This window comes from Oncorhynchus nerka, unplaced genomic scaffold (assembly GCF_034236695.1).
Source record: "Oncorhynchus nerka isolate Pitt River unplaced genomic scaffold, Oner_Uvic_2.0 unplaced_scaffold_1356, whole genome shotgun sequence".
Taxonomy (NCBI): Eukaryota; Metazoa; Chordata; class Actinopteri; order Salmoniformes; family Salmonidae; genus Oncorhynchus; species Oncorhynchus nerka.
Window position 1 is genome coordinate 34,087 of NW_027039991.1, and position 72,089 is coordinate 106,175.

At 43.4% G+C, this 72,089-nt stretch overlaps 1 protein-coding gene across 3 annotated transcripts; it reads right to left on the bottom strand.

Annotated features, from left to right (window-relative positions):
* Positions 1-4,787: 4,787 nt before the first annotated feature.
* On the bottom strand, positions 4,788-52,718 carry LOC115132655 (AMP deaminase 2-like). Of its 3 annotated transcripts, none has more exons than XM_065015661.1 (10): positions 52,277-52,718; positions 18,163-18,287; positions 17,878-18,008; positions 13,434-13,502; positions 12,531-12,642; positions 12,123-12,309; positions 8,937-9,084; positions 8,243-8,332; positions 6,536-6,665; positions 4,788-5,015 (listed from the first exon to the last, which is right to left on the bottom strand). In XM_065015661.1, exons 1-10 carry the CDS (start codon positions 52,380-52,382, stop codon positions 4,803-4,805), a joined length of 1,311 nt encoding a protein of 436 aa, XP_064871733.1. In that variant the 5' UTR covers positions 52,383-52,718; the 3' UTR covers positions 4,788-4,802. The 3 variants fall into 3 exon arrangements, with proteins under 3 accessions (XP_064871733.1, XP_064871735.1, XP_064871734.1); XM_065015663.1 differs by lacking the exon at positions 52,277-52,718 and adding an exon at positions 26,299-26,386; XM_065015662.1 differs by lacking the exon at positions 52,277-52,718 and adding an exon at positions 26,260-26,331.
* Between the last annotated feature and the right edge of the window lie 19,371 nt (positions 52,719-72,089).

Genomic DNA, 72,089 nt, shown 5'->3' on the forward strand with positions numbered 1-72,089 from the left:
ATACCTACTACTAGTTTATATTATATATGTATGATACCTACTACTAGTTTATATTATATATGTATGATACCTACTACTAGTCTAGTTTATATTATATATGTATGATACCTACTACTAGTTTATATTATATATGTATGATACCTACTACTAGTTTATATTATATATGTATGATACCTACTACTAGTTTATATTATATATGTATGATACCTACTACTAGTTTATATTATATATGTATGATACCTACTACTTTAGTATGTATGATACCTACTACTAGTTTATATTATATATGTATGATACCTACTACTAGTCTAGTTTATATTATATATGTATGATACCTACTACTAGTTTATATTATATATGTATGATACCTACTACTAGTTTATATTATATATGTATGATACCTACTACTAGTCTAGTTTATATTATATATGTATGATACCTACTACTAGTTTATATTATATATGTATGATACCTACTACTAGTCCAGTTTATATTATATATGTATGATACCTACTACTAGTTTATATTATATATGTATGATACCTACTACTAGTTTATATTATATATGTATGATACCTACTACTAGTTTATATTATATATGTATGATACCTACTACTAGTCTAGTTTATATTATATATGTATGATACCTACTACTAGTTTATATTATATATGTATGATACCTACTACTAGTTTATATTATATATGTTGATACCTACTACTAGTTTAGTTTATATTATATATGTATGATACCTACTACTAGTTTATATTATATATGTTGATACCTACTACTAGTTTAGTTTATATTATATATGTATGATACCTACTACTAGTCTAGTTTATATTATATATGTATGATACCTACTACTAGTTTATATTATATATGTATGATACCTACTACTAGTTTATATTATATATGTATGATACCTACTACTAGTCTAGTTTATATTATATATGTATGATACCTACTACTAGTTTATATTATATATGTATGATACCTACTACTAGTTTATATTATATATGTATGATACCTACTACTAGTTTATATTATATATGTATGATACCTACTACTAGTTTATATTATATATGTATGATACCTACTACTAGTTTATATTATATATGTATGATACCTACTACTAGTCTAGTTTATATTATATATGTATGATACCTACTACTAGTTTATATTATATATGTTGATACCTACTACTAGTTTAGTTTATATTATATATGTATGATACCTACTACTAGTTTATATTATATATGTATGATACCTACTACTAGTTTATATTATATATGTATGATACCTACTACTAGTTTATATTATATATGTATGATACCTACTACTAGTTTATATTATATATGTATGATACCTACTACTAGTCTAGTTTATATTATATATGTATGTTTATACCTACTACTAGTTTATATTATATATGTATGATACCTACTACTAGTCTAGTTTATATTATATATGTATGATACCTACTACTAGTTTATATTATATATGTATGATACCTACTACTAGTTTATATTATATATGTTGATACCTACTACTAGTTTATATTATATATGTTGATACCTACTACTAGTCTAGTTTATATTATATATGTATGATACCTACTACTAGTCTAGTTTATATTATATATGTATGATACCTACTACTAGTCTAGTTTATATTATATATGTATGATACCTACTACTAGTTTATATTATATATGTATGATACCTACTACTAGTTTATATTATATATGTATGATACCTACTACTAGTTTATATTATATATGTATGATACCTACTACTATATATGTCCTACTACTAGTCTAGTTTATATTATATATGTATGATACCTACTACTAGTTTATATTATATATGTATGATACCTACTACTAGTTTATATTATATATGTATGATACCTACTACTAGTCTAGTTTATATTATATATGTATGATACCTACTACTAGTTTATATTATATATGTATGATACCTACTACTAGTTTATATTATATATGTATGATACCTACTACTAGTTTATATTATATATGTATGATACCTACTACTAGTCTAGTTTATATTATATATGTATGATACCTACTACTAGTCTAGTTTATATTATATATGTATGATACCTACTACTAGTCTAGTTTATATTATATATGTATGATACCTACTACTAGTTTAGTTTATATTATATATGTATTTATATTATATATGTATACCTACTACTAGTTTATATTATATATGTATGATACCTACTACTACTAGTTTATATTATATATGTATGATACCTACTACTAGTCTAGTTTATATTATATTTATATTTATATTATATATGTATGATACCTACTACTAGTTTATATTATATATGTATGATACCTACTACTAGTCTAGTTTATATTATATATGTATGATACCTACTACTAGTTTATATTATATATGTATGATACCTACTACTAGTCTAGTTTATATTATATATGTTGATACCTACTACTAGTTTATATTATATATGTATGATACCTACTACTAGTCTAGTTTATATTATATATGTATGATACCTACTACTAGTTTATATTATATATGTATGATACCTACTACTAGTTTATATTATATGATATATGTATGATACCTACTACTAGTCTAGTTTATATTATATATGTATGATACCTACTACTAGTTTATATTATATATGTATGATACCTAGTACTAGTTTATATTATATATGTATGATACCTACTACTAGTCTAGTTTATATTATATATGTTGATACCTACTACTAGTTTATATTATATATGTTGATACCTACTACTAGTTTATATTATATATGTATGATACCTACTACTAGTTTATATTATATATGTATGATACCTACTACTAGTCTAGTTTATATTATATATGTATGATACCTACTACTAGTTTATATTATATATGTTGATACCTACTACTAGTTTATATTATATATGTATGATACCTACTACTAGTCTAGTTTATATTATATATGTATGATACCTACTACTAGTCTAGTTTATATTATATATGTATGATACCTACTACTAGTCTAGTTTATATTATATATGTATGATACCTACTACTAGTTTATATTATATATGTATGATACCTACTACTAGTTTATATTATATATGTATGATACCTACTACTAGTCCAGTTTATATTATATATGTATGATACCTACTACTAGTTTATATTATATATGTATGATACCTACTACTAGTCCAGTTTATATTATATATGTATGATACCTACTACTAGTTTATATTATATATGTTGATACCTACTACTAGTTTATATTATATATGTATGATACCTACTACTAGTTTATATTATATATGTATGATACCTACTACTAGTCTAGTTTATATTATATATGTATGATACCTACTACTAGTTTATATTATATATGTATGATACCTACTACTAGTTTATATTATATGATATATGTATGATACCTACTACTAGTCTAGTTTATATTATATATGTATGATACCTACTACTAGTCTAGTTTATATTATATATGTATGATACCTACTACTAGTTTATATTATATATGTATGATACCTACTACTAGTCTAGTTTATATTATATATGTATGATACCTACTACTAGTTTATATTATATATGTATGATACCTACTACTAGTTTATATTATATATGTATGATACCTAGTACTAGTCTAGTTTATATTATATATGTATGATACCTACTACTAGTTTATATTATATATGTATGATACCTACTACTAGTCTAGTTTATATTATATATGTATGATACCTACTACTAGTTTATATTATATATGTATGATACCTACTACTAGTTTATATTATATATGTTGATACCTACTAGTTAGTTATATTATATATGTATGATACCTACTACTAGTTTATATTATATATGTATGATACCTACTACTAGTTTATATTATATATGTATGATACCTACTACTAGTTTATATTATATATGTATGATACCTACTACTAGTTTATATTATATATGTTGATACCTACTACTAGTTTATATTATATATGTATGATACCTACTACTAGTCTAGTTTATATTATATATGTATGATACCTACTACTAGTCTAGTTTATATTATATATGTATGATACCTACTACTAGTTTATTTTATATATGTTTGATACCTACTACTAGTTTATATTATATATGTATGATACCTACTACTAGTTTATATTATATATGTATGATACCTACTACTAGTTTATATTATATATGTATGATACCTACTACTAGTTTATATTATATATGTATGATACCTACTACTAGTTTATATTATATATGTTTGATACCTACTACTAGTTTAGTTTATATTATATATGTATGATACCTACTACTAGTTTATATTATATATGTTTGATACCTACTACTAGTCTAGTTTATATTATATATGTTTGATACCTACTACTAGTCTAGTTTATATTATATATGTTTGATACCTACTACTAGTAAATGATCCTAACCTTTGTTGTTAGTTCCCCTAACTGCCAACGTAAATTTCCCATAGTTCTCCTTTGTTGTTATAGTGCAACAAGCAACCTGGTCTCAGAGAAAGACGTATAGTACTGTACATCCTCCAAGATGTACGATAAGTCATTTCATCCATCTTGTATGCAATTGTACGACCGGGTACGAATATACATCCTGTAATTGGTGTGACACTGTACAACCACAATTCCATTCATAATGCAACCTAATGTAACATTATATATCATACTAAATGAAGTCCACCTATTTACGTACATAATAATACGAATTACCCGGAGACCATGTTGCCCTCACCCACCACCACTTACAGCGTGCATATCCAGTGTGTCCACACTCAGGTCGAAGGCTGTGAGGTTCATGGTTTGGAACACCTCCATGAGCGTCTGTCCCTTGCCTCTCTCCACATGGACAATCTCCCCTGGATACTTCTTCATGGCCCTCTTGATAAACCTCAGCAGGTGTTTCTGGTTCATACAGGATGCGGCGTGGATATGGGTATCCACCTGGGTTTACAAGGAATCACAGACATAGAAGATGGATTAGGGCATTTTATCATGATGCAACCAGAGGATGGGCGTGGTTACAGTCAAGGTATCTTCCTTCCTGCTCTGAGGAGAGTGGTTCCATTCAAGGTTTCTTCCTTCCTGCTCTGAGGAGAGTGGTTCCATTCAAGGTTTCTTCCTTCCTGCTCTGAGGAGAGTGGTTCCATTCAAGGTTTCTTCCTTCCTGCTCTGATGAGAGTGGTTCCATTCAAGGTTTCTTCCTTCCTGCTCTGAGGAGAGTGGTTCCATTCAAGGTTTCTTCCTTCCTGCTCTGAGGAGAGTGGTTCCATTCAAGGTTTCTTCCTTCCTGCTCTGAGGAGAGTGGTTCCATTCAAGGTTTCTTCCTTCCTGCTCTGAGGAGAGTGGTTCCATTCAAGGTTTCTTCCTTCCTGCTCTGAGGAGAGTGGTTCCATTCAAGGTTTCTTCCTTCCTGCTCTGATGAGAGTGGTTCCATTCAAGGTTTCTTCCTTCCTGCTCTGAGGAGAGTGGTTCCATTCAAGGTTTCTTCCTTCCTGCTCTGAGGAGAGTTGTTCCATTCAAAGTTTCTTCCTTCCTGCTCTGAGGAGAGTGGTTCCATTCAAGGTTTCTTAATTCCTGCTCTGAGGAGAGTGGTTCCATTCAAGGTTTCTTCTTTCCTGCTCTGAGGAGAGTCGTTCCATTCAAGGTTTCTTCCTTCCTGCTCTGAGGAGAGTGGTTCCATTCAAGGTTTCTTCCTTCCTGCTCTGATTAATATTCCCCAGGAGCATACGGTACCATCAGAAGTAGACCTAACCTCAGAGAATAACCTAACCTCTGCAATAAGGCTAAATGAATCTGGTCTTCAGCTGGTGATAGCAATTGAGCATGGGGATGAGGTTAAACCACATTAGACACAGTCAGTGATTAGTGATATGCTCACCTTGCATATGTTGCAGACATTCCAGTGTTTCAGGGTTAGGGTTAGGTTTAGGGTTAAGAGGGTGGGACCTTGCATATGTTGCAGACATTCCAGTGTTTCAGGGTTAGGGTTAGGTTTAGGGTTAAGAGGGTGGGACCTTGCATATGTTGCAGACATTCCAGTGTTTCAGGGTTAGGGTTAGGTTTAGGGTTAGCTTTAGAGTTAAGAGGGACCTTGCATACATTGGAGAATTCTCTTTGATAAACTTATATTGCAGACTTCTTGGTGTTACAGGTTTAGGGTTAGATTTAGGGTTAAGTTTAGGGTTAGATTTAGGGTTAAGTTTAAGGTTAGACTTAGGGTTAAGTTTAGGGTTAGATTAGGGTTAGATTTAGGGTTAAATTTAGGGTTAGATTTAGGGTTAGGTTTAGGGTTAGACTTAGGGTTAAGTTTAGGGTTAGACTTAGGGTTAAGTTTAGGGTTAGACTTAGGGTTAAGTTTAGGGTTAGACTTAGGGTTACGTTTAGGGTTAGACTTAGGGTTAAGTTTAGGGTTAGAATTAGGGTTAAATTTAGGGTTAGACTTAGGGTTACGTGGGACTTACCTTGCGTATGTTGTAGAAGTCTCTATGAGGGACTTTCTTCTGAGCTGCCAGCTCCTTCATCTCATTCAGCAAGATGTGCATCTGGAACTTAGAACTCAGGTACTGTAACCGACGGTAACAGAACGACTTCCTGTGGTAGTGAATAAGCACATTGTGTCAAATAAAATCATACGTTATGCCTATAGGTCCATAAAAAAATCTCTATACACTTTACAGTGAAACAATACATGATGAATACTTTTACAGTGGAACAATACATGACCAATACTTTACAGTGGAACAATACATGATGAATACTTTACAGTGGAACAATACATGACCAATACTTTACAGTGAAACAATACATGATGAATACTTTTACAGTGGAACAATACATGACCAATACTTTACAGTGGAACAATACATGACCAATACTTTACAGTGGAACAATACATGACCAATACTTTACAGTGAAACAATACATGATGAATACTTTTACAGTGAAACAATACATGATGAATACTTTACAGTGGAACAATACATGATGAATACTTTACAGTGGAACAATACATTAACAACACTTTACAATGAAACAATACATTAACAACACTTTACAGTGAAACAATACATCAACAACACTTTACAGTGAAACAATACATCAACAACACTTTACAGTGAAACAATACATGAACAACACTTTACAGTGAAACAATACATGAACAACACTTTACAGTGAAACAATACATGATGAATACTTTTACAGTGGAACAATACATGACCAATACTTTACAGTGGAACAATACATGATGAATACTTTACAGTGGAACAATACATGACCAATACTTTACAGTGAAACAATACATGATGAATACTTTTACAGTGGAACAATACATGATGAATACTTTACAGTGGAACAATACATGACCAATACTTTACAGTGGAACAATACATGATGAATACTTTACAGTGGAACAATACATGACCAATACTTTACAGTGGAACAATACATGACCAATACTTTACAGTGGAACAATACATGATGAATACTTTTACAGTGGAACAATACATGATGAATACTTTTACAGTGAAACAATACATGATGAATACTTTACAGTGGAACAATACATGATGAATACTTTACAGTGGAACAATACATGATGAATACTTTACAGTGGAACAATACATGATGAATACTTTACAGTGGAACAATACATTAACAACACTTTACAATGAAACAATACATTAACAACACTTTACAGTGAAACAATACATCAACAACACTTTACAGTGAAACAATACATCAACAACACACTTTAACAACACTTTACAGTGAAAACAATACCAACACTTTACAGTGAAACAATACATCAACAACACTTTACAGTGAAACAATACATGAACAACACTTTACAGTGAAACAATACATGAACAACACTTTACAGTGAAACAAAACATCAACGACACTTTACAGTGAAACAATACATTAACAACACTTTACAGTGAAACAATACATTACCAACACTTTACAGTGAAACAATACATCAACAACACTTTACAGTGACACAACACATTACCAAATAGTTTACAGTGAAACAATACATTAACAATACTTTACAGTGACACATTAAAGACAAAAAAACAAACAAAGAATAAAAGTGTACAAGAGAACAAAACACAGTACATAAGTAAATCAATAAAAGACAGAGTCTGTCTGTGTACAGTACTCACACAGGTCCGTTGATGATGAGAGCCATCATGACGTTCATGTCATTGATGTAGTCCTGTAGGTCTGGATAAGGAAGCTCCAACTCTGTGCTCCTGACATCACAGTGCATGTTTTAAAAGGGACATTATAAGATGATCTACTGTACATGCCATGGGTCAATTCCAAGAATTCAATTCCCAAATCATTATTATTTCCAACAATTTGACAAATTCCACTTTGAATTCAGTTCCCACAGGCTTTCCGGCTGATTATGTCACTGTTCAGATAGCCTAGCTATCCTGGAAATAAAGGAATACAGGTTGAAAGGATTCAAAACAAATCCTACAGTCAATTTTGTATGCAATGTGCATTAAATCCATTAACTGGGAAATACCATATATTCCAATTAAATTAAATTCCAAAGATTAAAATGTGTTTACAATTTCAATTAAATTCCAATTCAAAAAGTTAAAACAAAAAGTTAAATAAACATTTAATTCAATGTAAATTCTCCGATTCATATGTGAATTCAATAATCAAATTATTATTAATTATTATTAATTAAAAAAATAAAAATCGGCCTTGCTACATGCTGATGACAAGTTTTATAACGTATTACAGCAGAATATAATTATTTACACCTGCAGGTTTTAAGTGAAGTGTTACCAAAGCAATTCAAGTGGGAGAAAGATTTAATGGAAGAAACCAATGTCTCACTTCTCCATTGTGTCCTTATTAGTGTAGATGTGGACGACACCGTTTACCATCTTGCAGCCATAGCCTATATCAGGAGGCATACAGGCAGGTTCCTGGTTCTCGTAAGGGTGAGTGGTGGAGACGGGAGGATGGACCGTCTGGTCTAAATCTAGAATACAATAGAGTACAATAGAATGGAATCAAAAATAATAGAATTCAATAGAAAATAATCAAATAGAATAAACTACAATAGAATAGAATCAAATAGAATATAGTACAATAGAATAGAATCAAATAGAATATAGTACAATAGAATATAATTTAAATATAATAGAATACAATAGAACAGAATCAAATAGAATATAGTACAATAGAATAGAATCAAAAAGAATGTAATTCAATAGAATAGAATCAATTAGAATATAATTAAATAGAATATTATAAAATAGAATAGAGTGCAATAGAATAGAATCAAATAGAATAGAATTGAATAGAATCAAATAGAACAGAGTACAATAGAATAGAATCAAAAATAATATAGTACAATAGAATAGAATAAAATAAAATATAATTAAATAGAACAGAATCAAAAAGAAAATAATTAAATAGAAAATAATCAAATAGAATAAAGTACAATAGAATAGAATAAAATGGAATATAGTACAAAATAATAGAATCAAATAGAATAGAATCAAATAGAATAGAGTACAATAGAATACAATCAAATAGAATCTAATTCAAAAGAAAATAATCAAATAGAATAGAGTACAATATAATATAATCAAATAGAATATAGTTAAATAGAATAGAATCAAATAGAATAGAGTAGAGTAGAAAGAATATACTGAACAAAAATATACAGTTGAAGTCAGAAGTTTACATACAACTTTGGAAGTATGCTTGGGGTCATTGTTCATTTGGAAGACCCATTTGCGACCAAGCTTTAACTTCGTGACTGATGTCTTGAGATATTGCTTCAATATATCCACATCATTTTCCTACCTCATGATGCCATCTATTTTGTGAAGTGCAACAGTTACTTCTTGACATGTCTTGAGATGTTGCCTCAATATAGCCACAACATTTTCTTTCTTCATGATGCCATCTATTTTGTGAAGTGCACCAGTCCCTCCTGCAGCAAAGCACCACCACGACATGATGCTGTCACCCCCGTGCTTGACAGTTGGGATGGTGTTCTTCGGCTTGCAATCATCCCCCTTTTTCCTCCAAACATAACGATGGTCATTATGGCCAAACAGTTCTATTTTTGTTTCATCAGACCAGAGGACATGTCTCCCAAAAGTACGATCTCTGTCCCCATGTGCAGTTGCAAACCGTAGTCTGTTTTTTTAGGGCGGTTTTGGTGCAGTGCCTTCTTCCTTGCTGAGTGGCCTTTCAGGTTATGTCGATATAGGACTCGTTTTACTGTGGATATAGATACTTTTGTACCTGTGTCCTCCAGCATCTTCATAATGTCCTTTGCTGTTGTTCTGGGATTGATTTGCACTTTTCGCAACATAGTACGTTCATCTCTAGGTGACAGAATGTGTCTCCTTCCTGAGCGGGATGACGGCTGCGTGGTCCTATGGTGTTTATACTTGCGCACTATTGTTTGTACAGGTGAACGTGGTACCTTCAGGCGTTTGGAAATTGCTCCCAAGGATGAACCAGACTTGTGGAAGTCTACAACAAAAATCTGAGGTCTTGGCTGATTTCTTTAGAATTTCCCATGATGTGAAGCAAAGAGGCAGTGAGTTTGAAGGTAGGCCTTGAAATACATCCACAGGTACACCTCCAATTGACTCAAATAATGTCAAAAAGCTTCCAAAGCCATGATATAATTTTCTGGAATTTTCCAAGCTGTTTAAAGGCACAGTCAACTTAGTATATGTAAACTTCTGACCCACTGGAATTGTGATACAGTGAATTACAAGTGAAATAATATGTCTGTAAACAAAGTAGATGTCCTAATCGGCTTGCAAAATTTTTGGAGTGGTTGAAAAACTAGTTTTAATGACTCCAACCTAAATTTATGTAAACTTCCGATTTCAACTGTAAAATGCAACATGCAACAATTTCAAAGATTTTACTGAGTTACAGTTCATAGAAGGAAATCAATTAAAATAAATTCATTAGGACCTAATGTATGGATTTCACATGACTGGGCAGGGGTACAGCCATGGGTGGCCATAGGATCACCCAATTGGGAGGCAGGTCCACCCACTGGTGAGCCAGGATCAGCCAATTAGAATTTGTTTCCCCCCACAAAAGGGCTTTATTACAGACAACAATACTCCCCCTTCCCCCGCCTCAGATGATCCCACAGATGAAGAAGCCGGATGTGGAGGTCCTGGGCTGGCATGGTTACACGTGGTCTGCGGTTGTGATGCCTGTTGGATGTACTGCCAAATTCTCTAAAATGACGTTGGAGGCGGCTTATGGTAGAGAAATGAACATTACATTCTCTGGCAAAAGCTCTGTTGGACATTCCTGCAGTCAGCATGCCAATTGCACGCTCCCTCAAAATTTGAGACACCTGTGGCATTGTGTTGTGTGACAAAACTGTACATTTTAGAGTGGCCTTTCAATGGCCCCAGCACAAGGTGCACCTGTGCAATGATCATGTTGTTTAATCATCTCCTTGATATGCCACACCTGTCAGGTGAATTTATTATCTTGGCAAAGGTGAAACGCTCACTAACAGGGATGTAAACAAATTTGTGCACAACATTTTAGAGAAATCTGTTTTTTTTTGTGCGTATGGAACATTTCGGGGATCTTTTATTTCAGCTCATGAAAACATGGGACCAACACTTTACATGTTGCGTATATATATATTTTAGTTCAGTATATAATATAATGAAAGTTATTAGTCCGTCAGACACAGAACTTCTTCTTCTTCTTGCTATGGTTCTAATCCCTGCAGATGGGTTGGAATGCCATCGCCATGCCGATGTCCACACTGTATGTCAATGGGGATAATTCTCCCACTGGTCTGTACACTGTGTGACAGTCTGCGCTAGGTGTTGTGAGCGTGCCTGTGTGCCTGTCTGTCTGCCTGTGTTACTCTGCGTGCCTGTGTGCCTGTCTGTCTGCCTGTGTTACTCTGCGTGCCTGTCTGCCTGTCTGTCTGCCTGTCTGTCTGTGTTTCCCTGTGTGTCTGTCCGCCTGTCTGTCTGTCTGTGTTTCTCTGTCTGTCTTCTCTACCTGCAGTAACAGAGGTCTCCGGGATCTCCTCGTATATGCCCATATCTAGAGGTCTGTCACTGAGCTCCTCCAGGTATCTGGCTGTTGTCCGACAGAAGCTCTGCATGGACAGGCCGATGTACTTCTCCCTGATGAACAAGGCCTTCACTACACACTTAGCAGCATCCAGCAGGTCTGTGAAGGGAACCTGGAGAGAGGGGGCGGGGAGAGAGGGCACAGGTTAGCCATTGGACCTTATAATACTTTATTTTACATTGTAATTTTTCAATCATCTTTTTCCTTTTCAACCCACACCCATGAGCTGCCACTGGAACAGTTTTTAGAGGTTAGCTAAGTGCCTTGCTCAAAGGCCCTACAGCAGGATATGGTATGGAGGTTTTTTTGGGGGGGGATATTTCTGTGACCTACCCCACATTTCTCCTCTCCAGAGATGGTGACCCGCTGGTACTCCTTCTCTCCTTCCCGTTCTTTCTCCTTGGGGTACAGGTCCATGAATGCCTGGCTCTGCTCCTTCAGGTATCTAACACAAGACGATAGGCCAGGTGTATTCAAATGTTACCCCACGAGGTCTGGAGACCACTGCATTTCTATTCTACCTGATAATTAATTGCGCCCACCTGATGTCCCAGGTCTAAATCATCCCCTGATTAGAGGGCTAGAATGAAGAAAAAAAACTATGGACTGTCTCCGAGGACCAGAGTTGAATATGAGGGTGATAGGGGAAGAGAAACGGTTCATAGACAAGACTGTGTTAGCCAGCTGAGCTAAAACCTAGACTGTAAACTGTATGAGAGATAGACTATATGTGACCGACCAGGGTACCCTGCATGCCACAAGACTCTGTTAGCCTGCTGAGCTAAAGCCAATGCATTAGCTAGCGGAGTTAATGCGAGTCTCCTTACTGTACTCGCTCTAGGTCAGTAGCTAAAGGAGCTAATGTGGGTCTCCTTACTGTACTCACTCTAGGTCAGTAGCTAGCAGAGCTAATGTGAGTATCCTTACTGTACTCACTCTAGGTCAGTAGCTAAAGGAGCTAATGTGAGTCTCCTTACTGTACTCACTCTAGGTCAGTAGCTAGCAGAGCTAATGTGAGTATCCTTACTGTACTCACTCTAGGTCAGTAGCTAAAGGAGCTAATGTGAGTCTCCTTACTGTACTCACTCTAGGTCAGTAGCTAGCAGAGCTAATGTGAGTATCCTTACTGTACTCACTCTAGGTTAGTAGCTAAAGGAGCTAATGTGAGTCTCCTTACTGTACTCACTCTAGGTCAGTAGCTAGCAGAGCTAATGTGAGTATCCTTACTGTACTCACTCTAGGTCAGTAGCGCTGTCAGTCTTCATTAGCTCCTGTTTGGCTCGCAGAAGGATATTTGGCTCAAACCTGTAGAAGACATAATGAAAAGCTTTTTTAGAGACTTCAACATGATCCCATTGGGATCCATGATGACTTGTTGCTGACTACTAATTCTCTCTCCCCTTTCTCAATTCAATTCAATTCAAGGGCTTTATTGGCATGGGAAACATGTGTTAACATTGCCAAAGCAAGTGAGGTAGATAACATATAAAGTGAATATATAAAGTGAAATAAACAATAAAAATTAACAGTAAACATTACACATACAGAAGTTTCAAAACAATAAAGACATTACAAATGTCATGTTATATATATACAGTGTTTTAACAATGTACAAATGGTTAAAGTACACAAGATAAAATAAATAAGCATAAATATGGGTTGTATTTACAATGGTGTTTGTTCTTCACTGGTTGTCCTTTTCTCATGGCAACAGGTCACAAATCTTGCTGCTGTGATGGCACAATGTGGAATTTCACCCAGTAGATATGGGAGTTTATCAAAATTGTATTTGTTTTCGAATTCTTTGTGGATCTGTGTAATCTGAGGGAAATATGTCTCTCTAATATGGTCATACATTGGGCAGGAGGTTAGGAAGTGCAGCTCAGTTTCCACCTCATTTTGTGGGCAGTGAGCACATAGCCTGTCTTCTCTTGAGAGCCATGTCTGCCTTCGGCGGCCTTTCTCAATAGCAAGGCTATGCTCACTGAGTCTGTACATAGTCAAAGCTTTCTTTAATTTTGGGTCAGTCACAGTGGTCAGGTATTCTGCCGCTGTGTACTCTCTGTTTAGGGCCAAATAGCATTCTAGTTTGCTCTGTTTTTTTGTTAATTCTTTTCAATGTGTCAAGTAATTCTCTTTTTGTTTTCTCATGATTTGGTTGGGTCTAATTGTGCTGCTGTCCTGGGGCTCTGTAGAGTGTGTTTGTGTTTGTGAACAGAGCCCCAGGACCAGCTTGCTTAGGGGACTCTTCTCCAGGTTCATCTCTCTGTAGGTGATGGCTTTGTTATGGAAGGTTTGGGAATCGCTTCCTTTTAGGTGGTTATAGAATTTAACGTCTCTTTTCTGGATTTTGATAATTAGTGGGTATCGGCCTAATTCTGCTCTGCATGCATTATTAGGTGTTCTACGTTGTACACGGAGGATATTTTTGCAGAATTCTGCATGCAGAGTCTCAATTTGGTGTTTGTCCCATTTTGTGAAGTCTTGGTTGGTGAGCGGACCCCAGACCTCACAACCATAAAGGGCAATGGGCTCTATGACTGATTCAAGTATTTTTAGCCAAATCCTAATTGGTATGTTGAAATGTATGTTCCTTTTGATGGCATAGAATGCCCTTCTTGCCTTGTCTCTCAGATCATTCACAGCTTTGTGGAAGTTACCTGTGGCGCTGATGTTTAGGCCAAGGTATGTATAGTTTTTTGTGTGCTCTAGGGCAACAGTGTCTAGATGGAATTTGTATTTGTGGTCCTGGTGACTGGACCTTTTTTGGAACACCATTATTTTGGTCTCACTGAGATTTACTGTCAGGGCCCAGGTCTGACAGAATCTGTGCATAAGATCTAGGTGCTGCTGTAGGCCCTCCCTGGTTGGTGACAGAAGCACTAGGAGGGATGGAGACAGAGGGTGAGGAAGGTTTTCTAGGGCGAGGAGGGAGGGCTTAAGATGCAGTCTCACCCCACGAAGGAAGAAATGGGCCAATTTTAACCGGTTGTTTGTGTAGGATTTTATAATGTAGACAGAGATCAGTTTGTATAGGACCCTCATGCCAAATTGAGGGAGACACGGACCTTTATTTCCTTTGTTTGGTATTTAGTATGGTCAGGGCGTGAGTTGGGTGGGCAGTCTATGTTTGTTTTTCTATGTTTTGGGGTATTTCTATGTTTCGGCCTAGTATGGTTCTCAATCAGAGGCAGGTGTCATTAGTTGTCTCTGATTGAGAATCATACTTAGGTAGCCTGGGTTTCACTGTGTGGGGGTAATTGTTCCTGTCTCTGTGTTTGCACCAGATAGGACTGTTTAGGTTTTCGCACATTTATGCCCCCTAGTGTTCACATCTTTTTTTAAAAATGAATCAATATACACGCACATTTTGGTCTTCACACCACAGGAAAACCCTCAGAATCACCCACCACAGACAGGATGCATCGTGGTAAGCCAGCAAAAGCATCAACATGTATATGGACAACGGAAGATTGGAAGGTAAAGGACCCTGGGCACAGCCTGGAGAATATCGCCGCCCCAAAGAAGAGCTGGAGGCAGCGAAGGCGGAGAGGCGCTGGTATGAGGAGGCAGCACGGCGGCGTGGATGGAAGCCCGAGAGTCAGCCCCAAAAATTTCTTGGGGGTGGCACACAGGAAGTGTGGTGAAGCCAGGTAGGAGACCTGCGCCAACTTCCTGTGCTTACCGGGGGGCTGGAGAGACCAGGCAGGCACCGTGTTATGCTGTGAAGCGCACGGTGTCCCCAGTGCGGGTGCATAGCCCGGTGCGGTACATTCCAGCTCCGCGTATCGGCCGGGCTAGAGTGGGCATCGAGCCAAGTGCCATGAAGCCGGCTCTACGCATCTGGTCTCCAGTGCGTCTCCTTGGGCCGGCTTACATGGCACCAGCCTTGCGCACGGTGTCCCCGGTTCGCCTGCATAGCCCAGTGCGGGCTATTCCACCTGGCCGCACTGGCAGGGCCACCGGGACCATTCAACCGGGTAAGGTTGGGCAGGCTTGGTGCTCAAGAGCTCCAGTGCGCCTGCAGGGTCCGGTCTATCCGTCACCACCTCCACGCACCAGCCCTCCAGTGACAGCCCCCCGCACCAGGCTGTCTCTCCGGCTCATCCTTACAGAGGCTCCCGCCTCTCCAGCGCTGCCAGAGCCTTCCTCCTCTCCAGCGCAGCCGGAGTCTCCCGCCTGTTCGGCGCTACCAGAGCTCCCGCCCCTCAGTCCAGAGGCGCCAGAGCTACTCAGTCCAGCGCTATCAGAGCCTTCCTCTCCAGCGTTGCCGGAGCTTCCCGTCTGCCCAGCGTTGCCGGAGCTTCCCGTCTTCCCAGTGCCATCTGAGCTACCCATCTGCCCAGCGCCGCCTGAATCACCCGTCTGCCCAGCGCCGCCTGAGCCACCCGTCTGCCCAGCGCCGCCTGAGCCACCCGTCTGCCCAGCGCCGCCAGTCTGCAAGGGGCCGCCTGTGCCGCCAGTCTGCAAGGGGCCGCCTGTGCCGCCAGTCTGCAAGGGGCCGCCAGTCTGCAAGGGGCCGCCAGTCAGCCAGGGGCCGCCAGTGCCGCCAGTCAGCCAGGGGCCGCCAGTGCCGCCAGTCGGCCCAGAGCCGCCAGAGCCCCTCGGCCAAGAGCTTCCGCCCCTCTGTCCAGAGCTTCCGCCCCTCTGTCCCGAGCTTCCGCCCCTCTGTCCCGAGCTTCCGCCCCTCTGTCCCGAGCTTCCGCCCCTCTGTCCCGAGCTTCCGCCCCTCTGTCCCGAGCTTCCGCCCCTCTGTCCCGAGCTGCCCCTCAGTCCAGTGGGGTCATTTAGAGGGGTCGCCATGGTTAGGAGGCCATGGAAGCAGACAATAAGCCAGAGCCGCCACCGCGGACAGACGCCCACCCAGACCCTCCCCTATAGGTTAAGGTTTTGCGGCCGGAGTCTGCACCTTTGGGGGGGGGGTACTGTCACGTTCTGACCTTTATTTTCTTTGTTTTCTATTTGAGATTTTTAGATTTGATAGGGAAGCTGAGAGGTCAAATACACTGTTAAGATTTTCTACTGCCAAGTTTACACCTTCACTATTACAGTGGAACGTTTTACCCAGGAAATTGTCTAAAAGGGATTGAATTTGTTGTTGCCTAATTGTTTTTTGGTAGGTTTCCAAACTGCATTCCTTCCATCTATAGCATTTCTTAATGTTACTCAGTTCCTTTGGCTTTGATGCCTCATGATTGAGTATTGCTCTGTTTAAGTAGACTGTGATTTTGCTGTGGTCTGATAGGGGTGCCAGTGGGCTGACTGTGAACGCTCTGAGAGACTCTGGGTTGAGGTCAGTGATAAAGTAGTCTACAGTACTACTGACAAGAGATGAGCTATATGTGTACCTACCATAGGAGTCCCCTCGAAGCCTACCATTGACTATGTGCATACCCAGCGTGCGACAGAGCTGCAGGAGTTGTGACCCGTTTTTGTTGGTTATGTTGTCATAGTTGTGCCTAGGGGGGCATATGTGGGAGGGAATGCTGTCACCTCCAGGCAGGTGTTTGTCCTCTCTTCTCTTCCTCTCTGTCTCCCTCCCTCTCCCTCCCCCCCGCCCTTCCTCTCTGTCTCTCTCCCTCCCTTCCTCTCTCCCTCCCTCCCTCCCTCCCCCAACCTTCCTCTCTGTCTCCATCCCTCCCCCGCCCTTCCTCTCTGTCTCCCTCCCTCCCTCTCTTACTTGACATCCTGGCTGATCTGTCTCTCTAATCGTTGTCGTCTCTCCTCCAGCTGTTCTATGGGACTGTCCTCAGGGAACTCATAAGGGGCGCTGAGCATATCACACTCTGCTAAGCTGCGAGAGAACAGCTCCTACATGGAGAACAGAGAGAGTAGCTTGTTTAGAGCTTGTTTGGAAATAAGTTACATTTTTGTTATTAACGGTTTTCAATTCAATTTATCCACCTGTGTGGCTGGAATTGTATTGTTAAATGATCACAAATTCCATTCTTTCTATCTCACTTACCTCAGCAATTTCTTTGTACTTGCCGTCCATGGAGGTGCGTAGGTCAATTGTCTGTTTCAGCACCACGGGGATCCCTGGCAAAGAATGCTGGGAAGTCAGGAAGTGGCGGGCACCTCGGCGGTCAACTAGAGAGAGAGAGAGATGAAAGAAAGAAAGAAAGAAAGAAAGAAAGAAAGAAAGAAAGAAAGAAAGAAAGAACAGAAGGAAGGAAGGAAGAAAGAAAGAAAGAAAGAAAGAAAGAAAGAAAGAAAGAAAGAAAGAAAGAAAGAAAGAAAGGAAGGAAGGAAGGAAGGAAGGAAGGAAGGAAGGACAGAGAGAGATAGAGAGTGATAAAGAGAGAGAGGAAGAAGATTGTTATGCCGATCTGCACCGTGCCAAATCAGATGTTTCCAAGATCAGGTTTCTTTCCCCTTTTTACTAAGCTTAGCCTACTCCACAGTTCATAAACCCGGAAGGCACAGAAGCCACATACGCTTGTTACTCTCAGCCTGACGACGGTCAGGACAATATACAGAGCAGAGCCAAAACAGTAACCCAGCCCAGTGCTGGAGGTCTGAAAGCTGTTTTTTCCTTGATCACACACTTTCCATAGATCGATATTTAGGGTATATATGGACCGATTTAATCGAAAAAAAGACCCAATAGTGATGTTTATGGGACATCTAGGAGTGCCAACAAAGAAGATCGTCAAAGGTAATGAATGTTTTATATTTTATTTCTGCGTTTTGTGTAGCGCCGGCTATGCTAATTATTTTGTTTACATCCCCTTCGGGTATTTCGGGGTGTTGCATGCTATCAGATAATAGCTTCTCATGCTTTCGCCGAAAAGCATTTTAAAAATCTGACTTGTTGGCTGGATTCACAACGAGTGTAGCTTTAATTCAGTACCCTGCATGTGTGTTTTAATGAACGTTTGAGTTTTAATGAGTGCTATTAGCATTTAGCTTAGCGCATTTGCATTTCCAGATGGCTAGATGCGTGCGTGTCGGGTCGACTTAAGAGGCTAGTGATATATTTTACATCATTTCCCATCAATTACCATTATTAAAGTGGCTGGAGTTGAGTCAGTGTGTTGGCAGCAGCCACTCAATATTAGTGGTGGCTGTTTAACAGTCTGATGGCCTTGAGATAGAAGCTGTTTTTCAGTCTCTCGGTCCCAGCTTTGATGCACCTGTACTGACCTCGCCTTCTGGATGATAGCGGGGTGAACAGGCAGTGGCTCGGGTGGTTGTTGTCCTTGATGATCTTTATGGCCTTCCTGTGACATCGGGTGGTGTAGGTGTCCTGGAGGGCAGGTAGTTTGCCCCCGGTGATGCGTTGTGCAGACCTCACTACCCTCTGGAGAGCCTTACGGTTGAGGGTGGAGTAGTTGCCGTACCAGGCGGTGATACAGCCCGACAGGATGCTCTCGATTGTGCATCTGTAGAAGTTTGTGAGTGCTTTTGGTGACAAGCCGAATTGAGGTTGAAGAGGCGCTGCTGCGCCTTCTTCACGATGCTGTCTGTGTGGGTGGACCAATTCAGTTTGTCTGTGATGTGTACGCCGAGGAACTTAAAACTTACTACCCTCTCCACTACTGTCCCATCAATGTGGATAGGGGGGTGTTCCCTCTGCTGTTTCCTGAAGTCCACAATCATCTCCTTAGTTTTGTTGACGTTGAGTGTGAGGTTATTTTCCTGACACCACACTCCGAGGGCCCTCACCTCCTCCCTGTAGGCCGTCTCGTCGTTGTTGGTAATCAAGCCTACCACTGTTGTGTCGTCCGCAAACTTGATGATTGAGTTGGAGACGTGCGTGGCCATGCAGTCGTGGGTGAACAGGGAGTACAGGAGAGGGCTCAGAACGCACCCTTGTGGGGCCCCAGTGTTGAGGATCAGCGGGGTGGAAATGTTGTTGCCTACCCTCACCACCTGGGGGCAGCCCATCAGGAAGTCCAGTACCCAGTTGCACAGGGCGGGGTCGAGACCCAGGGTCTCGAGCTTGATGACGAGCTTGGAGGGCACTATGGCGTTAAATGCAGAGCTGTAGTCGATGAACAGCATTCTCACATAGGTATTCCTCTTGTCCAGATGGGTTAGGGTAGTGTGCAGTGTGGTTGAGATTGCATCGTCTGTGGACCTATTTGGGCGGTAAGCAAATTGGAGTGGGTCTAGGGTGTCAGGTAGGGTGGAGGTGATATGGTCCTTGACTAGTCTCTCAAAGCACTTCATGATGACGGAAGTGAGTGCTACGGGGCGGTAGTCGTTTAGCTCAGTTACCTTAGCTTTCTTGGGAACAGGAACAATGGTGGCCCTCTTGAAGCATGAGGGAAGAACAGACTGGGATAGGGATTGATTGAATATGTCCGTAAACACACCAGCCAGCTGGTCTGCGCATGCTCTGAGGGCGCGGCTGGGGATGCCGTCTGGGCCTGCAGCCTTGCGAGGGTTGACACGTTTAAATGTTTTCCTCACGTCGGCTGCAGTGAAGGAGAGTCTGCATGTTTTAGTTGCGGGCCGTGTCAGTGGCACTGTATTGTCCTCAAAGCGGGCAAAAAAGTAATTTAGTCTGCCTGGGAGCAAGACATCCTGGTCCGTGACTGGGCTGGTTTTCTTTTTGTAAGCCGTGATTGACTGTAGACCCTGCCACATACCTCTTGTGTCTGAGCCGTTGAATTGAGATTCTACTTTGTCTCTATACTGACGCTTAGCTTGTTTGATTGCCTTGCGGAGGGAATAGTTACACTGTTCGTATTCGGTCATGTTTCTGGTCACCTTGCCCTGATTAAAGGCAGTGGTTCAGGCTTTCAGTTTCACGCGAATGCTGCCATCAATCCACGGTTTCTGGTTTGGGAATGTTTTAATCGTTGCTATGGGAACGACATCTTCAACGCACGTTCTAATGAACTCGCTCACCGAATCAGCGTATTCGTCAATGTTGTTGTCTGACGCAGTACGAAACATATCCCAGTCCACGTGATGGAAGCAGTCTTGGAGTGTGGAATCAGATTGGTCGGACCAGCGTTGAACAGACCTCAGCGCGGGAGCTTCTTGTTTTAGTTTATGTCTGTAGGCAGGGATCAACAAAATGGAGTCGTGGTCAGCTTTTCCGAAAGGAGGGCGGGGCAGGGCCTTATATGCGTCGCGGAAGTTAGAATAGCAGTGATCCAAGGTTTTTCCAGCCCTGGTTGCGCAATCGATATGCTGATAAAATTTAGGGAGTCTTGTTTTCAGATTAGCCTTGTTAAAATCCCCAGCTACAATGAATGCAGCCTCCGGATAAATGGATTCCAGTTTGCAAAGAGTCAAATAAAGTTCGTTCAGAGCCATCGATGTGTCTGCTTGGGGGGGAATATATACGGCTGTGATTATAATCGAAGAGAATTCCCTGGGAAGATAATGCGGTCGACATTTGATTGTGAGGAATTCTAAATCAGGTGAACAGAAGGACTTGAGTACCTGTATGTTGTTATGATCACACCACGTCACGTTAACCATGAAGCATACGCCCCCGCCCCTCTTCTTACCAGAAAGATGTTTGTTTCTGTCGGCGCGATGCGTGGAGAAACCAGCTGGCTGCACCGATTCCACTAGCGTCTCTCCAGTGAGCCATGTTTCTGTGAAGCAAAGAACGTTACAGTCTCTGATGTCCCTCTGGAATGCTACCCTTGCTCGGATTTCATCAACCTTGTTGTCAATAGACTGGACATTGGCGAGAAGAATGCTAGGGAGTGGTGCACGATGTGCCCGTCTCCGGAGTCTGACCAGAAGACCGCTCCGTTTCCCCCTTTTACGAAGTCGTTTTTTTGGGTTGCCGGCTGGGATCCATTCTGTTGTCCTGGGTGAAAGGCAGTACACAGGATCCGCTTCGCGAAAGTCATATTCTTGGTCGTACTGATGGTGAGTTGACGCTGCTCTTATGTTCAGTAGTTCTTCTCGACTGTATGTAATGAAACCTAAGATGACCTGGGGTACTAATGTAAGAAATAACACGTAAAAAAACAAAAAACTGCATAGTTTCCTAGGAACGCGAAGCGAGGCGGCCATCTCTGTCGGCGTCAGAAGTCAGCCTACCGGACAGCCCAACAGACAGCCAGACAGCCTACCAGACAGCCCAACAGACAGCCATACAGCCAGCCAGACAGACAGCCAGACAGCCAGCCAGACAGACAGCCAGACAGCCCAACAGACAGCCATACAGCCCACCAGACAGACAGAGAGCCAGACAGCCAGCCAGACAGACAGACAGCCAGGCAGACAGCCAGACAGCCAGGCAGACAGCCAGACAGCCAGACAGGCAGGCAGGCAGACAGACAGCCAGACAGACAGACAGCCAGCCAGACAGCCAGACAGCCAGACATCCAGACAGACAGACAGACAGCCAGCCAGACAGCCAGACAGCCAGACAGACAGACAGACAGACAGACAGCCAGACAGCCAGACAGACAGACAGACAGATGGATATGGTATTTACAACGACAGCGTGTTGTAGGGAACAGTGGGTTAACAGCCTTGTTCAGGGGCAGAACGACAGATACCGTGGGACTCGAGATCTATACCAATGTGCGTTGAAACTGTTCTGGCTCGTGATGACCACCAACGCCCTATTTACGTTGATGTTTCCTTTATTTTGACTGTTACCTCTGCGTGTGTGTGGAGGGCAGTATGCTTCCAGTGGCAATAATAGCAGCGCTAAGACCAATGGGCCTGTATGTATCGGATCCCCTAATGGCTGCTATATTTAGATAATCTAATGGTTACGTAACTCCCCATCCACACAATACACACCAAGGAGAGACTCGTCCCCAGCAGGCACGTTTCACACAGTGCTACATTTTGTACTTGGCTCTACAGGGTAGCATCCATTATGGCTCTACAGGGTAGCATCCATTATGGCTCAACAGGGTAGCATCCATTATGGCTCTACAGGGTAGCATACATTATGGCTCTACAGGGTAGCATCCATTATGGCTCTACAGGGTAGCATCCATTATGGCTCTACAGGGTAGCATCCATTATGGCTCTACAGGGTAGCATCCATTATGGCTCTACAGGGTAGCATCCATTATGGCTCTACAGGGTAGCATCCATTATGGCTCTACAGGGTAGCATCCATTATGGCTCTACAGGGTAGCATCCATTATGGCTCAACAGGGTAGCATCCATTATGGCTCTACAGGGTAGCATACATTATGGCTCTACAGGGTAGCATCCATTATGGCTCTACATGGTAGCATCCATTATGGCTCTACAGGGTAGCATCCATTATGGCTCTACAGGGTAGCATCCATTATGGCTCTACAGGGTAGAATCCATTATGGCTCTACAGGGTATCATCCATTATGGCTCTACAGGGTAGCATCCATTATGGCTCTACAGGGTAGCATCCATTATGGCTCTACAGGGTAGCATCCATTATGGCTCTACAGGGTAGCATCCATTATGGCTCTACAGGGTAGCATCCATTATGGCTCTACAGGGTAGCATCCATTATGGCTCTACAGGGTAGCATCCATTATGGCTCTACAGGGTAGCATCCATTATCGCTCTACAGGGTAGCATCCATTATGGCTCTACAGGGACACAGTTGGAAGAGATAAATGGTATCATGACAATAATCTGTACGGATCATAGATTCTGCTTGTACTATATGGAACCTCAGGTAATCAAATCTCAGATTTACCAATAACTTAGATTTGACCCGGAAACACAACAATGCCCCTGCAAAATCATTGACTAGGACAATCAGTCAATCATGTCTCCAGTTAATACAAAACATTGGTGCCTAGAATCATATCTTGAGTAGACTGTGGAACATAACATTGGTGCTCAGAAACATATATTGAGTAGAGTGTGGAACATAACATTGGTGCCCATAAACATATATTGAGTAGAGTGTGGAACATAACATTGGTGCTCAGAAACATATATTGAGTAGAGTATGGAACATAACTGACCTGACCTCTCTGTTCTATCTCACCTGAAACTCGTGTTGTTGTCGTCAACAGTCCTCAGGGAGGGATGACGATTAAATGAAAACCATCTAATACTAAGAACTGATACTAAGGAGAGTAAAGGTCAAAAGTGAAGGGTCGTCGCTTCCTGTTGTTAGGTTCTTATTTTTTTAGAGTAAGTAACTCACGGACACTAGAGAACCTTTAACCAAGTTTAATTCTTCCCAAATTTTCTGTACAGCTGTAATTCAGACAGCAAAATATTTCTCACCATCACAGTTATATATATCCCTCTTAAGACATTGGTTCAACAGTAAAAGGGTACAGGATACCAAACCCTTATTACTCCCTTAAGGGGATGTGACCTCATCTCCTGACCTCAACCCCTCCTTCACCTAATCCACAGATGTCCATCTGTCTTTCCTGCATCAACACGGTTTTCTCCTCCCGTCCACCAAAACACATTCCAAAGCCACTCTGTATTTCTACAGATCTCACTCCTTAATATACGATGCGTCTGCTCTATCATGTCCTTAATATCTCAATGTTCAAAATATCGACACTGTATAATCAACCTCCTCAAAGAGAGGGCTGACCTCTGAACTCGTTCACACTACTGGTTTCCTGTTTTTGAGTTTTAGACGTTTCCAACAACACTCAGATCGTTGTGTCAAGTCCAAACCTGTACAGCTGTGGCTCCGGTGTCTCAGCGGATTAGAGCGTGGAGCCGGCAACACCATGGGGTTGTGGGTATTCATCAACGAGTATGTTTCCATTGACCATCAGCAGTAATGATAGCAAAGAGATTACTGATGCCATAGACTTGTGCAGCTAAGACTGCCACAATGCACCAGTTTCTACTCCGGGCGGGAGTATTATATTCCTACCGAAATATTACACAAGTCACTTTCTGGCGACAGGGTAGCAGAGGGTGAGGGAGAGAGGAGGAGAGAGAGAGAGAAGAGATAGCTAAAGAGGAGAGAGATAGTGAGGGAGAGAGGAGAGAGAGAGTGTGAGGGAGAGAGGAGAGAGAGAGAGAGAAGAGATAGCTAAAGAGGAGAGAGATAGCTAGAGATAGTTAACCATCAACGAGTATGTTTCCATTGACCATCAGCAGTAATGATAGCAAAGAGATTACTGATGCCATAGACTTGTGCAGCTAAGACTGCACAATATATAGACTGCACAATATATAGTATTATATTTCTACCGGAATATTACACAAGTCACTTTCTGGCGACAGGGTAGCAGAGGGTGAGGGTGAGGGAGAGAGGAGAGAGGAGAGAGAGAGAGGGGGAGGGATAGAGTAGAGAGAGAGAGAGAGAGGGAGAGAGTAGAGAGAGAGAGAGAGAGGAGAGAGTAGAGAGAGAGAGAGAGAGAGAGAGAGAGAGAGAGAGAGAGAGAGGGAGAGAGTAGAGAGAGAGAGAGAGGGTGAGGGAGAGAGGAGAGAGAGAGAGAGAGGGTGAGGGAGAGAGAGAGAGAGAGAGAGAGAGAGAGAGAGAGAGAGTGAGGGGGAGAGAGAGAGAGAGAGAGAGAGGTGAAGGAGAGAGGAGAGATAGCTAAAGAGGAGAGAGATAGCTAGAGATAGTTAACCAGCAGGGAGAAGGTGTTTAATAGGGGAGGAGAGAAATAGATAGCTAGCGTTGTTTTGTTTGTATGGGATCAGGATATCGAAGGATTAGCTACATTTACATTTACATTTAAGTCATTTAGCAGACGCTCTTATCCAGGGCGACTTACAAATTGGTGCGTTCACCTTATGACAGCTAGACTGGTCCAAGATCTGTTTGTGGTGTCTTAACACATCCATAGGAGCTGACTACAGAGCACAAACAGATCTGGGACCAGGCAAGATGTTTAGAGGAGAGAGATCGCTATCTAGCTAGCATTGTTTTGTTTGTCTGGTATCAGGGTAGTGATGCGTGCCTCTCTCCTCTCTGCCTGTTATATCCTGCAGCTGCGTGTCCTGATGAGACACTAATCTGTGCCCTGACTAAACATGTCAAACACAGTTTCTCTCTCCAGATAGGCTCACACGAAGAGAGAGAGAGAGAGGGATGGTGGGAAGGAGAGAGAGAGGGAGCGAGATACACACACACACACACACACACACACACACACACACACACACACACACACACACACACACACACACACACACGTACTTCCCCTGTCCTCTTCATTCTCTGTCATGTCATACATACACAGAACTGGTCCTGTAGATCCATCCACTCTCCCTCTGTCTCTCTTTCTGTCCCGGTGTCTGTGTATCTGTCTGCCCCCCCACCCCTGTTTCTGCCTGGTTTGGCCCAGCTGTCTAGCAGTCTCTGCTGCTCTTCCTTCCTCATTTAAATGCCTGTGACATCGATCTGGACCGTACCATGTGGTGTAGCGGGGCGCGGGGGGGCAGGGACAGGCTGCATCACTCAGGAAAAAGGCTGGAGTCCCTGTTTCTCTCAAATCAACTCCCCTCTATCTCATCGTTTGCTGTCCCACATGTTTTAATTTGCTCAGGGGAAGGTTGAGGTAGCCTGTGTTCATTTGTGTGTGTGTGTGTGTGTGTGTGTGTGTGTTTGTGTGTATGAGACGTGCTTGCAGAGAGCCAGAGGTCATCCAAGAGATGGTTGCTTAATTAAAAAAAGACCACACCCTCATCCTACCCCTTTCCTCATACTGTATGAATGAAATTAAAATGGGCCACTGTGTATTAATTTCCCCCTCCTGTCATTGGTGGAGCTTCTGTCGTCTGCAGTGCAGTGATGTGGTCTCCTGATGTAAATACTATGCCGGAAATAAGATAATGCAAAAGTAGAAATTTTTCACATGTGCATTTTCACGACACAGAGACACATTGTGAGGTAAACAAACACACGATAACGTAGTAAGATTTGCAGGCATCATTATCTCTGGTAACACTTTACTTGACACCCAGCGCCATAACACGTCATAACCACGTCATAACCACGCCATAACCACGTCATAACCACGCCATAACCACGTCATAACCACGCCATAACCACGTCATAACCACGCCATAACCACGCCATAACCACGCCATAACCACGCCATAACCACGTCATAACCACGCCATAACCACGCCATAACCACGCCATAACCACATCATAACCACGCCATAACCACGCCATAACCACATCATAACCACATCATAACCACACCATAACCACGCCATAACCACGCCATAACCACGTCATAACCACGTCATAACCACATCATAACCACGTCATAACCACGTCGTAACCACGGCATAACCACGCCATAACCACGCCATAACAACGTCATAACCACGTCGTAACCACGCCATAACCATGTCATAACCACGCCATAACCACGCCATAACCATATCATAACCACGTCAATACACTTCATAACCATGCCATAACCACGCCATAACCATATCATAACCACGTCAATACACGCCATAACCATGCCATAACCACGCATAACCACGCCATAACCACGTCATAACCACGCCATAACCACGTCATAACCACATCATAACCACGCCATAACCACGCCATAACCACGCCATAACCACGTCATAATATGTTGTAACAGCTGACATTACTTGTCATAACCACGTCATAACCACGCCATAACCACGCCATAACCACGTCATAACCACGTCATAACCACGTCATAACCACGCCATAACAACGTCATAACCACGTCATAATATGTTGTAACAGCTGACATAGCTTGTCATAACCTGTCATAATATGGCCATAACACTGGCATGACCAATATATTTATCACCTGTTGTGACACATACATTGCGTTATTCTACGGCTGGTTATGACACCTACGTAAGACTATATTTTATCAAATGTGTTTTTTCCCCCCAAGAAGTTCCCTTTCATTTGAAAGTTGTTTTTTCCCCCAGCCAAGAAGTTCCCTTTCATTTGAAAGTTGTTTTTTCCCCCAGCCAAGAAGTTCCCTTTCATTTGAAAGTTGTTTTTTCCCCAGCCAAGAAGTTCCCTTTCATTTGAAAGTTGTTTTTTCCCCCAGCCAAGAAGTTCCCTTTCATTTGAAAGTTGTTTTTTCCCCCAGCCAAGAAGTTCCCTTTCATTTGAAAGTTGTTTTTTCCCCCAGCCAAAAAGTTCCCTTTCATTTGAAAGTTGTTTTTTCCCCCAGCCAAGAAGTTCCCTTTCATTTGAAAGTTGTTTTTTCCCCCAGCCAAGAAGTTCCCTTTCATTTGAAAGTTGTTTTATTTGATACATTTTTTTTTAAACTATTTTGTTGTTGTTTTAATGAATTCTTCTACAGGTTTAGCAGCCACATTAGCAGCTAATTAGCGTTTAATTTAGGGTGATAAAGGGGAATATATTGGTCAAAGTCACCTTGTCCCGTAGACATTTACGTGGTTATCAAAACATCACGTCAGGGTAAAGCCTACACAAAGCACAAGCCTTATTTTAAGTGTTTCTAAAATCCCATATGGGAAAAAAGAATGGTGGAAAAAACGATTGGAACCATTTCCCTGTTTGACCGCTAGGTTTTATGGGTATTATGACTCATACTGTGGTACTCTATATTGGTCCGCTAATACAGGACTAGTATTATTATTTATTCATTTTAATCTGATTTTTCAGCACCCTCAGAACCCCTTACTTCCCGCGGCTATGAGGCTACATAGATGAGTGAAGGGTAAATACGTTTCCTTCAATCAGACAATCAAGAACTGAATTCATTCAGACATTTGACAACGTCAGGAGAGACCAATGGTTCTTAGACAGCGGCTATTGTTGACCTTTTTAAAAGAGATATATTTATACAGTGGGGCACAAAAGTATTTAGTCAGCCACCAAAGTATTTAGTCAGCCACCAAAGTATTTAGTCAGCCACCAAAGTATTTAGTCAGCCACCAAAGTATTTAGTCAGCCACCAAAGTATTTAGTCAGCCACCAATTGTGCAAGTTCTCCCACTTAAAAAGATGGGAGAGGCCTGTAATTTTCATCATAGGTACACTTCAACTATGATATATATATATATATATATATATACACTGGTCATGTTAGTAATGACATGTGTTATAAAAGGTTGAACAGATCATGATTTTATCTAACAGTAAATGTTCACAGAACAGACATCATGGCCCCTCAGGGCTTTTTATAAAGGTGGTGAAAAACTCCTCTGAAAGATGAGACTGATTCGGAGGCAGATCCAGTTTCAATAGCAGCCCCTGTCAGAAGAACAAAGCCAGAAGCTCTCTCAAGCATCAGAGGCAATCAGTTCTTAACAAGCATCCCAGCTGTGAGAGTTTATGGATGCTATCAAAAGGCACCCTATTCCCTACATAGTGCATTTCGTTTGTACCAGGGCCCATAGGGAGTAATGCACTATATTGGAAATAGGGTGCCATTTAGGGGATACACCATTGCTCAAAACAGTCAAAAAACCCTCTAAAGATGATTTCATCTCAATGAGTCATGCTGGACTGTAGCGGCCTGAGCCCCAACCACCTAGAGGTTCGGCTCTCTTGGCGTAAAGGTAAAATATATAGACGTATTAATAATTTGGTAACATTTTACTCAATGTTGACAGGTGTAAGGCATTGTAATGCAATTATAGGACTTGTTATCATCATTTATAAAAATCCTTATATTGTCTTAGTGTAACAGTATGACTTTAGACCGTCCCCTCGCCCATACCCGGGCGCGAACCAGGGACCCTCTGCACACATCAACAACAGTCACCCACGAAGCATCGTTACCCATCGCTCCACGAAAGCTGCGGCCCTTGCAGAGCAAGGGGAATTACTACTTCAAGGCCTCAGAGCAAGTGACGTCACTGATTGAAACGCTATTTAGCGCACCACCGCTAACTAAGCTAGCCGTTTCACATCCGTTACACTAGTACCATCTCATAATGATCCTACCCCTCTTGATGGTAAAACAGCTCTTTGTGGTCTGACTCCTGACTAACACTGTAATCATGTCTGACACTGTTCATGATGTGATCAGACTGCATGTGTGTCCATCACACTCCACCTATTGTCTACAAAGCTGTTAACAGAAGACTAACACTGTAATCATGTTTAACACTGTTCATGATGTGATCAGACTGCATGTGTGTCCATCACACTCCACCTACTGTCTGCAAAGCTGTTAACAGAAGACTAACACTGTAATCATGTCTGACACTGTTCATGATGTGATCAGACTGCATGTGTGTCCATCACACTCCACCTACTGTCTGCAAAGCTGTTAACAGAGGAATCCAATATGCATACCGTTATGCAGCACAGACAGTTGAAGTTGGAAGTTTACATATACCGTAGCCATACACCTTAGATGTACTGATGAAGTTCTCCATACCCTAGTCCTCCCATCAGTGTGAAACAGCAGGGACCCGGGATTCAACAGACCAAGCAATGTTTTACAATCCTCTAGTGTCCAGCGTTCTTTTCCCCTCAGCCCGCAGTTTCTTGTTTTTTTGCTGAAAGAAGTGGAACTCATAAGGTCGTCGGCTGCCATTCCTCATTCGTGTCAAGGTACGATGAGTACTTAATATAATGTTTACATACCCTACATTATTTATCTCATATGTATACGTATATACTGTACTCTATATCATCTATTGCATCTTTATGTAATACATGTATCACTAGCCACTTTAAACTATGCCACTTTGTTTACATACTCATCTCATATGTATATACTGTACTCGATACCATCTACTGCATCTTGCCTATGCCGCTCTGTACCATCACTCATTCATATATCTTTATGTACATATTCTTTATCCCTTTACACTTGTGTGTATAAGGTAGTAGTTTTGGAATTGTTAGTTAGATTACTCGTTGGTTATTACTGCATTGTCGGAACTAGAAGCACAAGCATTTCGCTACACTCGCATTAACATCTGCTAACCATGTGTATGTGACAAATAAAATTTGATTGATCGATTGATTGAGTTGTGCTTTCTTTTATAGGTCTTTGGCCATCAATTTTGTACAGGACTGTCAGTTGACTAACTGTAGCCCTTCTGTTGCTCTGCACAATTCATATCAGCCTCCTATGTCCTCTTTTTTTTTTTTAACCCAGCAGTTCTTGACACACTCAAACCGGAATGCCTGGAACCTACTACTATACCCTGTTCAAAGGCACTTCAATATCTTGTTTTGCCCATTCACCCTCTGAATGGCACACAATGCATGTCTCAATTGTCTCAAGGCTTAAAAATCCTTCTTTAACCAGTCTCTTGACCTTCATCTACACTGATTGAAGTGGATTTAACAAGTGACATCAATAAGGGATCCATATCTTTCACCTGGATTCACCTGGTCAGTCTATGTCATGGAAAGAGCAGGTGTTCCTAATGTTTTGTACACTCAGTGTAGACTCCATTGAAAGTACATTCTAGTCCAGGACTAGGCTTGATCCATGTCTGGGAAACCAGCTCTAGATTAGTTTTCAGAACAAAGTTTATTTTCAGATTGTGGACAGACATACAACCTAATTGCATTGTTCCTTTAAAAAATGACTATATTTTGTAAATACAAAGGGAATCGTCCATATTTAACATAATACAGACATGTACAGTGGCTTGCAAAAGTATTCACCCACCTTGACATTTTTCCTATTTTGTTGCCTTACAACCTGGAATTAAAATAGGTGTTTGTATCATTTGATTTACACAACATGCCTACCACTTTGAAGATGCAACATTTGTTTTATTGTGAAACAAACAAGAAATAACAACTGGAACCGCCCCCCCCCCACCCCCCCCCAAAGTCAACACTTTGTAGAGCCATCTTTTGCAGCAATTACAGCTGCAAGTCTCATGGGGTATGTCTCTACAAGCTTGGCACATCTTGCCACTGGGATTTTTTCCCATTCTTCAAGGCAAAACTGCTCCAGCTCCTTCAAGTTGGATGGGATCTGCTGGTGTAAAGCAATCTTTAAGTCATACCAGAGATTCTCAATTGGATTGAGGTCTGGGCTTTGACTAGGCCATTCCAAGACATCTGAATGTTTCCCCTTAAACCACTCAAGTGTTGATTTAGCAGTATGCTTAGGGTCATTGTCCTGCTGGAAGGTGAACCTCTGTCCCAGTCTCAAATCTCTGGAAGACTGAAACAGGTTTCCCTCAATAATTTCCCCGTATTTAGCACCATCCATCATTCCGCCCATTCTGACCAGTTTCCAAGTCCCTGCCGATGAAAAACATCCCCACAGCATGATGCCGACATCGCCATGCTTCACCGTGGCGATGGTGTTCTCGGGGTGATGAGAAGAGTTGGGTTTGCGCCAGACATAGCGTTTTCCTTGGTGGGCAAAAAGCTCAATTTTAGTCTCATCTGACCAGAGTACCTTCTTCCATATGTTTGGGGAGTCTCCCACATGCCTTTTGGCAAAACACCAAACGCGTTTGCTTATTTCTTTCTTTAAGGAATGGCATTTTTTCTGGCCTTTCTTCCGTAAAGCCCAGCTGTGGAGTGTACGGCTTAATGCGGTCCTATAGACAGACACTCCAATCTCCGCTGTGGAGCTTTGCAGCTGCTTCAGGGTTATCTTTGGTCTCTTTGTTGCCTCTCTGATTAATGCCCTCCTTGCCAAGTCTGTGAGTTTTAGTCTTGTCTTGGCAGATTTGTTGTGGTGCCATATTCTTTCCATATTTTAATAGTGGATTTAATGGTGCTCTGTGGGATGTTCAAAGTTTCTGATATTTTTTATAACCCAACCCTGATCTGTACTTCTCAACAACTTTGTCCCTGACCTGTTTGGAGAGCTCCTTGGTCTTCATAGTGCTGCTTGCTTGGTGGTGCCCCTTGCTTAGTGGTGTTGCAGACTCTGGGGCCTTTTAGAACAGGTGTATATACGTATAAGCCCAAACAGCTAGTGGCAATTCAAAAAACAGCAAGAATACTCATTTTATTCACAACCCCCTTCTCAACCCAACCACATGAAGACTTTTCTGTCACGCCCTGATATGTTTCACCTGTCTCTGTGCTTGTCTCCACCCCCCTCCTGGTGTCACCCATCTTCCCCATTATCCCCTGGGTATTTATAACTGTGTTTTCTGTCTGTCTGTGTCAGTTTGTCTTGTTTTGTCAAGTCAACCAGCGTGTTACTCCATGCTCCTGCTTTTTCCTTTTCGTTGTTTTTAGCTGGTCCTCCCAGTTTTGACCCTTGCCTGCCTTGACTCTGAACCTGCCTGCCCTGATCTCAAGCTTGCCTGCCACTCTGTACCTCCTGGACTCTGACCTTGTTATGATCTTTTTGCCTGTCCACGACCATTCTCTTGCCCGCTCCTTGGATACTAATAAATATCAGTGACTCGAACCATCTGCCTTCCGTGCCTGCATCTGGGTCTCGCCCTATGCCCTTATATTATCAAAACAAAACAAAGTGAGAAATTAAGATTAATGTTCCTACTCTACCTCTTCTATTTTTTCCCAAAATAAATGAAAATAAATAAAATAATGACGTCCGTCTGCCAGCCAGCCAAGCCTCCTTTCCTGGTACTTCAACTGATGAGTTTCTTGTACCATTATCTATAAACAGCAACCACCTGTGAAGTGTCTCATTCCAAAGACAATTTCCATCTAAATTAGAGATTTAGACAATTTCATCATCCACTCAGTGTGGAAAATGTCTTTGAATTGAATGAGGCAACAGGTCTCTCTGTCTCTCTCTGTCTCTCTCTCTGTCTCTCTCTGTCTCTCTCTGTCTCTCTCTCTCTCTCTCTCTCTCTGTCTCTCTCTCTCTCTCTCTCTCTCTCTCTCTCTCTCTCTGTCTCTCTCTCTGTCTCTGTCTCTACCTCTCTCTCTCACTCTCACTCTCTCTCTCTCTCTATCTCTACCTCTCTCTCTGTCTCTCTCTGTCTCTCTCTCTATCTCTCTCTCTCTCTCTACCTCTCTCTCTATCTCTACCTCTCTCTCTATCTCTACCTCTCTCTCTGTCTCTCTCTCTCTCTCTCTCTGTCTCTCTCTCTCTCTCTCTCTCTGTCTCTCTCTCTGTCTCTCTCTCTCTGTCTCTCTCTCTGTCTCTCTCTCTCTGTGTCTCTCTGTCTCTCTCTCTCTCTGTCTCTCTCTCTCTCTCTCTCTCTCTCTCTCTCTCTCTCTCTCTCTCTCTCTCTCTCTCTCTCTCTCTCTCTCTCTCTCTCTCTCTCTGATTTTAAACCTAGTACAACTCTGAACTCTTTCGTCACAGATAAGAGATGGGACTCATGGGAGCTCCTAAAAGCTGTGTGTGTGTGTGTGTGTGTGTGTGTGTGTGTCAGTGACTTGCAGTGAGGTCAAGCTTTTTCCTACACAAGGCAAGCTTTTTCCTACACAACATGTTCAAGCCTTTTAAAGGCAATAAGCATTCGCAAAATATTAAATCTGCTCAATGCAAGGAGCGAAGCTAGTATCAACCTTGATGCCAGTGCCTACCACTGCCCATCAACAGGGAATGGGGTCATGAATGGCCACACCTGTCAACGATTTGAATGGAAGGTCGCCACAGATCGACCAGAGCTATCGAAGCAGTTTTAGCACATTTGGGAACTTTTAGACTAAAATCCATAAAAATCATTGACCAAAAAAACATTAGTTACTGCCTGCCCTGCCTGCACGTCACTGATGCGTGTAACTGTGTGTCCCAGACAGTCTGACACTGTGTGTCCCAGACAGTCTGACACTGTGTGTCCCAGACAGTCTGACACTGTGTGTCCCAGACAGTCTGACACGTACTGCAGTGTGATTACAGTAATAAGTGTTGTCAGCTGACATCTCTGCAGATAATCAGAGACAATTGTGGTGCAGTGTGTCCCAAATGCCCTATGTATTGAGCCCTGGTCCAACAGTAGTGCACTATATAGAGAATAGGGTGCCATTTGGGACACTAGTTAGAGAATAGGGTGACATTTGGGACACTAGGTAGAGAATAGGGTGCCATTTGGGACTCATCTTTGCCTTGTTTTTTTCCATGTCTGGAGGGTTTGTTTCACACTGATCTGATTTCTGTGTTTCAATGTGTTTTCCTAAATCAAATGAAGGCCTTTATGAAAGAGGAAATAGATTTCTAGAATGATCATTTGAAGTGGATATATGTTCCTGCATAGAAGTAAATGCTCTGCTTCTTTTTCTTTTTTTACGATGAACTTGTTTATTTAAATGACATGTATATGTAAACAGATGACATCATTTCAATAATCTAACAGGTGTGATGTTTTGACATCTGATACCTTGTTGCCTACTGGGCTGGGGGTTCATAACACAGTTTGTCTGTGTGTCTGGGACTGGAGAGACACAGGCCCACACAGTGTTAACCATTAATATGCTGAATATCATGAAAATATAGCTTTATTTTAATTAATTAAGTTAATTAAAAGATAAGTGTATAGAATTCATCCATCAAGGTGAGTGACTCCTCTGTCAGCTACCTACTACTTCCTACTCCTCTGTCAGCTACCTACTACTTCCTACTCCTCTGTCAGCTACCTACTACTTCCTACTCCTCTGTCAGCTACCTACTACTTCCTACTCCTCTGTCAGCTACCTACTACTTCCTACTCCTCTGTCACCTACCTACTACTTCCTACTCCTCTGTCAGCTACCTACTACTTCCTACTCCTCTGTCAGCTACCTACTACTTCCTACTCCTCTGTCAGCTACCTACTACTTCCTACTCCTCTGTCAGCTACCTCCTTCTTCCTACTCCTCTGTCAGCTACCTACTACTTCCTACTCCTCTGTCAGTTACCTACTACTTCCTACTCCTCTGTCAGTTACCTACTACTTCCTACTCCTCTGTCAGCTAACTACTACTTCCTACTCCTCTGTCAGCTACCTACTACTTCCTACTCCTCTGTCAGCTACCTACTACTTCCAACTCCTGTCAGCTACCTACTACTTCCTACTCCTCTGTCAGCTACCTACTACTTCCTACTCCTCTGTCAGCTACCTACTACTTCCTACTCCTCTGTCAGCTACCTACTACTTCCTACCTCTCTGTCAGCTACCTACTACTTCCTACTCCTCTGTCAGCTACCTACTACTTCCTACCCTGTCAGCTACCTACTACTACTTCCTACTCCTCTGTCCCTCTGTCAGCTACCTACTACTTCCTACCCTCTGTCAGCTACCTACTACTTCCTACTACTCTGTCAGCTACCTACTCAGCTACCTACTACGTCCTACTCCTCTGTCAGCTACCTACTACTTCCTACTCCTCTGTCAGCTACCTACTACTTCTGTCTACCCTTTCTGTCAGCTACCTACTACTTCCTACTGTCAGTCCTGTCAGTCTACCTACTACTTCCTACTCCTCTGTCAGCTACCTACTACTTCCCTACTCCTCTGTCAGCTACCTACTACTTCCTACTCCTCTGTCAGCTACCTACTACTTCCTACTCCTCTGTCAGCTACCTACTACTTCTACTCTCTGTCAGCTACCTACTACTTCCTACTCCTCTGTCAGCTACCTACTACTTCCTACTCCTCTGTCAGCTACCTACTACTTCCTACTCCTCTGTCAGCTACCTACTACTTCCTACTCCTCTGTCAGCTACCTACTACTTCCTACTCCTCTGTCAGCTACCTACTACTTCCTACTCCTCTGTCAGCTACCTACTACTTCCTACTCCTCTGTCAGCTACCTACTACTTCCTACTCCTCTGTCAGCTACCTACTACTTCCTACTCCTCTGTCAGCTACCTACTACTTCCTACTCCTCTGTCAGCTACCTACTACTTCCTACTCCTCTGTCAGCTACCTACTACTTCCTACTCCTCTGTCAGCTACCTACTACTTCCTACTCCTCTGTCAGCTACCTACTACTTCCTACTCCTCTGTCAGCTACCTACTACTTCCTACTCCTCTGTCAGCTACCTACTACTTCCTACTCCTCTGTCAGCTACCTACTACTTCCTACTCCTCTGTCAGCTACCTACTACTTCCTACTCCTCTGTCAGCTACCTACTACTTCTACTCCTACTGTCAGCTACCTACTACTTCCTACTCCTCTGTCAGCTACCTACTACTTCCTACTCCTCTGTCAGCTACCTACTACTTCCTACTCTCTGTCAGCTACCTACTCTTCTGTCAGCTACCTATTACTTCCTACTCCTCTGTCAGCTACCTACTACTTCCTACTCTCCTCTGTCAGCTACCTACTACTTCCTACTCCTCTGTCAGCTACCTACTACTTCCTACTCCTCTGTCAGCTACCTACTACTTCCTACTCCTCTGTCAGCTACCTACTACTTCTGTCTACTCCTCTGTCAGCTACCTACTACTTCCTACTCCTCTGTCAGCTACCTACTACTTCCTACTCCTCTGTCAGCTACCTACTACTTCCTACTCCTCTGTCAGCTACCTACTACTTCCTACTCCTCTGTCAGCTACCTACTACTTCCTACTCCTCTGTCAGCTACCTACTACTTCCTACTCCTCTGTCAGCTACCTACTACTTCCTACTCCTCTGTCAGCTACCTACTACTTCCTACTACTCCTCTGTCAGCTACCTACTACTTCCTACTCCTCTGTCAGCTACCTACTACTTCCTACTCCTCTGTCAGCTACCTACTACTTCCTCCTCTGTCAGCTACCTACTACTTCCTACTCCTCTGTCAGCTACCTACTACTTCCTACTCCTCTGTCAGCTACCTACTACTTCCTACTCCTCTGTCACTCCTCTGTCAGCTACCTACTACTTCCTACTCCTCTGTCAGCTACCTACTACTTCCTCTGTCAGCTACCTACTTCCTACTCCTCTGTCAGCTACCTACTACTTCCTACTCCTCTGTCAGCTACCTACTACTTCCCTACCTACTACTTCCTCTCTGTCAGCTACCTACTACTTCCTACTCCTCTGTCAGCTACTTCTACTACTTCTTCCTACCTCTCTGTCAGCTACCTACTACTTCCTACTCCTCTGTCAGCTACCTACTACTTCCTACTCCTCTGTCAGCTACTACTTCCTACTCCTCTGTCAGCTACCTACTACTTCCTACTCCTCTGTCAGCTACCTACTACTTCCTACTCCTCTGTCAGCTACCTACTACTTCCTACTCCTTCTGTCAGCTACCTACTACTTCCTACTCCTCTGTCAGCTACCTACTACTCCTCTGTCAGCTACCTACTACTTCCTACTCCTCTGTCAGCTACCTACTACTTCCTACTCCTCTGTCAGCTACTAACCTACTACTTCCTACTCTGTCAGCTACCTACTACTTCCTACTCCTGTCAGCTACCTACTACTTCCTACTCCTCTGTCAGCTACCTACTACTTCCTACTCCTCTGTCAGCTACCTACTACTTCCTACTCCTCTGTCAGCTACCTACTACTTCCTACTCCTCTGTCAGCTACCTACTACTTCCTACTCCTCTGTCAGCTACCTACTACTTCCTACTCCTCTGTCAGCTACCTACTACTTCCTACTCCTCTGTCAGCTACCTACTACTTCCTACTCCTCTGTCAGCTACCTACTACTTCCTACTCCTCTGTCAGCTACCTACTACTTCCTACTCCTCTGTCAGCTACCTACTACTACTTCTGTCAGCTACTACTACTCTGTCAGCTACCTACTACTTCCTACTCCTCTGTCAGCTACCTACTACTTCCTACTCCTCTGTCACTCCTCTGTCAGCTACCTACTACTTCCTACTCCTCTGTCAGCTACCTACTACTTCCTACTCCTCTGTCAGCTACCTACTACTTCCTACTCCTCTGTCAGCTACCTACTACTTCCTACTCCTCTGTCAGCTACCTACTACTTCCTACTCCTCTGTCAGCTACCTACTACTTCCTACTCCTCTGTCAGCTACCTACTACTTCTCTACTCTCTGTCACTACTTCCTACTCCTCTGTCAGCTACCTACTACTTCCTACTCTCTGTCAGCCCTACTACTTCCTACTCCTCTGTCAGCTACCTACTACTTCCTACTCCTCTGTCAGTCACTACTTCCTACTACCTACTACTTCCTACTCCTCTGTCAGCTACCTACTACTTCCTACTCCTCTGTCAGCTACCTACTACTTCCTACTCCTCTGTCAGCTACCTACTACTTCCTACTCCTCTGTCAGCTACCTACTACTTCCTACTCCTCTGTCAGCTACCTACTACTTCCTACTCCTCTGTCAGCTACTTACTTCCTACTCCTCTGTCAGCTACCTACTACTTCCTACTCTGTCAGCTACCTACTACTTCCTACTCCTCTGTCAGCTACCTACTACTTCCTACTCCTCTGTCAGCTACCTACTACTTCCTACTCCTCTGTCAGCTACCTACTACTTCCTACTCCTCTGTCAGCTACCTACTACTTCCTACTCCTCTGTCAGCTACCTACTACTTCCTACTCCTCTGTCAGCTACCTACTACTTCCTACTCCTCTGTCAGCTACCTACTACTTCCCTACTCCTCTGTCAGCTACCTACTACTTCCTACTCCTCTGTCAGCTACCTACTACTTCCTACTCCTCTGTCAGCTACCTACTACTTCCTACTCCTCTGTCAGCTACCTACTACTTCCTACTCCTCTGTCAGCTACCTACTACTTCCTACTCCTCTGTCAGCTACCTACTACTTCCTACTCCTCTGTCAGCTACCTACTACTTCTTCCTCTGTCAGCTACCTACTACTTCCTACTCCTCTGTCACCTACTACTTCCCTGCTACCTACTACTTCCTACTCTTCCTACTACTTCCCTACTCTGTCAGCTACCTACTACTTCCTACTCCTCTGTCAGCTACCTACTACTTCCTACTCCTCTGTCAGCTACCTACTACTTCCTACTCCTCTGTCAGCTACCTACTACTTCCTACCTACTACTTCCTCCTCTGTCAGCTACCTACTACTTCCTACTCTCTGTCAGCTACCTACTACTTCCTACTCCTCTGTCAGCTACCTACTACTTCCTACTCCTCTGTCAGCTACCTACTACTTCCTACTCCTCTGTCAGCTACCTACTACTTCCTACTCCTCTGTCAGCTACCTACTACTTCCTACTCCTCTGTCAGCTACCTACTACTTCCTACTCCTCTGTCAGCTACCTACTACTTCCTACTCCTCTGTCAGCTACCTACTACTTCCTACTCCTCTGTCAGCTACCTACTACTTCCTACTCCTCTGTCAGCTACCTACTACTTCCTACTCCTCTGTCAGCTACCTACTACTTCCTACTCCTCTGTCAGCTACCTACTACTTCCTACTCCTCTGTCAGCTACCTACTACTTCCTACTCCTCTGTCAGCTACCTACTACTTCCTACTCCTCTGTCAGCTACCTACTACTTCCTACTCCTCTGTCAGCTACCTACTACTTCCTACTCTGTCAGCTACCTACTACTTCCTACTCCTCTGTCAGCTACCTACTACTTCCTACTCCTCTGTCAGCTACCTACTACTTCCTACTCCTCTGTCAGCTACCTACTACTTCCTACTCCTCTGTCAGCTACCTACTACTTCCTACTCCTCTGTCAGCTACCTACTACTTCCTACTCCTCTGTCTACCTACTACTTCTGTCCTCTGTCAGCTACCTACTACTTCCTACTCCTCTGTCAGCTACCTACTACTTCCTACTCCTCTGTCAGCTTCCTACCTACTACTTCTGTCAGCTACCTACTACTTCCTACTCCTCTGTCAGCTACCTACTACTTCCCTACTTCTGTCAGCTACCTACTACTTCCTACTCCTCTGTCAGCTACCTACTCTACTACTTCCTACTCCTCTGTCAGCTACCTACTACTTCCTACTCCTCTGTCAGCTACCTACTACTTCCTACTCCTCTGTCAGCTACCTACTACTTCCTACTCCTCTGTCAGCTACCTACTACTTCCTACTCCTCTGTCAGCTACCTACTACTTCCTACTCCTCTGTCAGCTACCTACTACTTCCTACTCCTCTGTCAGCTACCTACTACTTCCTACTCCTCTGTCAGCTACCTACTACTTCCTACTCCTCTGTCAGCTACCTACTACTTCCTACTCCTCTGTCAGCTACCTACTACTTCCTACTCTCTCAGCTACCTACTACTTCCTACTCCTCTGTCAGCTACCTACTACTTCCTACTCCTCTGTCAGCTACCTACTACTTCCTACTCTCTGTCAGCTACCTACTACTTCCTACTCCTCTGTCAGCTACCTACTACTTCCTACTTCTGTCTACCTACTACTTCCTACTCCTCTGTCAGCTACCTACTACTTCCTACTCCTCTGTCAGCTACCTACTACTTCCTACTCCTCTGTCAGCTACCTACTACTTCCTACTCCTCTGTCAGCTACCTACTACTTCCTACTCCTCTGTCAGCTACCTACTACTACTTCAGCTACCTACTCTTCAGCTACCTACTACTTCCTACTCCTCTGTCAGCTACCTACTACTTCCTACTCCTCTGTCAGCTACCTACTACTTCCTACTCCTCTGTCAGCTACCTACTACTTCCTACTCTCTGTCAGCTACCTACTGTCCTCTGTCAGCTACCTACTACTTCCTACTCCTCTGTCAGCTACCTACTACTTCCTACTCCTCTGTCAGCTACCTACTACTTCCTACTCCTCTGTCAGCTACCTACTACTTCCTACTCCTCTGTCAGCTACCTACTACTTCCTACTCCTCTGTCAGCTACCTACTACTTCCTACTCCTCTGTCACTACCTCTACTACTCCTCTGTCAGCTACCTACTACTTCCTACTCCTCTGTCAGCTACCTACTACTTCCTACTCCTCTGTCAGCTACCTACTACTTCCTACTCCTCTGTCAGCTACCTACTACTTCCTACTCCTCTGTCAGCTACCTACTACTTCCTACTCCTCTGTCAGCTACCTACTACTTCCTACTCCTCTGTCAGCTACCTACTACTTCCTACTCCTCTGTCAGCTACCTACTACTTCCTACTCCTCTGTCAGCTACCTACTACTTCCTACTCCTCTGTCAGCTACCTACTACTTCCTACTCCTCTGTCAGCTACCTACTACTTCCTACTCCTCTGTCAGCTACCTACTACTTCCTACTCCTCTGTCAGCTACCTACTACTTCCTACTCCTCTGTCAGCTACCTACTACTTCCTACTCCTCTGTCAGCTACCTACTACTCCTCTGTCACTACCTACTACTTCCTACTCCTCTGTCAGCTACCTACTACTTCCTACTCTCTGTCAGCTACCTACTACTTCCTACTCCTCTGTCAGCTACCTACTACTTCCTACTCCTCTGTCAGCTACCTACTTCCTACTCTGTCAGCTACTCTTCTGTCAGCTACCTACTACTTCCTACTCTCTGTCAGCTACCTACTACTTCCTACTCCTCTGTCAGCTACCTACTACTTCCTACTCCTCTGTCAGCTACCTACTACTTCCTACTCCTCTGTCAGCTACCTACTACTTCCTACTCCTCTGTCAGCTACCTACTACTTCCTACTCCTCTGTCAGCTACCTACTACTTCCTACTCCTCTGTCAGCTACCTACTACTTCCTACTCCTCTGTCAGCTACCTACTACTTCCTACTCCTCTGTCAGCTACTTCTACTACCTACTTCCTACTCCTCTGTCAGCTACCTACTACTTCCTACTCCTCTGTCAGCTACCTACTACTTCCTACTCCTCTGTCAGCTACCTACTACTTCCTACTCCTCTGTCAGCTACCTACTACTTCCTACTCCTGTCAGCTACCTACTACTTCCTACTCCTCTGTCAGCTACCTACTACTTCCTACTCCTCTGTCAGCTACCTACTACTTCCTACTCCTCTGTCAGCTACCTACTACTTCCTACTCCTCTGTCAGCTACCTACCTACTTCCTACTCCTCTGTCAGCTACCTACTACTTCCTACTCCTCTGTCAGCTACCTACTACTTCCTACTCCTCTGTCAGCTACCTACTACTTCCTACTCCTCTGTCAGCTACCTACTCCTCTGTCACTTCCTACTCCTCTGTCTACCTACTACCTCTGTTACTACTCCTCTGTCAGCTACCTACTACTTCCTACTCTCTGTCAGCTACCTACTACTTCCTACTCCTCTGTCAGCTACCTACTACTTCCTACTCCTCTGTCAGCTACCTACTACTTCCTACTCCTCTGTCAGCTACCTACTACTTCCTACTCCTCTGTCAGCTACCTACTACTTCCTACTCCTCTGTCAGCTACCTACTACTTCCTACTCTCTGTCAGCTACCTACTACTTCCTACTCCTCTGTCAGCTACCTACTACTTCCTACTCCTCTGTCAGCTACCTACTCTTCAGTCCTACCTCCTTCTACTCCTCTGTCAGCTACCTACTACTTCCTACTCCTCTGTCAGCTACCTACTACTTCCTACTCCTCTGTCAGCTACCTACTACTTCCTACTCCTCTGTCAGCTACCTACTACTTCCTACTCCTCTGTCAGCTACCTACTACTTCCTACCCTCTGTCTACCTACTGCTTCCTACCTACTGTCCTACCTACTACTTCCTCTGTCAGCTACCTACTACTTCCTACTCCTCTGTCAGCTACCTACTACTTCCTACTCCTCTGTCAGCTACCTACTACTTCCTACTCCTCTTCCTACCTACTACTTCCTACTCTGTCAGCTACCTACTACTTCCTCTCTGTCAGCTACCTACTACTTCCTACTCCTCTGTCAGCTACCTACTACTTCCTACTCCTCTGTCAGCTACCTACTACTTCCTACTCCTCTGTCAGCTACCTACTACTTCCTACTCCTGTCCTACCTACTTCCTACTCCTCTGTCAGCTACCTACTACTTCCTACTCCTCTGTCACTCCTCTCCTCTGTCAGCTACCTACTACTTCCTACTCCTCTGTCAGCTACCTACTACTTCCTACTCCTCTGTCAGCTACCTACTACTTCCTACTCCTCTGTCAGCTACCTACTACTTCCTCTGTCAGCTACCTACTTCCTCTGTCAGCTACCTACTACTTCCTACTCCTCTGTCAGCTACCTACTACTTCCTACTCCTCTGTCAGCTACCTACTACTTCCTACTCCTCTGTCAGCTACCTACTACTTCCTACTCCTCTGTCAGCTACCTACTACTTCCTACTCCTCTGTCAGCTACCTAGCTACCTGTCAGCTACCTACTACTTCCTACTCTCTGTCAGCTACCTACTACTTCCTACTCCTCTGTCAGCTACCTACTACTTCCTACTCCTCTGTCAGCTACCTACTACTTCCTACTCCTTCTGTCAGCTACCTACTACTTCCTACTCCTCTGTCAGCTACCTACTACTTCCTACTCCTCTGTCAGCTACCTACTACTTCCTACTCCTCTGTCAGCTACCTACTACTTCCTACTCCTCTGTCAGCTCTTCTACTCCTCTGTCAGCTACCTACTTCCTACTCCTCTGTCAGCTACCTACTACTTCCTACTCCTCTGTCAGCTACCTACTCCTCTGTCAGCTTACTCCTACTCTTCTGTCAGCTACCTACTACTTCCTACTCCTCTGTCAGCTACCTACTACTTCCTACTCCTCTGTCAGCTACCTACTACTTCCTACTCTTCTGTCAGCTACCTACTACTTCCTGCTTCTGTCAGCTACCTACTACTTCCTACTCTCTCTGTCAGCTACCTACTACTTCCTACTCCTCTGTCAGCTACCTACTTCCTACTTCCTACCTCTACTTCTCTGTCAGCTACCTACTACTTCCTACTCCTCTGTCAGCTACCTACTACTTCCTACTCCTCTGTCAGCTACCTACTACTTCCTACTCCTTCTGTCAGCTACCTACTACTTCCTACTCCTCTGTCAGCTACCTACTACTTCCTACTCCTCTGTCAGCTACCTACTACTTCCTACTCCTGTCAGCTTCCTACTCCTCTGTCTGGCTACCTACTACTTCCTACTCCTCTGTCAGCTACCTACTACTCCTCCTCCTCTGTCACCTACCTACTACTTCCTACTCCTCTGTCAGCTACCTACTCCTACTTCTTCCCTACTCCTCTGTCAGCTACCTACTACTTCCTACTCCTCTGTCAGCTACCTACTACTTCCTACTCTCTGTCAGCTACCTACTACTTCCTACCCTCTGTCAGCTACCTACTACTTCCTACTCCTGTCAGCTACCTACTACTTCCTACTCCTCTGTCAGCTACCTACTACTTCCTACTCCTCTGTCAGCTACCTACTACTTCCTACTCCTCTGTCAGCTACCTACTACTTCCTACTCCTCTGTCAGCTACCTACTACTTCCTACTCCTCTGTCAGCTACCTACTACTTCTACTCCTCCTACTCCTCTGTCAGCTACCTACTACTTCCTACTCCTCTGTCAGCTACCTACTACTTCCTACTCCTCTGTCAGCTACCTACTACTTCCTACTCCTCTGTCAGCTACCTACTACTTCCTACTCCTCTGTCAGCTACCTACTACTTCCTACTCTTCTGTCAGCTACCTACTACTTCCTACTCCTCTGTCAGCTACCTACTACTTCCTACTCCTCTGTCAGCTACCTACTACTTCCTACTCCTCTGTCAGCTACCTACTACTTCCTACTCCTCTGTCAGCTACCTACTACTTCCTACTCCTCTGTCAGCTACCTACTACTTCCTACTCCTCTGTCAGCTACCTACCTACTACTTCCTACTCCTCTGTCAGCTACCTACCTACTCCTCTGTCAGCTACCTACCTACTACTTCCTTCCTCTGTCAGCTACCTACTACTTCCTACTCCTCTGTCCTCTGTACTTCCTACTCCTCTGTCAGCTACCTACTACTTCCTACTCCTCTGTCAGCTACCTACTACTTCCTACTCCTCTGTCAGCTACCTACTACTTCCTACTCCTCTGTCAGCTACCTACTACTTTCTGTCCTACTCTTCTGTCAGCTACCTACTCCTCTGTCAGCTACCTACTACTTCCTACTCCTCTGTCAGCTACCTACTACTTCCTACTTCTCTGTCAGCTACCTACTACTTCCTACCTCTCTGTCAGCTACCTACTACTTCCTACTCCTCTGTCAGCTACCTATTACTTCCTACTCCTCTGTCAGCTACCTACTACTTCCTACTCCTCTGTCAGCTACCTACTACTTCCTACTCCTCTGTCAGCTACCTACTACTTCCTACTCCTCTGTCAGCTACCTACTACTTCCTACTCCTCTGTCAGCTACCTACTACTTCCTACTCCTCTGTCAGCTACCTACTACTTCCTACTCCTCTGTCAGCTACCTACTACTTCCTACTCCTCTGTCAGCTACCTACTACTTCCTACTCCTCTGTCAGCTACCTACTACTTCCTACTCCTCTGTCAGCTACCTACTACTTCCTACTCCTCTGTCAGCTACTCCTCTGTCAGCTACCTACTCCCTACTCTCTGTCAGCTACCTACTACTTCCTACTCCTCTGTCAGCTACCTACTACTTCCTACTCCTCTGTCAGCTACCTACTACTTCCTACTCCTACTACCTACTACTTCCTACTCCTCAGCTACCTACTACTTCCTACTCTCTGTCAGCTACCTACTACTTCCTACTCTCTGTCAGCTACCTACTACTTCCTACTCCTCTGTCAGCTACCTACTACTTCCTACTCCTCTGTCAGCTACCTACTACTTCCTACCTCTGTCAGCTACCTACTACTTCCTACTCCTCTGTCAGCTACCTACTACTTCCTACTCCTCTGTCAGCTACCTACTACTTCCTACTCCTCTGTCAGCTACCTACTACTTCCTACTCCTCTGTCAGCTACCTACTACTTCCTACTCCTCTGTCAGCTACCTACTACTTCCTACTCCTCTGTCAGCTACCTACTACTTCCTACTCCTCTGTCAGCTACCTACTACTTCCTACTCCTCTGTCAGCTACCTACTACTTCCTACTCCTCTGTCAGCTACCTACTACTTCCTACTCCTCTGTCAGCTACCTACTACTTCCTACTCCTCTGTCAGCTACCTACTACTTCCTACTCCTCTGTCAGCTACCTACTACTTCCTACTCCTCTGTCACTCCTCTGTCAGCTACCTACTACTTCCTACTCCTCTGTCAGCTACCTACTACTTCCTACTCCTGTCAGCTACCTACTACTTCCTAGCTACCTACTACTTCCTACTCTTACTTCCTGTCTGTCAGCTACCTACTACTTCCTACTCCTCTGTCAGCTACCTACTACTTCCTACTCCTCTGTCAGCTACCTACTACTTCCTACTCCTGTCAGCTACCTACTACTTCCTACTCCTCTGTCAGCTACCTACTACTTCCTACTCCTCTGTCAGCTACCTACTACTTCCTACTCCTCTGTCAGCTACCTACTACTTCCTACTCCTCTGTCAGCTACCTACTACTTCCTACCCTCTGTCAGCTACCTACTACTTCCTACTCCTCTGTCAGCTACCTACTACTTCCTACTCCTCTGTCAGCTACCTACTACTTCCTACTCCCTCTGTCAGCTACCTACTACTTCCTACTCCTCTGTCAGCTACCTACTACTTCCTACTCCTCTGTCAGCTACCTACTACTTCCTACTCCTCTGTCAGCTACCTACTACTTCCTACTCCTCTGTCAGCTACCTACTATGTCCTACTACTTCTGTCAGCTACCTACTACTTCCTACTCTTCTGTTAGCTACCTACTACTTCCTACTCCTCTGTCAGCTACCTACTACTTCCTACCCTCTGTCAGCTACCTACTACTTCCTACTCCTCTGTCAGCTACCTACTACTTCCTACTCCTCTGTCAGCTACCTACTACTTCCTACTCTTCTGTCAGCTACCTACTACTTCCTACTCCTCTGTCAGCTACCTACTACTTCCTACTCCTCTGTCAGCTACCTACTACTTCCTAGCTCTACTACTGTTAGCTACCTACTACTTCCTACTCCTCTGTCAGCTACCTACTACTTCCTACTCCTCTGTCAGCTACCTACTACTTCCTACTCTATGTCAGCAGCTACCTACTATGTTCCTACTCCTCTGTCAGCTACCTACTACTTCCTACTCCTCTGTCAGCTACCTACTACTTCCTACCCTCTGTCAGCTACCTACTACTTCCTACTCCTCTGTCAGCTACCTACTACTCCTCTGTCTACTCCTCTTTCATCTACCTACTACTTCCTACTCCTCTGTCAGCTACCTACTACTTCCTACTCCTCTGTCAGCTACCTATTACTTCCTACTCCTCTGTCTGTTATATTTCCTTTGTTCTGTCAGCTACCTACTACTTCCTACTCCTCTGTCAGCTACTCTAGCTACCTACTACTTCCTACTCTTCTGTTAGCTACCTACTACTTCCTACTCTTCTGTCAGCTACCTATTACTTCCTACTCCTGTCAGCTACTCCTACTGTCAGCTACCTACTACTTCCTACTCCTGTCAGCTACCTACTACTTCCTACTCCTCTGTCAGCTACCTACTACTTCCTACTCCTCTGTCAGCTACCTACTACTTCCTACTCCTCTGTCAGCTACCTACTACTTCCTACTCCTCTGTCAGCTACCTACTACTTCCTACTCCTCTGTCAGCTACCTACTACTTCCTACCTCTCTGTCAGCTACCTACTACTTCCTACTCCTCTGTCAGCTACCTACTACTTCCTACTCCTGTCAGCTACCTACTACTTCCTACTCCTCTGTCAGCTACCTACTACTTCCTACTCCTCTGTCACCTACCTACTACTTCCTACTCCTCTGTCAGCTACCTACTTCTTCCTACTCCTCTGTAAGCTACCTACTACTTCCTACTCCTCTGTCAGTTACCTACTACTTCCTACTCCTCTGTCAGTTACCTACTACTTCCTACTCCTCTGTCAGCTACCTACTACTTCCTACTCCTCTGTCAGCTACCTACTACTTCCTACTCCTCTGTCAGCTACCTACTACTTCCTACTCCTCTGTCAGCTACCTACCACTTCCTACCCCTCTGTCAGCTACCTACTACTTCCTACTCTATCAGCTACCTACTACGTCCTACTCCTCTGTCAGCTACCTACTACTTCCTACTCCTCTGTCAGCTACCTACTACTTCCTACCCTTCTGTCAGCTACCTACTACTTCCTACTACTCTGTCAGCTACCTACTACTTCCTACTCCTCTGTCAGCTACCTACTACTTCCTACTCCTCTGTCAGCTACCTACTACTTCCTACTCCTCTGTCAGCTACCTACTACTTCCTACTCCTCTGTCAGCTACCTATTACTTCCTACTCCTCTGTCAGCTACCTACTACTTCCTACTCCTCTGTCAGCTACATACTACTTCCTACTCCTCTGTCAGCTACCTACTACTTCCTACTCCTCTGTCAGCTACCTACTACTTCCTACTCCTCTGTCAGCTACCTACTACTTCCTACTCCTCTGTCAGCTACCTACTACTTCCTACTCCTCTGTCAGCTACCTACTACTTCCTACTCCTCTGTCAGCTACCTACTACTTCCTACTCCTCTGTCAGCTACCTACTACTTCCTACTCCTCTGTCAGCTACCTACTACTTCCTACTCCTCTGTCAGCTACCTACTACTTCCTACTCCTGTCAGCTACCTACTACTTCCTACTCCTCTGTCAGCTACCTACTACTTCCTACTCCTCTGTCAGCTACCTACTACGTCCTACTCTTCTGTCAGCTACCTACTACTTCCTACTCCTCTGTCAGCTACCTACTACTTCCTACTCCTCTGTCAGCTACCTACTACTTCCTACTCTTCTGTTAGCTACCTACTACTTCCTACTCTTCTGTCAGCTACCTATTACTTCCTACTCCTCTGTCAGCTACCTACTACTTCCTACTCCTGTCAGCTACCTACTACTTCCTACTCCTCTGTCAGCTACCTACTACTTCCTACTCCTCTGTCAGCTACCTACTACTTCCTACTCCTCTGTCAGCTACCTACTACTTCCTACTCCTCTGTCAGCTACCTACTACTTCCTACTCCTCTGTCAGCTATCTACTACTTCCTACTCCTCTGTCAGCTACCTACTACTTCCTATTCCTCTGTCAGCTACCTACTACTTCCTACTCCTCTGTCAGCTACCTACTACTTCCTACTCCTCTGTCAGCTACCTACTACTTCCTACTCCTCTGTCAGCTACCTACTACTTCCTACTCCTCTGTCAGCTACCTACTATGTCCTACTCTTCTGTCAGCTACCTACTACTTCCTACTCTTCTGTTAGCTACCTACTACTTCCTACTCCTCTGTCAGCTACCTACTACCTCCTACCCCTGTCAGCTACCTACTACTTCCTACTCCTGTCAGCTACCTACTACTTCCTACTCTTCTGTCAGCTACCTACTACTTCCTACTCTTCTGTCAGCTACCTACTACTTCCTACTCCTCTGTCAGCTACCTACTACTTCCTACTCCTCTGTCAGCTACCTACTACTTCCTACTCTTCTGTTAGCTACCTACTACTTCCTACTCCTCTGTCAGCTACCTACTACTTCCTACTCCTCTGTCAGCTACCTACTACTTCCTACTCTATCAGCTACCTACTACGTCCTACTCCTCTGTCAGCTACCTACTACTTCCTACTCCTCTGTCAGCTACCTACTACTTCCTACCCTTCTGTCAGCTACCTACTACTTCCTACTCCTCTGTCAGCTACCTACTACTTCCTACTCCTCTTTCATCTACCTACTACTTCCTACTCCTGTCAGCTACCTACTACTTCCTACTCCTCTGTCAGCTACCTACTACTTCCTACTCCTCTGTCAGCTACCTACTACTTCCTACTCCTCTGTCAGCTACCTATTACTTCCTACTCCTCTGTCGGCTACCTACTACTTCATACTCCTCTGTCAGCTACCTACTACTTCCTACTCCTCTGTCAGCTACCTACTAGTTCCTACTCCTCTCTCAGCTACCTACTACTTCCTACTCCTCTGTCAGCTACCTACTACTTCATCCTACTCTGTCAGCTACCTACTACTTCCTACTCCTCTGTCAGCTACCTACTACTTCCTACCCCTCTGTCAGCTACCTCCTCTGTCAGCTACCTATTACTTCCTACTCCTCTGTCAGCTACCTACTACTTCCTACTCTTATGTCAGCTACCTACTACTTCCTACTCCTCTGTCAGCTACCTACTACTTCCTACTCCTCTGTCAGCTACCTACTACTTCCTACTCCTGTCAGCTACCTACTACTTCCTACTCCTGTCAGCTACCTACTACTTCCTACTCCTGTCAGCTACCTACTACTTCCTACTCCTCTGTCAGCTACCTACTACTTCCTACTCCTCTGTCAGCTACCTACTACTTCCTACTCTGTCAGCTACCTACTACTTCCTACTCCTCTGTCAGCTACCTACTACTTCCTAAATATAACCAATTCTTGTTGACTAGGCTATTTAAAATCAAATACAAATTCACTATAATTGTAAGCAAACTCTGTAAACCGCCCTGCGCATCAATGAACCAACAGCATCGCCTAGACCTTTACGTTCTCCCCCAGACTCACGGATATACATGTTGGAGTGTAGCATAAGGTAACCAGTCCACCCAGTGTGCATTATAATACAGTCTACACTTAAAGGCGATTACTCAGATGTGTTTAATTTTGGATTATAGGCAAGACCAACTATGTACCAAAGACATCTTAATTACATTTTGTTTTATGTTTATCTGCCATGCGTATTATGTGGTAGACTTTGTATTGTATAATGGCTCAATAATAACTTACATTCAGGGACATATAGGCCTATGGGTATGAATTAATAAGGTCTAATATGCCTATGGGTGTTTTACATATTTTACTGCAGTGGATCACACAGAGTGTTTCCTGGTAGTTCTATATTTACTTTTCCCACAACCATCGAGCAAAAACAATTTGCCCAAAGAAAGGGCATGAAAAGGCCAAAAATCAACGAGTGCAAGGAAATGACTGCTTCTTTTGGGATACTAAAAACATTGCTCCCGAAAATTCCCCTCGATCAACAGGTCTCTAGCTCCCCAAACTAGTCAAGGACAAACATCGCTCATGCAGGACTGTCTCCGTCTTCATTCATCATATTCCCTACACCTACCACATGGACTGAATGGTTCGATGTAAACATGATCCCAGTTTATAGAACAGAAGAACTCATCCCGTGACAACATGTGCATCTGTCTGCATCGGTAGCATCACTAACATAAGTAGCAGGTCCCTCTTGTAAAATAGATTTCATCTCAATGAGAATAACCTGTATAAATAAAAGGTTAAATGAAAAATAGTCATACATACTCAGCACACACTCAGTCACAGATAACATGGTATATAAACTACCCCCTACCCCTCTATCCCCATCCCTTCATCCCTTCACCCCCTGGTCCCTCTCCTTACCTGGGCTGGTTGAGTACTGCAGGCTACCCCTCTTCCTCAAGGGGGACTGGGGTTTGGGTTTGGCCCCAGGTCCAGACTCTGCTCCTGGGGACGGGTTGGAGGACATCTTCCCTGGCTGGTTAAGACAAGACTGGAGAAAAAAAACACTATAAGCAGCACGGCAGAGCTGGAGTAGACTGTAGAGGGAGATTTAGGGAGCCACGAGTAAGAGGGGAGAAGTAGAGAGAGAGAGAGAGCAAGAGAAGTAGCACAGATGCTGAGAGAGGCAGAGAGCCGGGGGGGTTTCTGCTGTGTGTGTGTCTTCCCTGAATGCAATGTTGACAGTGCTGCTGGGGCATGACAGAGCTACTCAACGCTACACACAACACAGCTCCAGCCAGATCCATTCTGCTCTGTACTGTTCTGTTGCCCCGGCAACTACAACCCTGTCATGTGCAAAAGGAGAAGTGGTCACGGAGGACTGACTGATAATATCAGTTAACTAAAGGTCCTTTAGGCAGACAGAGAGAGAGAGAGAGAGAAAGAGGTAGAGAGAGAGAGGTAGAGAGAGAGAGAGAGAGAGAGGTAGAGAGGGAGAGAGGTAGAGAGAGAGAGGTAGAGAGAGAGAGAGGTAGAGAGAGAGAGAGAGAGAGAGAGAGAGGGGTAGAGAGAGAGAGAGAGAGAGAGAGAGAGGTAGAGAGAGAGAGAAGTAGAGAGAGAGAGAGAGAGAGAGAGAGAGAGAGGTAGAGAGAGAGAGAGAGAGAGAGAGAGAGGTAGAGAGAGGTAGAGAGAGAGAGAGAGAGAGGTAGAGAGAGAGAGAAGTAGAGAGAGAGAGAGAGAGAGGTAGAGAGAGAGAAGTAGAGAGAGAGAGAGAGAGAGAGAGAGAGAGAGGTAGAGAGAGGTAGAGAGAGAGGTAGAGAGAGAGACAGAGAGAGAGACAGAGAGAGATAGGGGGAAGAGAGAGAGAGAGGAAGTGAGAGGAGAGAGAGAGAGAGAGAGAGAGAGGTAGAGAGAGAGGTAGAGAGAGAGGTAGAGAGAGAGAGACAGAGAGAGAGACAGAGAGAGAGGGGGGGAAGAGAGAGTGAGGAAGTGAGAGGAGAGGGAGAGAGAGAGAGAGAGAGAGACAGAGAGAGAGAGAGACAGAGATAGAGACAGAGAGAGAGAGAGAGAGACAGAGAGAGAGGGGGGAAGAGAGAGAGAGGAAGTGAGAGAGAGAGAGAGAGAGAGAGAGAGAGAGAGAGAGAAGAAAGAGAGATAGCTCATCCCTTGGGAATAGTACGGTAGACTACTTTATCACTGACCTCAACCCAGAGTCTTTTAGTGCGTTCAGTCAGCCCACTGACACACCTATCAGATCACAGTCAGCCCACTGACACACCTATCAGATTACATTTACATTTAAGTCATTTAGCAGACGCTCTTATCCAGAGCGACTTACAAATTGGTGCATTCACCTTATGACATCCAGTGGAGCAGCCACTTTACAATAGTGCATCTAAATCTTTTAAGGGGGGTGAGAAGGATTACTTTATCCTATCCTAGGTATTCCTATCACAGTCAGCCCATTGCCACACCTATCAGATCACAGTCAGCCCACTGACACACCTATCAGATCACAGTTAGCCCACTGACACACCGATCAGATCACAGTCAGCCCATTGACACACCTATCAGATCACAGTCAGCCCACTGACACACCTATCAGATCACAGTCAGCCCACTGACACACCTATCAGATCACAGTCAGCCCACTGACACACCTATCAGATCACAGTCAGCCCACTGACACACCTATCAGATCACAGTCAGCCCACTGACACACCTATCAGATCACAGTCAGCCCACTGACACACCTATCAGATCACAGTCAGCCCACTGACACACCTATCAGATCACAGCAAAATCACAGTCTACTTGAACAATACTCAATCATGAGGCATCAAAACCAAAGGAACTGCATAATATTAAGAAATGCTATAGATGGAAAGAAAGTAGTGTAGAAATCTACCAGAAAACAATAAGGCAACAACAAATGTAATCCCTTCTAGACAACTTCCTGTACAAAACATTCCACTGTAATAGTGAAGGTGTAAACTTGGCAGTAGAAAACCTGAACAGTATATTTGATATCTCAGCTTCCTTATCAAATCTAAAAATGTCAAGCAGACAACTTCAGAAAATTAACAACAATAACAATTGGTTTGATGGAGAATGCAAAAACCTAAGAAAGAAATTGAGTTGGTCCCCCTTTGCTGCTATAACAGCCTCCACTCTTCTGGGAAGGCTTTCCACTAGATGATGGAACATTGCTGCGTAGACTTGCTTCCATTCAGCCACAAGAGCATTAGTGAGGTTGGGTACTGATGTTGGGTGATTAGGCCTGGCTCTCTGTCAGCATTCCATTTCATTCTATGGAGTTGAGGTCAGGGCTCTGTGCAGGCCAGTCAAGTTCTTCCACACCGATCTCGACAAATCATTTCTGCATGGACCTTACTTTGTGCATGGGGGCATTGTCATGCTGAAACAGGAAAGGGTCTTTGCCAAACTGTTGCCACAAAGAAGCACAGAATTGTCTAGATTGTCATTGTATGCTGTAGCATTAGGATTTCCCTTCACTGGAACTAAGGGGCCCAGACCAAACCCTGAAAAACAGCCACAGACCATTATTTCTCCTCCGCAAGTAGCGTTCTTCTGGCATCCACCAATCACAGATTTGTCTGTTGGACTGCCAGATGGTGAAGCATGATTCATCATGCCAGAGAACGCGTTTTCACTGCTCCAGAGTCCAATGGCGACAAGCTTTACACCACTCCAGCCGACGCTTGGCATTGCACATGGTGACCTTCGGCTTGTGTGCGGCTACTCAGCCATGGAAACCCATTTCATGAAGCTTCCGACTAACAGTTATTGTGCTGAGTTGCTTCCAGAGGCAGTTTGAAACTTAGTAGTGAGTGTTACAACCGAGGACAGATGATTTTTACACGCTACGTGCTTCAGCACTCGGCGGTCCTGTTCTGTGAGCTTGTGTGGCCTACCACTTCGCGGCTGAGCCGTTGTTACTCTGAGACGTTTCCACTTCACAATAACAGGATATTTGACCGGGACCGCTCTAGCAGGGCAGAAATTTTACAAACTGGCTTGTTGGTAAAGTGGCATCCTCTCACGGTGCCACGTTGAAAGTCACTGAGCTCTTTAGTATAGACCATTCTACTTCCAATGTTTGTCTATGGAGATTGCACGGCTGTGTACTCAATCATATACACCTGTCAGCAATGAGGGGGTCTGAGTCGAATTATTTAAAGGGGTATCCATATACTTTGGCCATGTAGTGTATATGAACGAACTGGCGAGGGCACTAGAACAGTCTGCAGCACCCGGCCTCACCCTACTAGAATCTGAAGTCGAATGTCTACTCTTTGCTGATGATTTGGTGCTTCTGTCCCCAACCAAGGAGGGCCTACATTAGCACCTAGATCTTCTGCACAGATTCCGCCAGACCTGGGCCCTGAAAGTAAATCTCAGTAAGACAAAAATAATGGTGTTGCAGGACCACAAATACAAATTCCATCTATAATCTGTTGCCCTAGAGCACACAAAAAAATATACACATACAGAGAGAGAGAGAGAGAGAGAGAGGTAGAGAGAGGTAGAGAGAGGTAGAGAGAGGTAGAGAGAGAGAGAGAGAGATATGTCGAGAGAGAGATATGTAGAGGTAGAGAGAGAGGTAGAGAGAGAGAGAGAGAGAGAGAGAGAGAGAGAGAGAGAGGTAGAGAGAGGTAGAGAGAGAGGGAGAGAGAGAGAGAGAGAGAGAGAGAGAGAGAGAGAGAGAGAGGTAGAGAGAGGTAGAGAGAGAGAGAGAGAGAGAGAGATATGTCGAGAGAGAGATATGTAGAGAGCGAGCTTCTCTTTTGAGGAAAAGCCAGGGTGGCAGGCCAGCCTGTAGTAAAATATTGAGTCACTGGACTAGAAGAGAAGATCTCTCTCTCAGGGGCAGGTGGAGGGTAGATGACTCACTAGACTAGCATAGACAGACATGTTATTACAGAGATCTATCATCTAGAAGATCTCTCTCTCTCAGGGGCAGGTGGAGGGTAGATGACTCACTAGACTAGCATAGACAGACATGTTATTACAGAGATCTCTCTCTCTCAGGGGCAGGTGGAGGGTAGATGACCCACTAGACTAGCATAGACAGACATGTTATTACAGAGATCTATCATCTAGAAGAGATTATTCCACTCCGTCTATGGGGAAGCTTAAACCTTTAGCTCATTGACACAGAAATGCCTCATGTCAGAATAGAAACCTGTAGAAAGACACATTACATTGGTTTATATAATTGCAGGTTCAGTAGCTTTCAGCAACATTCACAGCATAGTCCAGTCCCTCTTAGTCCCATATAGTCCAGTCCATCTTAGTCCCATATAGTCCAGTCCCTCTTAGTCCCATATAGTCCAGTCCATCTTAGTCCCATATAGTCCAGTCCCTCTTAGTCCCATATAGTCCAGTCCATCTTAGTCCCATATAGTCCAGTCCATCTTAGTCCCATATAGTCCAGTCCATCTTAGTCCAGTCCATTTTAGTCCAGTCCCTCTTAGTCCCATATAGTCCAGTCCCTCTTAGTCCCATATAGTCCAGTCCATTTTAGTCCCATATAGTCCAGTCCATCTTAGTCCCATATAGTCCAGTCTATCTTAGTCCCATATAGTCCAGTCCATCTTAGTCCCTCTTAGTCCCATATAGTCCAGTCCATCTTAGTCCAGTCCCTCTTAGTTCAGTCCATCTTAGTCCCATATAGTCCAGTCCATCTTAGTCCAGTCCCTCTTAGTCCCATATAGTCCAGTCCATCTTAGTCCCATATAGTCCAGTCCATCTTAGTCCCATATAGTCCAGTCCATCTTAGTCCAATATAGTCCAGTCCATCTTAGTCCCATATAGTCCAGTCTATCTTAGTCCCATATAGTCCAGTCCATCTTAGTCCAGTCCCTCTTAGTCCCATATAGTCCAGTCCATTTTAGTCCAGTCCCTCTTAGTCCAGTCCTTCTTAGTCCCATATAGTCCAGTCCATCTTTGTCCAGCCCATCTTAGTCCAGTCCATCTTAGTCCCTCTTAGTTCAGTCCATCTTAGTCCCATATAGTCCAGTCCATCTTAGTCCAGTCCATTTTAGTCCAGTCCCTCTTAGTCCCATATAGTCCAGTCCATCTTAGTCCCATATAGTCCAGTCCATCTTAGTCCCATATAGTCCAGTCCATCTTAGTCCCTCTTAGTCCCATATAGTCCAGTCCCTCTTAGTCCCATATAGTCCAGTCCATCTTAGTCCCATATAGTCCAGTCCATCTTAGTCCCATATAGTCCAGTCTATCTTAGTCCCATATAGTCCAGTCCATCTTAGTCCCTCTTAGTCCCATATAGTCCAGTCCATCTTAGTCCAGTCCCTCTTAGTTCAGTCCATCTTAGTCCCATATAGTCCAGTCCATCTTAGTCCAGTCCCTCTTAGTCCCATATAGTCCAGTCCATCTTAGTCCCATATAGTCCAGTCCATCTTAGTCCCATATAGTCCAGTCCATCTTAGTCCAATATAGTCCAGTCCATCTTAGTCCCATATAGTCCAGTCCATCTTAGTCCAGTCCCTCTTAGTCCCATATAGTCCTGTCCATTTTAGTCCAGTCCCTCTTAGTCCAGTCCTTCTTAGTCCCATATAGTCCAGTCCATCTTTGTCCAGCCCATCTTAGTCCAGTCCATCTTAGTCCCTCTTAGTTCAGTCCATCTTAGTCCCATATAGTCCAGTCCATCTTAGTCCAGTCCATTTTAGTCCAGTCCCTCTTAGTCCCATATAGTCCAGTCCATCTTAGTCCCATATAGTCCAGTCTATCTTAGTCCCATATAGTCCAGTCCATCTTAGTCCAGTCCCTCTTAGTTCAGTCCTTCTTAGTCCCATATAGTCCAGTCCATCTTAGTCCAGTCCCTCTTAGTTCAGCCTTCTTAGTCCCATATAGTCCAGTCCATCTTTGTCCAGCCCATCTTAGTCCAGTCCATCTTAGTCCCATATAGTCCAGTCTATCTTAGTCCCATATAGTCCAGTCCATCTTAGTCCAGTCCTTCTTAGTCCCATATAGTCCAGTCCATCTTAGTCCAGTCCATCTTAGTCCAGTCCCTCAGCGGACAGAAATACAGATGGCAGCACATATGGAATACCTCCAAAAAGCTCTAAACTGTGTCCTGAATGGCACCCTAAATCCTATAAAGTATTGCATTATATAGGGAACAGGGTTACATTTGGGACACAGACTCAGATGAACATTTAGTGACATTCTATTAAAAAAAGAATTAGACTGGAATATAAACGTCTCCGCTGTCTAGGGAATTGAACTTGTGTCCCACAGGGTTAAAAAAAAATGGTGGAATTAACATTGTTCCAACTTGCTTTGATGACATTTTGCAAATCAGTTTCCCACATTGATAAAAAAAAATGCATACATTTTTTGTTGTTGAAAAAAAAAGTAAAATGCTGGGAAACTGATTGGACTTGCAAAATGTCATCAACTCAAGTCGGAACTATGAAACTCTGAAATGTTCGACTTGCTAACTGGTTAGTCCCGGCTAACACGTGAATGCGGCATAAGGGATTTTCCTTTTTTTTTTCTTGCAACCTAAATCCAATAACATGGTGACACTTTCTGTTGATTTCACGTTGAATTCACATTCAAGTTAACAACTAAATCAAAACTAGGGACTAGATTCTGATCTGCCTTAACCCATAATGCATAGCTGTATTAATGTTGTTGGAGGTGTACAGTAACTGCCTTTGGAGCTGTCAAATCAGCAAGCGGTTCCCGGCGTTATACTTATCACGGACATTGCCATTGGATGCACTGAGTCGCATTAGTATAAATCCCATGCAGCCTTGCTACATGTTGGTACACTAGAATGTGTGTTGTAATCTTAACCTTGGTTAGGCTGATATCGTCATTATTTAATTGAACTATTATATTTTTTTAATTTGAGTGTATTTATTTCTATATAGCCTACATTTTCTCGTCCTGAACTTCTAATGCGAGTGTGATTTAAGGACGTTTCGTGACAATCACAACAAGAGTAGCCGCTGAACCGATTTGACAGCTCCTCCAACACAGATACACCTCCTGCACACCAAAATAACAACAACGGGTGCATTTGAGTGGCTGAAGTAACTGAAGAGTTGACCCAGGGGAGATGCACACCTGTTGTTTCCAGCAAAGCATGTGACAAATACAGTTTGATTTGAATTGCAATGTTGTGTTATGACAATGAGGAGGCCTCTTACATTACACTCAGTCAATGAGTGTGTGGTTAACGAGCTCCCTCTTGGTGAGTGGGTAGACAAGTCCAGGCCCTAGTTTCTACAGATTCTGACAAGTGTCAAATGTTTGCAGACGAGAGAAGTATGATATTGAAGAGTCTGTGAATGGAAAATGTTGCAATTGATCGTGCTCCGGACTTCCTTGAGTGCCCTGTTAGGGTGAAGGAGGTTGAGGTGTCAAGGATCAAGGCTGCTCAGCGGATCTCTTACGTGGAGGCAGTGAAGAGAATCGAAGGGGCAAGAGACAACAGCGTTGAAGATATGGCAGTGGAGGCATTGCAACCATTTGCTAGTGTTTTTAGGGCCGTGGTGCCGTGGTGGGAACATCAATCAGCAGAAATTTCAAGTGCGCCACCTATAGTTTTTGATAAAACTCAAACTTTGATTAAAATGCACATACAATGTACTGAATTAAAGCTACACTCGTTGTGAATCTATCCACCAAGTCAGATTTGTAAAATGCTTTTCGGCAAAAGCATGAGAAGCTATTATCTGATAGCATGTATCCCCCAAAATACTGCAACGTCACCTAACGACAGATTTTGCGATAGCCGGGGGCTACTCAAAACGCAGAGATAAAATATAAAACATTCATTACCTTTGACGAGCTTCTTTCTTGGCACTCCTAGATGTCCCATAAACATCATTTTGGGTCTTTTTTCGATTAAATCGGTCCATATATAGCCTAGATATCGATCTATGAAGACTGTGTGAACAACGGAAAAAAATAGCGTTTTCTAACATAACGTAATTTTTTTAAATTAAAAAAGTAGACGATAAACTTTCACAAAACACTTCGAAATACTTTTGTAATGCAACTTTAGGTATTAGTACACGTTAATAAGCGATAAAATTGATCACGAGGCGATGTAAATTCTATAGGTGTCCGTCTGGAAATAATGTCCGGATAAATCTCAACCAAAATATCCGGTCGGATTCCTGAAGAAATGGCTTGTCTCTTCTTCGTTTGACCAAGAAACAAATCGTAGGCAAATGACAAGACTGTTGACATCGTGTGGAAGCTGTAGGTATTGCAACCTCGACCTCATTTAATCTGGGTCACCTTTAACAATTCTTGGAAGTGGCGCATGGATATTTTTTTCCATTTTCAGTGATCAGATTTTCCTGCACTTCTCGATGAAACGCACGTTCTGTTATAGTCACAGCCGTGATTGAACCAGTTTTAGAAACGTCTGAGTGTTTTCTATCCACACATACTAATCATATGCATATACTATATTCCTGGCATGAATAGCAGGGCGCTGAAATGTTGCGCGATTTTTAACAAAAAGCTGCGAAAATTCGCAGCTTTCCTAAGAGGTTAAAAGTCAATTGAGTGATCTGGATACCCTCATTGTGAAGAAGGTGGATTTTGTGGTATTTATAGCCACACTGATTAATTGTATAGCACAAATGTCTGGACATCAAGAAGCTGGACTTCGCTATATCTGCAGTCGAGAAGTTTTGGGGCTCCAAGACTTCACGGCAGAACCACTGCAAGGACTATTGGCGCGAGGAATCGTTGTTTTGCAGTGTTAGCTGGTTAACGACATGGAGCAGCTAAAGAACAGATCTGAAACTTAACGACAACGTTGAAGAACAATGGAAAAGCAGCATTTCACTATCTGAAGGCGAGCTGAAAAAGACGACGCACAGAAGGTCGCACCGTTTCTCACAGTACTTGGCTTGGATGTCATTAATGTCTACAACAGCTTTCAGATAACAGATCAGGAGCAAGCAGATTAGCCAAATGTCTGTATTTTTGTACTCCCAGAAGAAACAAAACATTTGAGAGGTATGTTTTCAACAGTAGATGTCAGAAAGGAAACAAAGAATGTTGTTATTATGGACTTAAAACTGAAATGTCAGTTGTGTAATTTCAGTCAAATTGCAGACTCAGTGTTACGAGATAGAATTTTCATGGGGGGTGAGTGTCACGGACGTTGGTGGAAGATGGTGAGTACCAAGGTGCAACGTGTTCATGTTTTTTATTCGAAACTGAACACTAAAATGCAAAACAACAAAGAGAACGACCAAAACAGTTCTGTCTGGTGCAGATACACAAACAGAAAGCAACCACCCACAACTAACAGTGGGAAAACAGGCTGCCTAAGTATGGTTCTCAATCAGAGACAACGAAACAGTTCTGTCTGGTGCAGACACAAAAACAGAAAGCAACCACCCACAACTAACATTGGGAAAACAGGCTACCTAAGTATGGTTCTCAATCAGAGACAACGAAACAGTTCTGTCTGGTGCAGAGACACACAAACAGAAAGCAACCACCCACAACTAACATTGGGAAAACAGGCTACCTAAGTATGGTTCTCAATCAGAGACAACGAAACAGTTCTGTCTGGTGCAGAGACACACAAACAGAAAGCAACCACCCACAACTAACAGTGGAAAAACAGGCTACCTAAGTATGGTTCTCAATCAGAGACAACGAAACAGTTCTGTCTGGTGCAGACACAAAAACAGAAAGCAACCACCCACAACTAACAGTGGGAAAACAGACTACCTAAGTATGGTTCTCAATCAGAGACAACGAAACAGTTCTGTCTGGTGCAGACACAAAAACAGAAAGCAACCACCCACAACTAACAGTGGGAAAACAGGCTACCCAAGTATGGTTCTCGATCAGAGACGACGAAAGACAGCTGTTCCTGATTGAGAACCATACCCGGGCAAAACATAGAAATACAAAACCTAGACATACAAACATAGAATGCCCACCCACATCACACCCTGACCAAACAAAAATAGAAACATACAAAGCAATCTACGGTCAGGGCGTGACAGTGACAAGGGGATGAGAAAAAGTTACATGGTGAGAGTGAATTGACACTAGAAAGAGCAATACAAATGTGTCAAGCTAGAGAGAGTAATTGTAAGGGATGATGTCCCATAACTTAATACCATATAAACTAATCATTATCAGTTACTAATACAAAGTTGTCTCTGCTAGGCAGAGTTCAGCTTGTTGTGTTATTGGCAGTTAGTTTCCCTATCCTTATTCCTCTATTTGCTATCATGTGCTTGCAGAAGTAAGACTGGAGCATAGCATCAACAGGAAACTGGCTTAGTTCCCTTTAACAACAGCATGGTTCAACACACAGGCATATGACTTGTACACTTGATATCTTAATGCACTTGTTGTGTCGACCACTGATCCTTAGTCTCAAGCTAAAGCAAAAACATCAAGCGTTGTACTTTTGTAATTACAGGTGTTCCTAAGAAACATAGTATGTCTTTTCCACACCCAAGCGTCTTCCTATAATGTACAGATATTAATACAATTCCTTACAGTGACTCAGAGTCAGTTACGGTCAATGGACAGTGGTGTTCTTAGTGACACCGTATGGAGAATAAACCCTCCTCCTCACAGGTGCACATCTTCCACGCTGATCCTCAACACCGGGTCCCATCAGGGGTGTGTACTTAGTCCCCTCCTATACTCCCTGTTCACCCACGACTGCGTGGCCAAACACGACTCCAACACCATAATTCAATTTGCACACGACACAACAGTGGCAGGCCTGATCACCAACAACGATGAGATGGCCTATAGGCAGGAAGTCAGAGAACTGGCAGTGTGGTGTCAGGACAACAACCTCTCCCTCAATGTGAGCAAGACAAATGAGCTGAACGTGGACTATGGGGAAAGGCGGGCCGAACACATCCCCATTAACATCAATGGGGCTGGAGCGGAGCCAGTCGAGAGTTTCAAGTTCCTTGGTGTCCACATCACCAACGATCTATCATGGTCCAAACACACCAAGACAGTCGTGAAGAGGGAATGACAAAACCTTTCCTCCACAGGAGACGGAAAAGACTCAAAAAGTTCTGTTCTGCATCCGACCGTAAGGCGCTACAGAGGGTAATGCGTACGCCTCCGTACATCCCTGGGGCTTCCTGACATCCAGGATATATCAGGCCATGTCAGAGGAAGGCCCTAAAAGTTGTCAGAGACTCCAGTCACCCAAGTCAAAGACCTGTATCTCTGCTACCGCACGGCAAGCGGTACAGGTGTGCCAATTCTAGGACCAAAAGACGACTTATCAGCTTCTACCCCCAAGCCATAAGACTGCTGAACAATTAATCAAATGGCCACTGGACTATTTACATCGACCCCCTTCCTCCATTTGTCTTGTACACTGCTGCTACTCGCTGTTTATTATTTATGCATAGTCACTTTACCCTACCTACATGTACAAATGACCTCTAACCTGTACCCCTGCACACTGACCTGGTACCGGTTCCCTCTGTAATACAGCCTCGTTACTGTTATGTTGTTGTGTTACTTTTAATATTTTTTTTACTTTTTTGAACTCTTCTTGAACTGCGCTGCTGGTTAAGGGCTTTGTAAGTAAGCATTTATTTGTGGGAACTTGTTGTATTTGGCGAATGTGACAAATAAAGTTTGATTTGATTTGATTCAGATGATCATCCTACCCAGAGCTAGATTATGAAGACGTAATTTATAGATCGGCAGGTAAGGGTGCTCTCGAGCGGCTAGATGTTCACCGACTGGTACGGCAACTGCTCCGCCCACAACCGTAAGGCTCTCCAGAGGGTAGTGAGGTCTGCACAACGCATCACCGGGGGCAAACTACCTGCCCTCCAGGACACCTACACCACCCGATGTCACAGGAAGGCCAAAAAAGTTAATCAAGGACAACAACCACCCGAGCCACTGCCTGTTCACCCCGCAATTTTTTTAATTAAAAAAAAAAAATTATTATTATTATTTTATTTTATTTTCCTTTATTTTACTAGGCAAGTCAGTTAAGAACAAATTCTTATTTTCAATGACGGCATAGGAACAGTGGGTTAACTGCCTGTTCAGGGGCAGACGGGGATTTGAACTTGCAACCTTGCGGTTACTAGTCCAACGCTCTAACCACTAGGCTACCCTGCCACTATCATCCAGAAGGCGAGGTCAGTACAGGTGCATCAAAGTTGGGACAGAGAGACAAAACAGCTTCTATCTCAAGGCCATCAGACTGTTAAACAGCCACCACTAACATTGAGTGGCTGCTGCCAACATACTGACTCATCTCTAGCCACTTTAATAATAGAAAATTGGATGTAATCAATGTATCACTAGCCACTTTAAACAACGCCACTTTGAAAAATATTGACATGCCCTACACAACTCATCTCATATGTACTCTATACCATCAACTGCATCTTGCCCATGCCGTTCGGCCATCACTCATCCATATATTTTTATGTACATATTCTTATTAATTCCTTTACACTTGTGTGTATAAGGTAGTTGTTGTGAAATTGTTGGATTACTTGTTAGATATTACTGCACGGTCGGAACTAGAAGCACAAGAAGCACAAGCATTTCGATACACTCACATTAACATCTGCTAACATGTGTATGTGACAAATAACATTTGATTTGATTCGTTCTTTACCATTCGGCCATCGGATTTGTCACCGATGCTCTTTAAACAACTTCTAGGTGACAGGGGTCTTTATTTTCACGTCCGGATAAAATGCATGCCCAAATTCAACTGCCTGCTACTCATTCCCAGAAGATTTGTGTATTATTAGTGTATTTGGATAGAAAACACTCTTACGTTTCTAAAACTGTTTGAATCGTCTGTGAGTATAACAGAACGTATTTAGCAGACGAGGACAAACCATTCAGATTCTTTTTTTGAGATCACCCTTTTCAATGGAATTTCATTGGGGATTTCTAAGATTTCTAAGGGACCTTCTTGCAGTTCCTATCGCTTCCACTGGATGTCAACAGTCTTTAGAAATTCAAATCAAATCAAATTTATTTATATAGCCCTTTGTACATCAGCTTATATCCCAAAGTGCAGTACAGAAACCCAGCCTAAAACCCCAAACAGCAAGCAATGCAGGTGTAGAAACACAAATTGGTTGAGGTTTTTCCTTTGTGTAATGAAGAAGTACGGCCATCTTGAACGAGGGTCACTTGAAGTGTACTGTTAGTTAGAGGCGCGTGACCAGAAAGCTTCAGTTTGTTTTCCTCCTGTATTGAACACAGATCATCCCGTCTTCAATTTTATTGATTATTTATGTAAAAAAAAAGTTGTATTACAAAAGTAGTTTGAAATGTTTTGGCAAAGTTTACAGGTAACTTTTGAGATATTTTGTAGCAAGTTGGAACCGATGTTTTTCTGGATCAAACGCGCCAAATAAATGGACATTTTGGATATATTTCGATGGAATTAATCGAACAAAAGGACCATTTGTGATGTTTATGGGACATATTGGAGTGCCAACAAAAGAAGCTCGTCAAAGGTAAGGCATGAATTATATTTTTATTTCTGCGTTCTGTGTCGCGCCTGCAGGGTTGAAATATGCTTCTCTCTCTTTGTTTACGGAGGTGCTATCCTCAGATAATAGCATCGTTTGCTTTCAGCCTGTTTGAAATCTGCCATGTTGGCTGGATTCACAACAAGTGTAGCTTTAATTTGCTATCTTGCATGTGTGATTTAATGAAAGTTAGATTTTTATAATAATTTATTTGAATTTGGCGCTCTGCATTTTCCCTGGCCCAGAGGGCCACATCACGGAACTCTATACTCCTCTATAAACTGGTCATCACTGTATACCCGTTGCAAGACCCACTGGTTGATGCTTATTTATAAAACACTCTTAGGCCTCATTCCCCCCTATCTGAGATATCTACTGTAGCCCTCATCCTCCACATACAACACCCCTTCACTCCCCCCTATCTGAGATATCTACTGTAGCCCTCATCCTCCACATACAACACCCCTTCACTCCCCCCTATCTGAGATATCTACTGTAGCCCTCATCCTCCACATACAACACCCCTTCACTCCCCCTATCTGAGATATCTACTGCAGCCCTCATCCTCCACATCCAACACCCCTTCTGAGATATCTCCCCCTATCTGACTTATCTACTGCAGCCCTCATCCTCCACATCCAACACCCCTTCACGCCCCCTATCTGAGATATCTACTGCAGCCCTCATCCTCCACATACAACACCCCTTCACTCCCCCTATCTGAGATATCTACTGCAGCCCTCATCCTCCACATACAACACCCCTTCACTCCCCCTATCTGAGATATCTACTGCAGCCCTCATCCTCCACATACAGCATCTGAGATATCTACCAGCCCTTCCTCCACTCCCCCTATCTGAGATATCTACTGCAGCCCTCATCCTCCACATCCAACACCCCTTCACTCTCCCCTATCTGAGATATCTACTGCAGCCCTCATCGTCCACATCCAACACCCCTTCACTCCCCCTATCTGAGATATCTACTGCAGCCCTCATCCTCCACATACAACACCCCTTCACTCCCCCCTATCTGAGATGTCTACTGCAGCCCTCATCGTCCACATACAACACCCCTTCACTCCCCCCTATCTGAGATATCTACTGCAGCCCTCATCGTCCACATCCAACACCCGTTCTGCCAGTCACATGTGGTTAAAGGTCCCCAAAGCACACACATCCCGGGTCGCTCCTCTTTTCAGTTTGCTGCAGCTAGCGACTGGAACGAGCGGCAACAAACACTCAAACTGGACCGTTTTACCTCCATCTCTTCATTCAAAAACTCTATCATGGATACTCTTACTGACAGTTGTGGCTGCTTTGCGTGATGTATTGTTGTCTCTACCTTCTTGCCCTTTGTGCTGTTGTCTGTGCCCAACAATGTTTGTACCCTGTTTTGTGCTGCTACCATGTTGTGCTTCTGCCATGTTGTGTTGCTACCATGCTGTGTTGTCATGTGTTGCTGCCTTGCTATGTTGTTGTCTTAGGTCTCTCTTTATGTAGTGCTGTGTTGTCATGTGTTACTGCCTTGCTATGTTGTTGTCTTAGGTCTCTCTTTATGTAGTGCTGTGTTGTCATGTGTTGCTGCCTTGCTATGTTGTTGTCTTAGGTCTCTCTTTATGTAGTGCTGTGTTGTCATGTGTTACTGCCTTGCTATGTTGTTGTCTTAGGTCTCTCTTTATGTAGTGCTGTGTTGTCATGTGTTACTGCCTTGCTATGTTGTTGTCTTAGGTCTCTCTTTATGTAGTGTTGTGTTGTCATGTGTTGCTGCCTTGCTATGTTGTTGTCTTAGGTCTCTCTTTATGTAGTGTTGTGTTGTCATGTGTTACTGCCTTGCTATGTTGTTGTCTTAGGTCTCTCTTTATGTAGTGTTGTGTTGTCATGTGTTACTGCCTTGCTATGTTGTTGTCTTAGGTCTCTCTTTATGTAGTGTTGTGTTGTCATGTGTTACTGCCTTGCTATGTTGTTGTCTTAGGTCTCTCTTTATGTAGTGTTGTGTTGTCATGTGTTACTGCCTTGCTATGTTGTTGTCTTAGGTCTCTATGTAGTGTTGTGTTGTCATGTGTTGCTGCCTTGCTATGTTGTTGTCTTAGGTCTCTATGTAGTGTTGTGTTGTCATGTGTTACTGCCTTGCTATGTTGTTGTCTTAGGTCTCTCTTTATGTAGTGTTGTGTTGTCATGTGTTACTGCCTTGCTATGTTGTTGTCTTAGGTCTCTCTTTATGTAGTGTTGTGTTGTCATGTGTTACTGCCTTGCTATGTTGTTGTCTTAGGTCTCTCTTTATGTAGTGTTGTGTTGTCATGTGTTACTGCCTTGCTATGTTGTTGTCTTAGGTCTCTATGTAGTGCTGTGTTGTCATGTGTTGCTGCCTTGCTATGTTGTTGTCTTAGGTCTCTCTTTATGTAGTGTTGTGTTGTCATGTGTTGCTGCCTTGCTATGTTGTTGTCTTAGGTCTCTATGTAGTGCTGTGTTGTCATGTGTTGCTGCCTTGCTATGTTGTTGTCTTAGGTCTTTATGTAGTGTTGTGTTGTCATGTGTTGCTGCCTTGCTATGTTGTTGTCTTAGGTCTCTCTTTATGTAGTGTTGTGTTGTCATGTGTTGCTGCCTTGCTATGTTGTTGTCTTAGGTCTCTATGTAGTGTTGTGTTGTCATGTGTTGCTGCCTTGCTATGTTGTTGTCTTAGGTCTCTCTTTATGTAGTGTTGTGTTGTCATGTGTTGCTGCCTTGCTATGTTGTTGTCTTAGGTCTCTATGTAGTGTTGTGTTGTCATGTGTTGCTGCCTTGCTATGTTGTTGTCTTAGGTCTCTATGTAGTGTTGTGTTGTCATGTGTTGCTGCCTTGCTATGTTGTTATCTTAGGTCTCTATGTAGTGTTGTGTTGTCATGTGTTACTGCCTTGCTATGTTGTTGTCTTAGGTCTCTATGTAGTGTTGTGTTGTCATGTGTTACTGCCTTGCTATGTTGTTGTCTTAGGTCTCTATGTAGTGTTGTGTTGTCATGTGTTACTGCCTTGCTATGTTGTTGTCTTAGGTCTCTCTTTATGTAGTGTTGTGTTGTCATGTGTTGCTGCCTTGCTATGTTGTTGTCTTAGGTCTCTCTTTATGTAGTGTTGTGTTGTCATGTGTTACTGCCTTGCTATGTTGTTGTCTTAGGTTTCTCTTTATGTAGTGTTGTGTTGTCATGTGTTACTGCCTTGCTATGTTGTTGTCTTAGGTCTCTCTTTATGTAGTGTTGTGTTGTCATGTGTTGCTGCCTTGCTATGTTGTTGTCTTAGGTCTTTATGTAGTGTTGTGTTGTCATGTGTTGCTGCCTTGCTATGTTGTTGTCTTAGGTCTTTATGTAGTGTTGTGTTGTCATGTGTTGCTGCCTTGCTATGTTGTTGTCTTAGGTCTTTATGTAGTGTTGTGTTGTCATGTGTTGCTGCCTTGCTATGTTGTTGTCTTAGGTCTTTATGTAGTGTTGTGTTGTCATGTGTTGCTGCCTTGCTATGTTGTTGTCTTAGGTCTTTATGTAGTGCTGTGTTGTCTCTTTATTTTGTATTTTTAATAATCCCAGGCCCCCGTTCCTGGCAGGAGGCCTTTCTTTTGCCTTTTGGTAGGCCGTCATTGTCAATAAGAATTTGTTCTTAACTGACTTGCCTCGTTAAATAAAGGTTAAATATATATATATATATATTTTAATAAAACAGGTGGAGCATAATAAAAAAGGAAGAGCTATAGCTAAACGACATAAAAGGAAGTCGTCAGTGCACTTCAGGGGACCAGCGCTCGTGCGGCGACTGCGGAGGACAGCACAGACCTCTCCAGTGCCCAGCATCTAGTGTCACAACTGTGGCATGAATAACCAAATGCAGGCAGCGGAGACAACAAAATACAGAACACTGTACGGTGAGGGGGCTTTGGGTGACCTCTTTGTGGGAACAGTCACGCTTGCAGGACCAGACGAGGACTGGACTGCTACCTACAAGACTAATATAACTGACATTGGGTTCAAACGTGACCCTGGATCACAGGTCAACATCATTCCAGAGACTGAATTGTTACGGTTACAAGTAAAACCAGTGGTGAACACAAAACAAAGGAGAAGACTGGAAGATTACAGTGGTGAAGCAATTGCCGCTTCAGGGACATGAACATTGGTGCTGGAGGGAGATGATACATCTCACAAGGTTCCGTTTGTCATAGTAAAGGGAGAAAAAAACAGCCATCGTTGGGTTAAAGTCATGTAACTTACTGGGTCTAGTAAAAAACGGGTTCATATGGTGAAATGACTAATGTTGAGGATGCATATGCTGATGTTTTTCAGGGAAGAGGAAAACTCAAGGTGCAGAACAACATGGAGTTAGAGCATCCACATAGACCAGTGATCCATGTACCTAGAAAGGTCCCATTATCACTAAGAGACAAGCTAAAAGCAGATCTACTGAGGCTAGAGGCCTTAGATATCCTAGACAAAGTAGATGAGCCTACTGAATGGGTCCACTCACTAGTAATAGTTGAGAAGGAAGACGGATCTATACACAGTCTGAGCGAGCTAACAGAACTAAATAAGTATGTAAAAAGCGAACACTTTCAGCTGCCTACCAGTGAGGAATGTGAGGACAGAAGTACAGGGAGTGAATATTTAATAAATAACCGACAAGAAACAAAAAAACAAAAAAGGACAGCGTTTGGAAAGGGGAAACAAAACAACATTAATGCGGGTGGGGAAGAAACTGAGGAAGTGACAGATATAGGGGAGGTAATCAATAATGTAATAGAGTCCAGGTGAGTCCCATGAAGCGCTGATGCGTGTACCGATGGTGACAGGTATGCGTAATGATGGGCCACCTGGCGCCATCGAGCGGCAGAGAGGGGGAGCGGGAGCTGTACCTCGCCCCCTGACGGGCAAGCTAAGGCGTGGAAACCCAACAAGCCGGCTGAAAATCAAATCAAATCCAATTTTATTTGTCACATACACATGGTTAGCAGATGTTAGTGCGAGTGTAGCGAAATGCTTGTGCTTCTAGTTCCGACAATGCAGTAATAACCAACAAGTAATCTAACTAACAATTCCAAAACTACTGTCTTATACACAGTGTAAGGGGATAAAGAATATGTACATAAAGATATATGAATGAGTGATGGTACAGAGCGGCATAGGCAAGATACAGTAGATGGTATCGAGTACAATATATACATATGAGATGAGTATGTAAACAAAGTGGCATAGTTAAAGTGGCTAGTGATACATGTATTACATAAGGATGCAGTCGATGATATAGAGTACAGTATATACGTATGCATATGAGATGAATAATGTAGGGTAAGTAACATTATATAAGGTAGCATTGTTTAAAGTGGCTAGTGATATATTTACATCATTGCCCATCAATTCCCATTATTAAAGTGGCTGGAGTTGAGTCAGTGTCAGTGTGTTGACAGCAGCCACTCAATGTTAGTGGTGGCTGTTTAACAGTCTGATGGCCTTGAGATAGAAGCTGTTTTTCAGTCTCTCGGTCCCAGCTTTGATGCACCTGTACTGACCTCGCCTTCTGGATAATAGCGGGGTGAACAGGCAGTGGCTCGGGTGGTTGATGTCCTTGATGATCTTTATGGCCTTCCTGTAACATCGGGTGGTGTAGGCGTCCTGGAGGGCAGGTAGTTTGCCCCCGGTGATGCGTTGTGCAGACCTCACTACCCTCTGGAGAGCCTTACGGTTGAGGGCGGAGCAGTTGCCGTACCAGGCGGTGATACAGCCCGCCAGGATGCTCTCGATTGTGCATCTGTAGAAGTTTGTGAGTGCTTTTGGTGACAAGCCGAATTTCTTCAGCCTCCTGAGGTTGAAGAGGCGCTGCTGCGCCTTCTTCACGATGCTGTCTGCGTGAGTGGACCAATTCAGTTTGTCTGTGATGTGTATGCCGAGGAACTTAAAACTTGCTACCCTCTCCACTACTGTTCCATCGATGTGGATAGGGGGGTGTTCCCTCTGCTGTTTCCTGAAGTCCACAATCATTTCCTTACTTTTGTTGACGTTGAGTGTGAGGTTATTTTCCTGACACCACACTCCAAGGGCCCTCACCTCCTCCCTGTAGGCCGTCTCGTCGTTGTTGGTAATCAAGCCTACCACTGTTGTGTCGTCCGCAAACTTGATGATTGAGTTGGAGGCGTGTGTGACCACGCAGTCGTGGGTGAACAGGGAGTACAGGAGAGGG

What these genes read in the sequence shown, in the direction of transcription:
- LOC115132655 (XM_065015661.1), bottom strand. Translation starts at nt 52,382, where the DNA reads ATGTCCTCCAACCCGTCCCCAGGAGCAGAGTCTGGACCTGGGGCCAAA. An exon ending in GACAGCGCTACTGACCTAGA is followed by an intron (nt 12,643 to 13,433) that starts GTGAGTACAGTA and finishes GTCTTGTGTTAG; the next exon opens with ATACCTGAAGGAGCAGAGCC. An exon ending in CTGGAGAGGAGAAATGTGGG is followed by an intron (nt 12,310 to 12,530) that starts GTAGGTCACAGA and finishes CCCTCTCTCCAG; the next exon opens with GTTCCCTTCACAGACCTGCT.